The sequence below is a fragment of the Selaginella moellendorffii genome, unplaced genomic scaffold (genome assembly GCF_000143415.4).
Source record: "Selaginella moellendorffii unplaced genomic scaffold, v1.0 SELMOscaffold_69, whole genome shotgun sequence".
Taxonomy (NCBI): Eukaryota; Viridiplantae; Streptophyta; class Lycopodiopsida; order Selaginellales; family Selaginellaceae; genus Selaginella; species Selaginella moellendorffii.
This window is the reverse complement of record NW_003314330.1, coordinates 16,337-73,659: the sequence shown is the minus strand read 5'-3', so window position 1 is coordinate 73,659 and position 57,323 is coordinate 16,337. Positions and strand designations below refer to the sequence as shown.

The 57,323-nt window shown below is 46.2% G+C and overlaps 12 protein-coding genes and 1 non-coding gene across 22 annotated transcripts; 8 read left to right on the top strand and 5 right to left on the bottom strand.

Moving 5' to 3' along the window:
• Window positions 1-1,759: 1,759 nt before the first annotated feature.
• Window positions 1,760-3,316, bottom strand: LOC9653785 (flavonoid 3'-monooxygenase). The gene is made up of 2 exons (XM_024659586.1): window positions 2,466-3,316; window positions 1,760-2,404 (listed from the first exon to the last, which is right to left on the bottom strand). Exons 1-2 carry the CDS (start codon window positions 3,294-3,296, stop codon window positions 1,784-1,786), a joined length of 1,452 nt encoding a protein of 483 aa, XP_024515354.1. The 5' UTR covers window positions 3,297-3,316; the 3' UTR covers window positions 1,760-1,783.
• A 10,424-nt stretch (window positions 3,317-13,740) lies between these two features.
• Window positions 13,741-14,693, top strand: LOC9653386. Its single transcript, XM_024659516.1, has 2 exons — window positions 13,741-14,260; window positions 14,353-14,693. The coding sequence occupies exons 1-2, from the start codon at window positions 13,741-13,743 to the stop codon at window positions 14,691-14,693; spliced, it is 861 nt and encodes a 286-aa protein (XP_024515284.1).
• An 8,965-nt stretch (window positions 14,694-23,658) lies between these two features.
• On the top strand, window positions 23,659-24,178 carry LOC9653385. The gene is made up of 2 exons (XM_024659626.1): window positions 23,659-23,806; window positions 23,867-24,178. The coding sequence occupies exons 1-2, from the start codon at window positions 23,660-23,662 to the stop codon at window positions 24,110-24,112; spliced, it is 393 nt and encodes a 130-aa protein (XP_024515394.1). The 5' UTR covers window position 23,659; the 3' UTR covers window positions 24,113-24,178.
• A 2,633-nt stretch (window positions 24,179-26,811) lies between these two features.
• On the bottom strand, window positions 26,812-29,593 carry LOC112340722 (cold shock protein 1-like). Of its 7 annotated transcripts, XM_024659620.1 has the most exons (8): window positions 29,317-29,593; window positions 29,129-29,270; window positions 28,972-29,063; window positions 28,830-28,920; window positions 28,190-28,773; window positions 27,993-28,106; window positions 27,876-27,925; window positions 27,359-27,813 (listed from the first exon to the last, which is right to left on the bottom strand). In XM_024659620.1, exons 1-5 carry the CDS (start codon window positions 29,575-29,577, stop codon window positions 28,685-28,687), a joined length of 675 nt encoding a protein of 224 aa, XP_024515388.1. In that variant the 5' UTR covers window positions 29,578-29,593; the 3' UTR covers window positions 27,359-27,813; window positions 27,876-27,925; window positions 27,993-28,106; window positions 28,190-28,684. The 7 variants fall into 7 exon arrangements, with proteins under 7 accessions (XP_024515389.1, XP_024515383.1, XP_024515384.1 ...); XM_024659621.1 differs by having other exon boundaries at window positions 26,812-28,106; window positions 28,190-28,610; window positions 28,684-28,773; XM_024659618.1 differs by having other exon boundaries at window positions 27,876-28,106.
• On the top strand, window positions 28,125-28,632 carry LOC112340723. Its single transcript, XM_024659622.1, has 2 exons — window positions 28,125-28,315; window positions 28,366-28,632. The coding sequence occupies exons 1-2, from the start codon at window positions 28,169-28,171 to the stop codon at window positions 28,603-28,605; spliced, it is 387 nt and encodes a 128-aa protein (XP_024515390.1). The 5' UTR covers window positions 28,125-28,168; the 3' UTR covers window positions 28,606-28,632.
• A 19-nt stretch (window positions 29,594-29,612) lies between the features above and the next one.
• On the bottom strand, window positions 29,613-31,347 carry LOC9653384 (indole-3-glycerol phosphate synthase, chloroplastic). Its single transcript, XM_024659614.1, has 10 exons — window positions 31,213-31,347; window positions 30,892-31,158; window positions 30,646-30,822; window positions 30,510-30,584; window positions 30,414-30,458; window positions 30,197-30,361; window positions 30,057-30,135; window positions 29,926-30,008; window positions 29,808-29,876; window positions 29,613-29,751 (listed from the first exon to the last, which is right to left on the bottom strand). The coding sequence occupies exons 1-10, from the start codon at window positions 31,321-31,323 to the stop codon at window positions 29,638-29,640; spliced, it is 1,185 nt and encodes a 394-aa protein (XP_024515382.1). The 5' UTR covers window positions 31,324-31,347; the 3' UTR covers window positions 29,613-29,637.
• A 704-nt stretch (window positions 31,348-32,051) lies between these two features.
• On the bottom strand, window positions 32,052-33,249 carry LOC9653783. The gene is made up of 5 exons (XM_002985542.2): window positions 32,866-33,249; window positions 32,727-32,804; window positions 32,588-32,672; window positions 32,438-32,526; window positions 32,052-32,388 (listed from the first exon to the last, which is right to left on the bottom strand). Exons 1-5 carry the CDS (start codon window positions 33,247-33,249, stop codon window positions 32,239-32,241), a joined length of 786 nt encoding a protein of 261 aa, XP_002985588.2. The 3' UTR covers window positions 32,052-32,238.
• A 123-nt stretch (window positions 33,250-33,372) lies between these two features.
• On the top strand, window positions 33,373-34,891 carry LOC9653782 (CBS domain-containing protein CBSX3, mitochondrial). Its single transcript, XM_002985642.2, has 7 exons — window positions 33,373-33,440; window positions 33,589-33,850; window positions 33,922-34,003; window positions 34,067-34,140; window positions 34,195-34,255; window positions 34,319-34,459; window positions 34,574-34,891. Coding segments are annotated over exons 2-7 (621 nt in total). The 5' UTR covers window positions 33,373-33,440; window position 33,589; the 3' UTR covers window positions 34,576-34,891.
• On the top strand, window positions 34,762-34,883 carry LOC112340738. The gene has a single exon (XR_002990250.1). It is a non-coding gene; the product is annotated as a small nucleolar RNA snoR80 (small nucleolar RNA).
• A 1,411-nt stretch (window positions 34,892-36,302) lies between the features above and the next one.
• LOC9653781 (ubiquitin-60S ribosomal protein L40) lies at window positions 36,303-37,078 on the top strand. Its single transcript, XM_002985641.2, has 5 exons — window positions 36,303-36,463; window positions 36,531-36,617; window positions 36,674-36,776; window positions 36,835-36,901; window positions 36,983-37,078. The coding sequence occupies exons 1-5, from the start codon at window positions 36,361-36,363 to the stop codon at window positions 37,007-37,009; spliced, it is 387 nt and encodes a 128-aa protein (XP_002985687.2). The 5' UTR covers window positions 36,303-36,360; the 3' UTR covers window positions 37,010-37,078.
• A 45-nt stretch (window positions 37,079-37,123) lies between these two features.
• On the top strand, window positions 37,124-39,280 carry LOC9653780 (cysteine synthase). Its single transcript, XM_002985640.2, has 11 exons — window positions 37,124-37,228; window positions 37,293-37,793; window positions 37,861-37,970; window positions 38,024-38,081; window positions 38,137-38,400; window positions 38,450-38,587; window positions 38,641-38,692; window positions 38,740-38,819; window positions 38,873-38,932; window positions 38,986-39,066; window positions 39,129-39,280. The coding sequence occupies exons 2-11, from the start codon at window positions 37,542-37,544 to the stop codon at window positions 39,219-39,221; spliced, it is 1,188 nt and encodes a 395-aa protein (XP_002985686.2). The 5' UTR covers window positions 37,124-37,228; window positions 37,293-37,541; the 3' UTR covers window positions 39,222-39,280.
• Window positions 39,281-39,351: 71 nt separating this feature from the next.
• LOC9653779 (probable xyloglucan galactosyltransferase GT19) lies at window positions 39,352-41,484 on the top strand. Of its 4 annotated transcripts, XM_024659493.1 has the most exons (3): window positions 39,352-39,450; window positions 39,508-39,703; window positions 39,809-41,484. In XM_024659493.1, the coding sequence occupies exon 3, from the start codon at window positions 39,932-39,934 to the stop codon at window positions 41,432-41,434; it is 1,503 nt and encodes a 500-aa protein (XP_024515261.1). In that variant the 5' UTR covers window positions 39,352-39,450; window positions 39,508-39,703; window positions 39,809-39,931; the 3' UTR covers window positions 41,435-41,484. The 4 variants fall into 4 exon arrangements, with proteins under 4 accessions (XP_024515261.1, XP_024515263.1, XP_002985685.1 ...); XM_024659495.1 differs by having other exon boundaries at window positions 39,390-39,690; XM_002985639.3 differs by having other exon boundaries at window positions 39,390-39,703.
• Window positions 41,485-42,508: 1,024 nt separating this feature from the next.
• LOC9653778 lies at window positions 42,509-49,484 on the bottom strand. Its single transcript, XM_002985541.2, has 16 exons — window positions 48,745-49,484; window positions 48,360-48,674; window positions 48,136-48,309; window positions 47,864-48,067; window positions 47,644-47,813; window positions 47,393-47,580; window positions 47,199-47,338; window positions 46,884-47,133; window positions 46,632-46,828; window positions 46,399-46,569; window positions 46,159-46,341; window positions 43,458-46,097; window positions 43,186-43,402; window positions 43,044-43,135; window positions 42,784-42,986; window positions 42,509-42,730 (listed from the first exon to the last, which is right to left on the bottom strand). The coding sequence occupies exons 1-16, from the start codon at window positions 49,105-49,107 to the stop codon at window positions 42,568-42,570; spliced, it is 5,670 nt and encodes a 1,889-aa protein (XP_002985587.1). The 5' UTR covers window positions 49,108-49,484; the 3' UTR covers window positions 42,509-42,567.
• Window positions 49,485-57,323: the final 7,839 nt, after the last annotated feature.

Here is a 57,323-nt window from a genome sequence, read left to right as displayed (position 1 = left end):
AAACCAGTGCAAACTTTCTTCCATCCTTTCTCATGTTTTACTCTCTCGTTCTTGACACTTCTTCCAGGTTGAACTGAATTTCCGTGGCCCCAGGAGCAGGAGCAAGGTATGTAATATATGTGCTCAATTTTAGCCCTTCGTTGTTGGTCAAGCATTTGCAGCATTGTTTTACTGATGCAATCCATTGGTTTTCTTGGCCGGGCTTACGCAGCTTAGCCATGTCCGTTCACCTTCTCTGTGTATGATGGTTTCCCAGGTAATATCCTCTCCATATTTACCTTTAAGTGGAAGTTTGGTTTGATATCTGGTCTTTCGCATATTTTGGATTCCAACCATCAAGATATTGGCCCTTGCTATGCAGTAATTAACTAGTCTGGCATGTCCTACTTCTGGGCGGAACTGATACTGAGCTTGTACCAGGGAGTACTCTCCAATACTGCGGGAGTTCTTGTTGGTGCAACAGCTTTTCGATTTAGTAAGAGGTTGCTTCTTTTTAAAGCTATTTTTGTTCTCACTGATCTCCAGGAGCGGCACATTCAGCGAGCAGCGGATCGACCAGACAAGAGCAGCGTGAGCCGAGCAAGCAGCGATCCAGCACTAGCCAGGCAGCCACAGCCGAGCAAACAGCGATCCAGCTCCATCCAACACAGCGGTGCAGCAATCTAGCTCTAGCAAGCAGCGATCCAACTCTATCCAACAACACAGATCCAGCTCCATCTAGCAATGTAGCAGTGCAGCCACGAGCAAGTAGCAATCAACCTAGATCCTAGCGACAAATGGTTTAAATTTCAATATAATTAACGATCCAGATTTCTTCCGATGTGGCATTTTATGTCTGCAATGTGGCAATGATAATGAAAATATATTATGAAACTTTATAATCTAATTTCATCAATCATGAAATTCAATTTTTCTCCAATGCTTGAGCAAATGCAGAAAGAACAAACGTCCATGAAGCTACATTTTTATAATACATAGAAAGTAAAAATCAAGCTGGCCAAAACATAAGCATTGATCATCACGTTCATTAACAGAATGTCATCTCGGCATGCTTTTGAACAACTCTGCGTTTAAGAGGTTTTTCTTCTAAGCATGTGTCAAGAGCTTGCCCCATGTCACCAAATCCCTTTCCGGCATTGAATCAAACAAATTCTTCACACGATCAAGCTTGTAAAATCATTGTGTTGAAAGTGATCACATTTGAATTTGGCATTCTCAAACACAAGGTCCCGGCTTCTTCAAGATGCCCGTTCTGGGTATAAGCTGAAATAACCCACGACGTCTTTCTGAGGCATGGTGTCAGAAATCTCTCTCGCAGTGTCGACCTGTCCAGCCTGACGAAATGCATGCATCATTCCATTCCAAGAGGAAGTGTCCTTTCAAGGCGTTGCATGGAACATCTCTTTGGCTCGATCTAGCCGTTCTTGGCTTGCTGCAAACGCCCATTCTGGGCATATATACCAAACAAGATGTTCCAGGAGAAATCATTGGGATTAGCGATGGACACAAACACCGCCTGGGCATCTGCAATGCTGCCACGCCTTCCATACATGAGAACGAGGAGGTTGCAAAGGTAAAGATCTGGAAGCTCTAGAATTCGAGTGTGAATTTGCCTGCCTTGCTGGAGATTTCTTGAGTCTGTGCAAGATTTGAGAAGACTGGCAAAGTAGTTTTGCTCCCTTATGCGATCATCAGAGTAACCTGGTTTCAAAGACTTTAGAAGAACAGCCATGACAAATATCAAATCTATACGCAAATACATTATGTTCTTCTAAATCACAGTTTAGAATACTTTATATACATCCAAGGAGTGCCTTGGAGTTGCCATTACCTCCAAAGGAATCTTGAGCAGCAACGCAGTCTCAAAAGTATCCTCTAGAGTATAAACTTTTCCCTGGACGAAGCTCCAATCAAAACCATGGAGTAAATTTGACAGTATCAACTGGAGAGTCCTCAGTCCCAGTGGCATCCCGGGGCAAATCCTCCGCCCTGATCCAAACGGTATGAGCTCGAAATGCTGGCCCTTGATGTCCGTCGAGCTTCCAAGGAATCTCTCGGGCATAAACTTCGTGGGGTGTTCCCAGATTCTTGGGTCGCGTCCCATGGCAAAAGCATTGATAAACAACGTAGAGCCTTTGGGGATGTGATAGCCACCAATCTTGCAAGCTTCATCCGAGCTGCGAGGGATGAGGAGTGGACCTGGAGGGCAAAGTCTCATAGTTTCCTTGATAATAGCTTGAAAATACTCCAGCTTTGAGAAATCGGACTCTTCGACTAGGCGGTTTGGACCCACGACAAGATTGAGCTCGATCTGGGCTTTCTCCATAACAGAGGGGTTGTGAAGAAGTTGTGCCATCGCCCATTCAGCAGCTACTCCAGTCGAGTCTGATGCCAGAATTAGATCCTGTTATTTGAACAGAAGACAAATTAATGTAGTTTGATCATTTTGGATGCTCCAGACTTACTGTTATAACAGCTTTGACAACGTTTTCCCCTCCTGACCCTTCCTCCTTGAAGTTCTCTAGCATGATATCCATGAAATCTTTGGTACTCTGGCGTGATTCCTTGTGTTCCTCAAGTACTTTTTGCAAGAACCTATCTTGAATCTCATGCAACTTCTTGAAGTGAGGGATGGAGGGATCAAGCCACTCAAGGAATCCTCTCAAGTAGGCTGGAACAAACTCTGTGATGTGGAACTTGATGGCCAGACTTAAGCTCTGGTGTATAGATCTCCTGAACTTTATGGAGTCTGCATCTCCTTTGGAAGCATCGCCAAAGAATCTCCTGCTCATCAAAATCTCTGTCACTGCGTTGAATGTGAAAGTTGACAAAAGCTCTCGCAAGTTTACTGCCGCTTTTCTCTCCCTCGACTTTAGCAAAACGCGAAAGGCTCTGGACAATTCTTCCGATCTCACCCAAGAAAAAGAATCTATTCTCTGGGTTGTGAGGAACTCCACAGTGCAAATCTTTCGCAACCGCTTCGTATGCTCGCCATAGCGTATTCCAATTCCCACAGAGTTGTAGCCTACAAGCTCATTGATCAAAAGATATGGCCTCGAAGCAAAGGCCAAGCCATTGTCCTTGAGCGCTTCTTTTGCCATCTCTGGACTGGAGACAATGATGCTTGGTACTAATCCCAGCTTCAAATACATGATTGGTCCACACTTTTGCGAGAGTGCTTGCAAAGATCTGTGTGCTTGCATCCCAACGAGATAGAGGTGGCCAACAAGTGGAATTGCCCATCCTGGAGATGGGGGCAAGTTGTTATTGTTCCTCCTTAAGGCAGTGAAGCCCATTATCAGAAACAAGAGAAGCAAGAGAAGCAATGTCGACTCCATTAGCTTGATTTTTTTGGAAAGGGGCATACTTATATATAGGAAAAGTATTGTTATCATGACACAAATCAGAATCGTCGACTTTTCATTTGAAGATTCTGCTTTGCTGTCACTAAACTCTTGAAAACTGCAAAGTTGATGATTAACAGTTTAATCACCAAGTCTTCTGCTTGCATACTTGTCATAATACTATTTCATGCGTACATGAATTCGGCACTAAACTCTGAATAATTCAAACTTGATTTGATTATTACCTACGTATGCATGTCGCTAGCAGTTCAATAAGTTGAATGGGTCAGTCCAAGTTTGCAGGAGAAGTTTCCAAAAAAAATCCCAAGTAAAAGCATGTGGCAACGGCGGTGTCAGCTTGATGGTGAGTCGCCAAGAAATTAGACTTCGCTGGATTAAAAGGTACATAACCCCTTACTGGATCAGTCGAAATCACAAACACTAACTGAGCAAAGTTTGCAAAAGCCCTTTGTGTCGCTACGTTAAGTAATGGTGTTCTGAACTGAGTTGACATTGCTTCTGTTGCTACTCTTCTAACTAATCATGGGGTTCACTGCCTTATGGAGGAACAATAACAACTTCATGGGATTCATCTTGTTGGGAAAGCACTCTGTGGACTAGTCATGTATTTAAAGCTAGGATTAGTGCCAAGCACCATTGTCTCCAAAGAAGCCCATTTTCATTAAAGTGCACAACTCTCAAAATCATAATAAAACATGGAATTTGTGATAAATAAATGTACTATATTATTACTAGCATAATAAATTTTTAATTTTAATTTGGACCATTTTTAGGCTTTAAAAACAAACTTCATCTGATTATTACCTACGTATGCATGCTGAAAAGTTTGACAGGTCGGCAGTCATAGCGTGACCGATAAATGAACCCACCAAGCCACTGCTCCCACAAGACTTTAACAGCTCAAAGCAAGCATCAGGATTTTGGATCTCCCCAAAAGCTTCAATCAAATCCATATGCCAAGTCATTCAAGAGCTTTATCCTCTAGAAGAAAATTCTAAAAGGTGGCAGTTGGCGTGCTGGTGAAGGTGGCTTGATGTCGTGGGGAGCTCCGCAGTGGCATTTTTTTCCTTGGCAGTGTGTAAAGCAAAATGCAGAATGCGAGAACTACATAGAAATTTCAAATGGCTGCTTGCTTGCATGGTATTTCAGATGAATCCATCGCCCAGATTGTATGAATTTTGTTTGTGGAGTTGATTGGTGTGGTCAACAGCATGATACAATGCGCTATTCGCGACCTCATCTCTTTCCAGAGCATGGAGCTAGAAAGGCCTGAGGAGCAACAAGTAAACTTGCACTGCCGATTACCTTTGGAAGCCTTGAAAGCAAGCTACTGCTGAAGGCCTTCCATGGTAACAGTGGCGAACAGCACACTAGATGAGTCCTGCCGATTTATTAAGAAACAACGTTTATTTTAGAAAATATGTCTACATGTCCACATTATTTAACAGTAGCATAAACAGACGTTGAATGTCTTGGAACTGCCAGGAGTTTTAGAGGAGACTTAGAGTTTGGATCTGCCAGGAGTTTTAGAGGAGACTTAGAGTTTGGATCTCTCTGGGAGGGAAACTCCAATAAAATCCATGGAGCAGCTCAAGAGCTTTCAATGCGAGTGGCATCCCAGGACACATCCTCCGCCCCAATCCAAATGGTATGAGATCGAAGTGCTGGCCCTTGAAATCCACTGATCTCCCAAGGAATCTCTCGGGCATGAACTCTGTGGGGCGTTCCCAGATACTTGGATCGCGTCCAATGGCGAAAGCATTGACAGAGAGTGGGAACGTAGTATCGATCAGCTGACGTGGCATGTCCACGTGGTCATGAGTCATGTCCCTTGAGTCATGTAAAAAGAGAACGAGCTCATGACCATCCCTTTTCACATCACAACATGGTATCGGATTTCGTGGTTGGTTGATTTGACGTTGCTGTCATGGCGCTGCCCCCACCACCGCCGCCGCCACCGGTTGCTGCTCAAGTTCTCGTGGCTTCCACAGAGAAGGTGGAGAAATTCAGTGGCACGAATTTCTTCACATGGGCGACAAGAATCAGGCTGATCCTCTCTGCGAAACGAGCGTGGAACATCGTTGATGGGACTGAGCCTCGTCCCGCTGAGCAGACGCTACAATCAGATTGGGATTTTCGCAATCAGCAAGCCATCACCGTCATTGGCTTGGGATTGAGCGATGAATTCTTGCCGCTGATTGATCTCACCAAGACCGCTGCTGAAATCTGGACGTCGCTTCGCACGATCTTCGTGGCCCAAACCGCAAATTCTTCCATGTTGCTGAATCAACAATTCTTGGCGCTTCACATGGAAACTGAAACCATTGATGTGTACGTGGGACGGATTCGAGAGCTAATATCTGAATTGGGTCTCCTGTCACGGACGATCGCGCCAGGGCGTTGCGGCTTGCAACCGTCACGCCTGCGTTTAGCACGCTCGCATCTGTTCTATCTCACATGGCCATGAACGTCGTGGGTGCCCTAATTGAAGAGGAACGCAAGATGAAGGTCAGCCAAATCTTCCTTGCTTTATGCTGGCGCTGCGGGAGGATCATCCTCGTCCTCTCAAGCTCAGCCGAACGACACTGGTTTTCGTGGCATTTGTCACTATTGCCACAAACCTGGACACTTGGCGAGGGATTGCAAGAAGAAGAAAGTTGATCGTGCTAAAGCTGCCAAGAACAAAGACAAAGGAAACAAAGACAAGGGCTCTGGGACTCCTCGTAAGCTCTTGATGGCTCGCTCTGCAAGCAGCAGCCACCAGCCCGTGCTCGGACCAGAGCTGTGGCTGGATTCTGGAGCGTCATTCCATATGACGCCCATGGCTTCCTTGTTTTTTGACTACCAAGAACCGTGTGAGAGTGACGCCATGGGACTCGGTGACTCCTCTGCTCACGACGTGCTAGGCAAAGGAACAATCAGGGTTCAGCTCTCTTCTGGAGAAATCCGGGAGATCTATCCTGTGTCTTATGTTCCGGGACTTACACACACGCTGCTGTCGATTGGAACTGCTGCTCAAGTAGGCTTCGATACTCTGTTCACAGCACAGGGAGCGTTCGTGCTGGATGCCGAGACTGGAGACAAGGTCGCTTTTGGAGTTCCAGTTGATACGCTCTACCGCCTGGATGCTCACGTGATCCTTCCACCTGTGGCGCTGATGGCTCGGGTTCCACCGACACTTGCAACCTGGCACCAGCGCCTTGGTCACGTGAACGAGCAACAGCTAAAAAAGGTGGATGTTCCTGTGGCGCCTGGGAGCGCGCTGCCCTTCTGAGAAGCTTGTGTTGGTGGAAAACACCACGTTTTTCCTTTTCCACAGATTTCTCATTCTCGAGCAAGTTCTGTTCTTGAGTTGGTACACTCGGACGTTTGTTCGATTATGGTTGAATCTTTGGGAGGCAAACGTTACGTAGTCACCTTCCTGGATGATTACACGCGGTACCTGATCGTGTACCTGCTGGCTCACAAGTCAGAAGTATTCTCCTGTTTTAGCCAATACAAGGCTTTGGTAGAAAATCTACACGGCTGTTTAGTTCATGTGCTCCGCTGTGATTGTGGAGGAGAATTCGTCTCTGGAGAATTAGAGACGTTTTGTGCTGAAGCTGGGATCCAGCGCCAGTATGCTGTCCCTGATGCACATGCCCAGAATGGTGCTGCCGAGAGGGTGAATCGCACCATCATAGAAGCTGCATGCTGTATGCTGCTTCACGCGGGAATGCCGGCTGCTTTCTGGGGAGAGGCAGTTAACACGGCTGTTTATGTTCGAAACTGGTTGCCAGCACGTGCCCTGCCTGAGAAGACTACTCCTTATGAACTTTGGACTAGTCACGCACTTGGGTTACGATCATCTCCGCATTTTTGGCTGTTTTGCCTACGCACACGTTCCACAAAAGCAACACCGAAAGCTGGAGTCAAAGGCTGAGCCATCCATTTTCCTCAGATATTTGGAAGGCATGAAAGGATATCACCTTTATTCTCTCAAAGATGGACGTGCTCTTTGATGAGAGCAAGCTGTACAAGGATCGCGCTGAAGTTCCTGCTCCTACTTTCATGGAACTCCAGCTGGTGGACACAATTCACGAGACTACAGCTCCTTCTCAAGTCCCGTTGCTGCCTCTTGCTCCTGCTGGTGGTAACGTGGTGGTTCCTCCAGCACTGCCACCACACCCTCCAGCTACACCTCTGCCAGAAGCTCCTCCAGTGAGAACACCTAGCTTCTCTGAAGAGCTGATGAACACTTACTTCAAGGGCGACGAGGAATTTCAAGCTGCTCCTGAGTTCTTCCTCGGCTCATCTTCAGTGGGAGCTGGACGTGGATCATCACCTTCAGTGGGAGCTGGAAGCAGGTTGCCAACTTCAGTGGGAGCTCTCCCAGACTCTCCACTTGTTCCACCACCTGTGATCCACCCTCCAGCACGTCCTGAACCTTGGCGCTCTGCTCGAGTTCCCGTACCATTGCGGCTGCAACTGGAAGCTGAGCAATCTTGTCCCTTCTTTAGTTTTGGAAAAATTAAAAAGAAAGGAACACACCAGACTAACTTCGTGGCTGCTAATCCAAAGCGAATCCCCATTCCAGCGAATGTTGACAAAGCATTAGCTGGACCTCATGCCATGAATGCTGAAATGCATTTGCATGAGCGAAACAATACAATGACAAAGACAACTTTACCTGAAGGTGCTCACCTTGTGACGAAATGGATTTACACAGTCAAGTACAAACCTGATGGAACTGTAGCAAAGTTCAAGGCCAGGTTTGTCGCACGGGGATTCAGCCAGATTCCAGGTTTGGAATACATGGAGACGTACTCACCAGTTGTGAAGTTGACCTCTGCGCGAGTGATCCTTGCACTGGCTGCCAAGTACAACCTGGAACTGCACCAGTTGGACATTCGCACTGCTTTCCTGCATAGCAAGTTGAACGAGGAGGTCTACATCACGCAACCACCTGGATTCGTCAAACCTGGTGAGGAACATCTTATTTGCAAGATGAATCGCGCCCTGTATGGGCTTAAACAATCCCCGAGGGTTTGGTTTGAACGCATTGATGTGTTCTTCAAGAGCCTGGGGTGTGTTCCTCTTGCAGTGGAAGGAAACGTGTACCTGTACAAGTGTGGTGACGATTTTCTCCTGGTTGCTGTGTACGTTGACGACTGCATTCTCGGTGCAAAAACCCGCCACCTGCTGGACGAGATGAAAAAGAAGCTGAGTGAAGAATTTGAGATGTCTGGCCTGGGCGAGCTTTGCCATTTCCTTGGCATCCAAATTTTACACAGTCGAGGAGCACGCACCTTGAGTTTGACACAAGCTCATTATGCAAGGGAGATCTTGGAACGCTTCAATATGCTGGACTGCTCTCCCGTGGCCACACCTCTTGAGGTCAATCACAAACTCAGCCGTGACATGGCCCCTGTCACAGAGGAAGAACGCGAGTACATGTCCACGGTGCCATATCGTCAAGCTGTGGGAAGTCTTGTTTATTTGATGCTGGGAACACGACCAGATCTCGCCTATGCTGTTGGGATGGTCTCCCAGTTCCTCGAGAACCCCGGACCTGCACATTGGCAAGCTGTGAAGCAGATTTTCCGCTACGTTCGAGGTACCTTGCATTTGCAGCTTCACTATAGCGCTGCTGTGTCACAGGAACTTCATGGATACTCGGATGCGGACTGGGCGGGCGACCAGGACTCAAGGCGCTCTACCTCCGGGTATGCGTTCTTGCTCCATGGGGCTGCTGTGTCCTGGAGCAGTAAGCGCCGGCCGCTGGTGTCGACAGAGGCAGGAGTACATTGCCCTAACAAAGAAGCGATTTGGTTGACCCAGTTCTGCCGTGACCTGCCCCAGATTCTTGCTTGCACCGGCCCTATGGTGCTGTTCTCGGACAACCAAAGTGCTCTTGCACTAGCCGCCAATCCACGCTTCCATTCTCGGACGAAACACATCGAGATTGGAAAGTTGCTGCTGGAATATTGCCCCACCGAGGCATTGGCTCGAGACTCCTTTGAACGCCATCGCGCTGCACTGGGAGTCTGCTCTCCATCTGTTTCGGCTGAGTGGGAGGGGTAGTCCATCCTCTCAGCTGATCAAGCCAGAGTGGGAGTGTCGAGATGTCAGTCTCGATCAGCTGACGTGGCACGTCCACGTGGTCATGATTGAGTCATGTAAAAAAAGACAATGAACGAGCTCATGAGTGTTATGTCCATCCTTTTTCACATCACAACATGGTCAGATCCCTCCACCTCCGAGTAACAGCTGGTCCTACCTCACGGGTACAACTTCAGAGTCTCGGACAACGAGCTCAAAGGTAGCATTCCAGCAAGCATTGGAAACGCAACGTCGCTGGAGTCTCTGGACTTGTCATTGAACGAACTCACCGGTGAAGTTCCTGAATCGATGCTGAAGCTGCCCAATCTGCGATTTATGAATCTCTAAAGCAACTTTCTATCTGGGGAAATACCACAGGGACCATCCCGGCCGCAGCATTCACGAACAATCCCAGACTCTCTGGAGCTCCACTTCTGCCATGTCAGAAAGTGTTATGAGTACTCACTCATTTCTCCAGTGGCAAGAAAAGTAGGAGCAGGAACTTTGCGCTAAGCCTCAATCAACCTGCTTGCCGAGGCATTCCGCTCTCTTAGCATCGCCATGACTCTTACATGCAGCGAGAATTATCCTCCAGGCTGAGCATCCCGGCCCAAACGGCGAGCTCCTCGGCTTGCCGCAGCATTCCGGATCGCAAAAGAAGATTGATAATGCACTCATATGTTATGCCAAAGTCCGTCTCTATGGAACCATAGTTGTCAACACCATCAAGCAGCAAGCCGGCATGGGCTACAAGCTGACAGATTGTCAGAATAGGCCGTGATCATTACATTCCAGGAGCCAGTCAGGTTTCACCCACATCTTATCGAAGATGAAGAAGCTAGCGTCCTCCATGCACGTTACTGGAACAAAGAAAAGAGCACAATAAAAGTATCTTCAAGCACACTCTCTATATACTCTCTTTGTCCCTAGTGTCTCATGATGCTCCAGTTGTCCCAGTTTTTTTGGCATTCTCTTGGCTGTACCTAACACTCCCCCTCAGCCAAGACAGCCAATGCGTAAGACACTCTTGGTCAGCCAAGGCAGCCATAGTGCAAAACAAAGAAGTGTAAAACATGCTTGGCTGCCCACTTCTCCCCCTCAGCCAAGTGTTTTCCTCATTCTAAGCATGCTTCTGAGTTTGTGGTGTGTGTGCTTGTCCAGAACTTTAGTGAAAATATCAACAATCAGGTGTTTGGAATTGCTGGTGGATGATGTGATCTCTGATCATGTGACATCTGGCCTCAATGTGTTTTGTGCTTCTATGAAGTACAGGATTGTGAGCAAGTTGCACAGCTGAGGTATTGTCATTGTAGAGTTGAGTTGGTGTGGATTTTTATGCAACTTCGAAGTTTTGAAAAAAATTCCGAAGCCAGGTAGCTTCCTTGGTCGCTAATGCAAGAGCCATGAATTTTGCTTTACACATTGAGGTTGCCACCATCACATGCTTCTTACTTGTTCAGCTAATTGCTCCCCCAAGCATGTTTAAACACCTACCAGTTTTTTATTTTCTGCTATCTAGACCTCCAAGATAATTTGCATTTGCAAATCCAAATGAATTAAGCTTCCCCTGTCTCTTGAATTTCTAAGTACAAGAGACCACAAGTGCTTATCTCTTCAAGGTAGTGAACAATTTTTATTGCTATGTGCAGGGATAAGTAGAGAAGACTACCAACAAGATTACAAAATGGCTTGGTGGCCATCTCATTTTTCTCCTCAAACCATAAGCTCATATTTTTAGAGGTGAGCAAGACTTTGACTAGAGGATGTATAAGTTGTGGGAAAATGCTTCTAAATATCGCTAGAATGGCTATTGTGAATTTGGCCTAATGGAGAAAAAATATTAGCACAATCATGAACTATTTGCAAGCCAAGACAATATGATAGCTCTCCCAAGTCTATCTTATTGAATCAGGTTGATAAAGCAATTTTAAGCTTCACTAAAAGCTTTTTAGTCACTGCAACTCTACATGAATCAAGTCATCCATGGACACTACTATAATTCCTGCCCACTTAATATAGATATATTCCAATCTGCATGAGCCCTAGCAAAGCCAAACTCGTGAAGAAATTATTGATTGTTTTATACCACATCTTGGATAACATCCTGAGGACGTAACGGGAATAAAAGGAGAGAGAGAAAGAGACCAGGCTTTTGTATTGCCCTTTTTGGAGAAAGGAAGAAAAGGAGCATTTCAATATATGACATTTTCAATGGCGTGATTGTCTTTGGCCTTTTGTGATTGCTACCTGGCTTGCTTTCTGCTACATTCGGAAAAGCCATGACATTGAGAGGTATTGATCTTGAGTTAGGGGATCTTTGTGACTTAGGGGATTAGATAGGAGGTGAAAGAGGGTTGTTTTCTGGCAGATCTGGGAATTTAGAGGGGATTTGAGGCTGAAGGATAGATCAGAGCTTGCATGTGTAAAGAACTTCATGAACTGCCTTGGGACGCTGAGGGGGAGGCGTGATTTTCTATATTGGCGTCAACTCGCTCCAAAACCGGCCATTTCTCTGACAGACAGTTACAAGAAATCTGCTCTTTGCCGCTTGTGAGGAAACGAAAGACAAGAGCAATGGCAGCCCCAAGACAACAGAATGCTCTTGATGCGCACACAGTAGGTGACATATTTCCACTTGTCACTTTTTGGTCAGGCTCAGACACTCTTGTGGCAACTCACAGTTACACAACAACAGACAGCTGACTTTGAGTCTCTCACAAAGCTTTTCCTCACTTGTTTTGAGATACTAGAGAGCAAAGATCATGTGATGGTGGAGCTTGATCTCATTCACTAGCAACCCCATGAGTCTCTAAGGCAATTCAACCAGTGGTTCCAGACATATATCCAAAAATGCAAGGATAAGGGTGTTGATGCAGCGAGTTTAAGGGTGATGAGAGCTTACATTGATGCATTGCATCCTGATCTGGCTTGAAAAGTACATCGCAAGGAACCAACGAAAATGGAGGCTGCAATATTGGAGGTGGAAACACAAGAGTAGAAGTAGCCCAGATTTTATACAGTGGACGGTTCAGATTGTAAATGGTCCAGTGTTCGGTCTCTTTTCAGAAGAAAATATTGGAACAAGGAGTGAGGAGAATGTAGATTTGCTTACCTTAGATGCAGCGTGCAATAAGATCTTGAAGGGTTTCACAGCAAGTTAGGCTCTCATGCTCCCACGAGCTCGTTGTAAATTCCACCATCGGGCAGTGAGAGAGCTTGTGAGAGATCCACAGTGCAACACGCAAAATGAGTTCTCTATAAGTGATTGTCTCACCTGATGAATGAGTTGCTACAGGAAACGAGCTTGGGATGTCTGGCATTGACAGTAACTCGAACAACTGCAGGAGAGAATGGCAGTTAGTCGCAAACTTCATGGAAAAAATGCAAACCTTGTGCGAATTGTTCGGCCTCATAAATTTGCCAAAACAAAGTGCTCGTGTAGTCTTGGCTGCCACCTTGGGGATTCCTGTGAGGCACAGCAAGGATTGCAGCTTGCAAGGGACCCCAAATGAACACTAAGTAATTTGTAAGGATATAAATTTCGTTATAAAACTCCTCCACGTTCTGCGAAGATTAATAGTGTTAGAGCACAGAAAGTAAAGATTTATATCAAACCTTAAGTTGATCCAGAGAAGAAAAGAACGGTAGTCGACGCTTTCTCCATATAGAGAGAGCCATCAAAATGTAAAACTATAAGAGCTGAATAGACTAACCTCCTTTTGAAACGAGCTGGCCACTCTGGAAATCAAGTAGCAAGGGTGTTTCTCCTATAGCTCCTGAGTTGAGAAACTTAGTAACGACAAAGAAAAGCTCCGTATCGATGCTCACCCATTCCCAGATTTGCAAGCCTTGTGCAATGATTTAGTAAGCCATCATTTCACAACTTCCTCTTCTTGACGAAAGCAAGCAATTCAGTTGTCCAGAGTAAAAAAACCATAGCACTGCCAGTCCCGGGCTCCCTGCAAGAAAAACTTTCCTATCATGAATGATAACGATGCTTTGTACCTGCAAGCTGCAATGATCTCCGAGACCACTCAATTTGAACGATGGTAGGATGAATCGAATGTGCTTGATGAATATCAGCGGCTGATGCTTACAGGTCCTTCAGCTTTCCCTCCTCAACAAGCTCTGTCATGTGCTGCATTCCCAGAGCAATCAATATAAGTTACATAGAAACCAGACATAGTAAGCGACACGAACCATGAGAATAATCTGAGAATATTCCATTGCGTATGGGATTTTAACGCCTTAAGAGGTTGGCCTAGGGTTCATTCTCTTAAAACACTAGAAGAGAATGACACAAGAAGTTACTGAGATTGTGCGCTTGGGAGCGGGGAGCTTTGCCACAGTTTACGTATGGCAATCGCGGAACAACGTGGCGATCAAGTGCTTGGCAGATGCCAGCCGCTTTCCCGAGCTGCTCGATGAGTTTGAGAATCACCAAAAGATAAGTAAGGCATGCCAGGGCGCAGAGAATCTCCTCTTTCTGGTGCCCAAGCCCGTTGAATTCTTCCCTTCTCTCGCATCACTGGCGGAGTGCCTGCGAATGGATTTGTCACTGCTGCCAAATATACCCGCTGCGTACACGATGCAGCGAGTCTGGCCCGTCCCCCCTGCTCTCGCGGATTCCATCAGGGCCAAGTTCTTCCCTGCACTCCACTCTAGGTACTCCAAGCCCTTCGTTGCACGGATCTACTTGGGTGCGAAACGCCAGCACCTGGCGTCTCGATTCTTCAATGCCAGTAACTTCCCGCTGGATGCCAACCGTTGCAAGGAGCTGGGGCTGCCAATCGAATCGCTGGCCCAAGAAATGGGTAGACTTCTTGCCAGGATCCACCACCTCGCAGGTGTTTTCAGCTTTGTAACTGTTTCATTCATGCGTTACTTTTGCGCTTCTTTAATCCAGGGCTGGATGGTCGCGACATCGAGTTCGTCGTGGGTGGTGACGAGCTGAGGACCTTCTCCGACCCTGGGTTTGCCTGCTTCGATTTCAACCAGTGCAAGCCTCACAACAACAATGTGGACGCACTCGCCGACAGCTTCTTTGTCAATGATCCCTACTATCCCCGGCCTGGCATGGAGTTTTGGGACGAGTTCAAGGACGGGTACCTGCGGGAGGCCGACCGGACAGAGTCTGTGCGGCTGGCGAGGATGTTCTTGGACATGGTTGAAGCCAAGGTGGCCCAAGAAGGTCCAGAAGGCAGGGGTAATGAGATGGCTGCTGAAAGTAGACCACTCTTTGTTTGAACGAGTATAGCACTATAAAGAAGCTGTTGGTTCATCTTCCACAGGGAAAACTACTCCCACAAAGTGGGATCTTATAAAAATCCCAATTTGTGAGGTAATCTTTAAATTATGAGAAGATGGTATTCCAGCCCATGCAATCTCAATACTCCCCTAAAAAGCACTAGCATTACTACTAATCCTTACCACACTCACTCAACCAAAGAGCAAGGACTTCTTGGAGTTCATTGATTTGGTCTTGAGCAGACCTCAGGCGACCACTGCTAAAAGCCTTCCCGAACACAAGTGGATCTCGCGAGTAATCTCGATTTTTTTCATTTTGTATTTTTATTTCTTCGTCAGAATTAGGGCTGACGTAGATCAAAACAAAATTAGCGCGGGGACGAGGAGGATGAGCGATCGCTACGTCGCGCTGAGGCGATGCATGGGATCTGGAGGGCGGACGGCCATTGCACGTGCAGATCGTCCGCACACCGATCTCTCTCACTGTATGGTGCTTGCAGTGCCATGGCTGTCTTCCGTGCTTGATGAACCGCTCCCACCTCCCCTAGCTAGCCCTAGTTCTTCAGAAGAAGAAGCTCCGAAAGGAAGAAGCATTGCATGCTCTTGCTTGATCACAAGCTAACTAGTATCCTATGTGGCAGTTATGCCATCAAAGTTATAAAATTATAGTCGTTAACATATCCATTTACTAATTAAAGTTTAACGATACTAAATTTGAGTTAGTCATTAAACATTTAAGGCATGACTAAGTGTGCTAGAGAGGAAGTGAGGAGTGAGCATGGCAAAGGGGCAACCACATAAGAGAGGGGGTGTTGTATTATGCATTTTTCCCATCACCAACACACCTTATGTGCTCATAGACAAAATAGGTGATCTCACAATGGGAACCATGTGGTAGATCTGCTTAGCAGATTGCTATGTTCGCAAGGGATTGTGGCCTAACCATGGAGACTTCCCCCTCTCACACAAGGTAAACTCTCAATTCTTGGAAATTTTCATGATTTATTGCTTATGGAATCCTTCTTCTTCCATAGAGATCTTTATTTTTGTAGTGCCAATAGCCACCACCACCACTGTCAAGGCTAAATCCTGCAATATTGATGTGAAAAGAATAACATTAAAATTTAAAATTAAGTTAAAATCTTCTAATATAAAAATTCTAAGTTAATGGTGAGTGCCCTTTAAGTATTGATACTTAGCCTAAAGGTTTGTGTGAAGCAAAATTTCCTTAAATTTCACCTTTAATTTTAAGAGTAAGTGTCACTGCGAAAAGGCTTCATTAGCTGTTCAGTTCTACAATCAGTCTTTCATGCCGGCTTGAGCCGCAACTAGACTCAAATACTCAAGCTGTAGACAATTCTTTCAACATCGACCAGTTTAAGCTCTTCATTAACATCCCACCCGGTTTGCAAATTCATGGATTAATTCCTGAGTTCTAGTGTTGCAAGATTTGCCGGTGCCAACCTCAGATTGCACACAAAACACTGGACCCTTCTTCAAAACTAGATTACGAAGATGGTCACATTACTACATCATAATACAGGTATCTCTTGGGCTGAGAAGGCAGCAAATCTATGTCGACCCCATACAGACTCGTCACGCGATCCAGTAGCTCATACTCTTGCCCCCCCACAACAAGACTAATCACCACTTTGGTCACCTGGTCCCGGAGCTTGGAAGCACGCTCAAAGTAGTCCTCGGGAGACAGTGGCATCTCAAAGTTGATCACATCTCGAGCCCCCTTGGAGCAGCCATGATCTGTGACGATCACGGACCTTTGCTCGCTCCGCTTGATAAGCTCCACCTCCCTCTCGCCCATGCCGCTGTGAATCCCAAACGCGGACAAGCCCCGCTCCCTCATCTCCTCCGCCACCTCCATCACCCTGGCACTGCTGTTCGCCACCTGGACTTTGAAGCGCCGCCTCAGCTCTTTGCACAGCCGGCATAGTTCGTCTAGTTTGCAGCTCTCATCGTCCACGCGAGCGTAGAACTGGCGGACGCCATCTATGCTGGCGCCGGCCTTGTCTAGCCTTTCCCACCGACGGCCCTCGGCAAACCTCGACGTCAAGTCTTCCACCTCAGGAGACAGCGTCTCCGAGTGCAAACCGATCTGGACATCCTCGTCCAGCCGCTCCACGATCCACTCCACCTGTGACACACAAGGCAAGACAGCTACGTAAGTGACCACGAGAGAGAGAGAGAGAGCGAACCAAGCTCACCTCGGGCCTGTGTGACGCAAAGAGCTTTTCCGCCTCGACCAGTATGAGCTGGCTGACGTCGCTCAACCTGTTGCTTGCGTGAAATCTCTCGGGGGAACCAACGGCAACTCGGCTGGCCGCTTGGAGGCCAACCAGCTCTTCCGGCAGTCCGAAGTGACGAGCATGAACAGGGCCATGCGAGCAGCCCTGCAGTCGGGTGGCAGGACAAGAGTGACCGATTCATCTCCGCGAGCAAGGCGACGGAAAACGCCAGGCATGTAGCTCAGAATCGCGGACCAGTCCTGCTGCACTATGCTGTCACCACCGGCAAAGCTTTCCACAGCTGAGTCAAACCACGAGTCTCCAAGGTCAGAGCAAGACAGCACTTCTGGCAAAATACAAAGGACACTAACTTGAGCAAGGCTAATCAATCCTGGTAGCGTATATATCACCTGGTAGAGTTTCCTCCAAGGAGGAACGCAGCTCCCCCTTGACACTGGAGCGGTCCCTGGGATCCACCCAGCCCTTCATTGCGCTCACGCCGGGCTGCCACGGCCTGATGGACAGTGTAGAGCTGAGCGAGAGCAGAAGAAAACAAAATTCCAAACCTCCGAAAGACACCATGGTACTCGTGGTTGCGCAGGAAAAACGGGAAGATTACGACGTTGTGATTCATACAAGAGCTGCGCAAGAGTGACACACTTAGTGTGAGTGAACAAAAGCCAAGGACAAACCTCGTGGAGAAAACGGTTTTGCGCCACAGCTGCTTTGTCCAGCACAAGCGCCTCAAGGCGGGAGGAGAACAAAGCGGTGCCACAGACTTCCTCCGGGGTGGCCACCACAAAGCTCAAGGCTCTCGCTCATGCGCCCTACCAGCCCCCAACAATTAGAGATTGCTCGGGAGCGCAGGAGTTGCAACAACAATGGGATTTTGGCCGCGCTCGTGACCACAAGGGTCACATGCATGCCTGCAAAGCAGCACGAACTGTGAGCCTACACGACTAGATCTCGAGATCTCAATCTCTCTCCTTTACCTGATTCGCTGCTGCGACTGGCAGCCGCAGCTAGAGCTTCCTCAAAATCGCAGCTTGCGTGATAAATTGGCGCCATGGCCCCAAACGTAAGGGCCGATTTAGGGCAAAAGGAAGAGTTTATTGCCACCTTTGCATCGTACACCCTCATCAATGGCGCCGTGAAGCGGCCCGGCCTATCTTCCTCTACCTCTGCATTCTCAGTGCAGCAGAAATCAACATCGTTATTGGGAACCTGCATGTAAGACATCATGAGGATGATGGCTACTGTTCTCACTACTATCAACGAAAGTCAAGAGAAGTTGCTAGCTCAATTGGCATCACCATCATTTGGACAGGAACACATTTCTGTATACTCGGTGGTTACCTCAACAGTGTCGGACTCGACCACAAAAATGTCCATGCAGATGGTGGATGGCTTGCCTCCGGAATTTTTTCCAGCTTATCAAGTGAACAGTTACTATAGGCCACGAGGTTGAGGACATGGTTTCCCATGGGAGTATCAGATTACTATGCCTCCTGGTTATCACAATTCACCTTAATGGCCACCACCACCGGCTCCAAGATTGTCATCAAGTATGCAGGCTTGGCAACCATCTCAGTCCCAATTTTCTGTTTCTACTATGGGAAATTGGGACACACAGAGGATCATTGTTTTGTGAAACAACGTACCCTCCAAGCTCAACAATAGCACAGGATTCCATCAGCAACATAGTTGGCACCAACTACACAGGTCTACGCTCCACAACCAATTCCAGATCATGCCACCACATTATAAAAAGGGGGAATGACCTTAGGTGCTAGTTCATCATCTATTGCTTCAATTGTGAATCACGTTCACGTGGAGAAGTTAATTTGTCTAGTTGATTCAGATCCTAATTGGAAAGCTGGCATTCATTGTGACAACCAAGGGGTACCAAATGCTTAAGAAGAATGGCTGGTTAGAAGGAATGGGCCTTGGAAAGCATCAACAAGGACAGCATGATCCGGTGGATCAACCAGATGTCTTGGATGCATCAATGTCACTGTGCTTGGGAGGACCTCCAGTCGTTAGATCCAAACATAGGGATCAATCTTCAAGACTCGTCAAGTTTGTTGAGGGTCATATGTATCGAATTGTTTTGGGAATTAGAGGCTGTTGACGAACCTACTTCCTTGTCTACGGTTGAAGTGCTTACAACAACTAGGACAAAATGCATTGAAGCCAAAGAACCTTTTCAATAGTTGCAACATTCCAAGAAAGTTGCAATTGAAATTCTTGGCCCAACAAAAACCTGAATTAGTGCAGATCTGGGGCTCTCCACTATCACTCATCAACAGGTCGCCATCAGAGATCCAGTGCAGGTTCCACCATATTCATTGGTGGCAGATTTCAAAAGTTTGCACCCATCCATCTTTGTGGCACAACTCCTTCAAATCACTCCAAAGTTGTTAGATGAACTTTTGTCTTCTGGAGGGACAGTGAATGAGGCATAGGTTTTAACAGAGAACTTATGCCATGCGAAAGTTCATGTGGTCAATCACACACAATAGATTGATCCAAGTGCATTTTCTTGTTCTCCGTTGGTAAACGGCAAACTCCTTCCTCGTGCTATCACAGATTCTGGCTCTAGGACAAACATCATGCCTACACACATCTGTTGCCAGCTCAAGTTGGATTCTGCTGACTGTCATTCTCAAGACATTCGCTCAACAACAAGTTAAGCCAGCAGGACTCATCAAAGATGCCATTGTTGATGTAAATGGAGTTCGGATGCCCCTGGACATCCTCGTGGTTGACTTCCCCAATAGAGCTTGGGCAGATTCAGCACAATCATATTCATTGCTGTTGGGACGTGAATGGCAGGATGGAGTCTCAGCACACACATGTTGGGACCATGGACAAATGGACATCTCTGCTGGGCTGTATAACAGAATAGGTCAATCCAAGATGGTAGACACTTCAACAATGCAGGAGTATACGTTTAACACAAATTTGGTCCATATTCTCCTTGTCGACAAGACAAGGGAGAGTGAAGATGCAGCACTGTAGAGCTGGATGGTGGGGGATAGAGTCAGATATGGATGTCAGAGGCACGTCACTAACTCGTTATCTCCCCACAGTCAGAGTTCCACAGCGAGGATATTTTCTGTCTTTCTACTACTAGCTTGAGAAGGTATGACTTTGGATCATAGTACTAATTATTTGTTGGAGAAAGGCTCATCTTTGTCTTGCTACTTTTTTGTGATGGAGCATATTCAAAAGTATTGAGGTATTGGAGCGGTGTTGGTCTCATCTGCAGGGGACTTATTATTTTCGTTTTCAACTTTTGTTAAGGCATCATCCTCAAATGAAGTTGAATATCATGCTACGATTTGAGCAGTCCAGAAGGCTTATACGCCAGTTGAGTCTGCGACCAGACTCTCAGCTTCTTGTACAACAGGTTACTGGGGAATATAAAGTTCTTAGCTCTCGGCTGAGAACTTTCGATGCGACCCTGTTCTCCCTACTACAGCAGTTAGATCAATGGGACATTATTGCAATCCCTCGTGAATCCAATGCAATTGCAGACTCTTTGGCCAAGCAAGGTTTATGGATGCTGGTTGCTGACAATGCCCTAGAGGAGGCATCTTTATCTGCTTCTGACAGTACTTCTTTGGTGGATATATTGCACGTCTGGGCTGATGCAGTTGCTGTTCACCCAGACTTGATCCAGCTCGATTTATCCGATGACACCACACAGTCGAAGCCTCTGTTTATTGGATCACATTTGTCTTCGAAGGAGCACGAATCTGTAGAAGCTTTATTCAAGGAGTTTTTGGATGTGTTTGCATGGAGTCATAAGGACTTGAAAGGAGTGGATCCTGCTGTCATCATGCACTGTATTCTATTAGAAGCAAAAAGAAAAATTAAAAAAGATGAATGAGTAATGTAATGTCATAGTATAGTGGTGAGTATTTCCACCTGTCATGTAGATGACCCACGGCAACAACGATCCTCTCATTTTCTATCCCAATGTTTGGAGTGCCTTGATTTTAAATCCATGTCACTGTGATCCATCTCTTTGGGAAGGAGCCGAAGCTTGATATTTTTCTTGCGAACAAGCTCAATCAAGATATATGGCAAGTGTGGTGGTGCTGCAGAGGCTTTTGATGGGATGAGCAACAGGGACTTGTTTTCTTGGGAGATCATGCTTGCAGCTTACTCTTGCTCAGTTCCATGCCACCACCGAAATATTTGGAAAATGCCTCACAAAACTCTGGTGGCGTGGTAGATCATCCTGTTGCAATTGGGTAATGTTTAAGAAGATTTTGAGAGGATGCTGCAGTAGACTCTATAACCTCTTGGAACTCATGTTTACTACATATGCCCCGTCAGGCTATCTGGAGCAAGCTCAAAATCCCTTTGATTTGATGCCTGAAGAATTTTGTTTTTTGCAATGCAATTCTGGATGTGTTTGTGCAGATGGTTCAATTTGATGCCACTGTACAATCTCATCTTCTGGAACACTTACCCTGGCCATCAATGCCAAGGTGGTCTTTCTAGAAATTCCAGAATGAGACAATACACAATGGTCGCTCACGGTTCTCAAAAAGCTCCAAAGCAGCATGAGGGCATAAAAGCATACAGATACAAAAGTTTGAAAGTAAACGATGCAACTCACTCCATCCCAAGCTGGTGCTCATAGTTATCACCCCAGGGGCACAGGATCATAATACCAAAAGAACTGAGCACTTTTAGCCAACAGTCAGCAAAGATCCTGTGTTGGTTAGCAAACTAAACACTGAATGGACCACCCTCCGATGGCCTACTTTCAACGCAGGTGATGCCAAGAGTAACTACAGTGAGCCTAGTTGAAATGAAGTGCAAAAAGACATAGAAACAAGAATACACATGAAGGAAACCATTCAAGAAAAGCAAAGCCAAACCAAAGCAATGAGAGATCAACTTTAATCATCAACATTAAAAACTGACTAAATGAAAAATGGAAGAAAACTGATTATTTTCATTGTCTCCTGCCTCCATGACCAATTGGTATACCAATGGGGCCAAGGGATGAGCAATCCCAACAGTTGGACACACGAAGCATGATCTAGCCCCAACACAGCACTGGCCTGTTGATAACAAAAAGAGTTCTCTCATAGACTAGTAGAGTTTAGTAGCAAAAAGAAAACTGAATAGGAATAAAACCAGATATCAACTAAGTATACCAAGTAGACCTGGACACAATCACAAGAAGTCCTTCTTTAAGTGACTATCATTTATTGGATTCGGGTCTTGCGAGCTCTGCGAGAAGGTAAGAGTTAGTACCTACAGTACGAAGTACCTGATAGGGACCAGTCCAAGGAGATTGGAACTTTGCGGGGTGTGTAGTTGCTGCGTCAAACCACCAGACCAAATCTCCAGGCAGAAACGTCTCCCCTCACTGGCGAGAATGATCCAAAGCAGCCCGATCTGAATACACAACATTGCAAGCTCTCGATCCTCATCCAACAGCACCAACTGTTCCGCTGGCTGTGTAGTGGAAGTAACTGAGGTTGACGTAGATGGATCAGCTTCCTCTATAGAGACTCTATATGTTGGCAAGCACAGCTGGATCGGCAACACTGCCTCAAGGCCATATACCAAACGAAACAGTGTAAAACCTGTTGGCAGCTTCTCTGTTGTAAGATATGACCAGAGGGCATGAGGCAAGATGATGGCCAGGATATTGGATTATATTGGACCAGCATCTGAAGGATTTGCTTCAGTGATTTATTTGTGATCTCTGCTTGCCTATTTCCTTGAGGCCAGTACGAACTTGACTTCAAGTGTGAAACTCCCAACTTCTGAACCAAATCAGCCACAACTGAGCCAAGAAAATGTGATCCACGATCAGAGAGGAGGATACAAGGTACTCCAAAATGACAGCAGATATGAGTATATATAAAGTTTGCTGTGGTAACTTGATCCGCCGTCGCACATGAGATTGCCTCAACCCATTTGGTAACACCGTCAGTAGCCGCAATGATGTACGCATGACGATTCGAAGCTAATGGGAAAGGTCCTGCGTAATCAAGGCTCCAGGTTTTTGAAGCCCAAAACTTTGACGCGAATGTCTTCGAAGCATGTTTGACTTTTATAACTTTAACCAAATCCCCATTTGATTATTACTGTAATTTCTTTACTATTTAAAGATAGATTGCACTTTTATAGAACACAATTTATGTTATGTAAAATATTAGATTTATATTGAATAATAAATTGTAATCTGCCAATAGGGATTTAGTTAAATTTACATAACCTATGTATGTAACATTCAAAAAACTATGTCCCTACAGTATGTCCATTTATATATACCTCATGTGTGGGTGTCTCTCTGCTTTCATATTCGGGTTACTTCCACTCCAAAGTGGTTTTTGAGAAGGCTACAAAGACATTCAATCTCTCAAGTCAAGGATCGAGAGGATACGAGTGAGTAAGTCCAAGGTTGATAAAAATATTAACGTTAGCTGTTTGCAGCTGAGATCTCCAAAGTTGTGATCCCAATACAGCTGCTTACAATTGTTCTGGCAAATACCTTTAAGAATTCTCAAGGTGAGTTAAGCACTCACTCTCCTTAAAGTTTTCGAGTCGGACAATTTTGGGGCTCCACAAGAGCGGACAATTCATCTGGTGGAACAAGTAAAAATGGCGACTTTGAATAGTATGAAACACTATTGCAAGGCGTCAGATTTAGTTTAAAAACGAGTTGATCCTACCTAGGAAAGGCACAAAATGCAGACTCTCGAGGAGTACCTTGGCAACGGTGTTCTCGCGGGAAGCAGTAAGATCTTCACCACAAATGGCTACGACGACGTCCACTCGCTCAAGTCCATGACCAAGAATGATATGAAATCTCTCGGCCTCACTAAACAGCAGCAAGTAAGTACACAAGCATCAACAAGCTTTACTTGGCCTACCGAATTCGTGATGTCGTTGCAGAATGCCTTGGAGCTGAGAGCTTTCTTAGATGATCACGGGCTCTTCGAGTACGCAGACGCCTTAGAGGCAACTGGAAAGACTTTGGCCGATCTCCGCAGGGGCAGCTCGTCCGTCTTGAGCACACGTTACGGCATGAAGAAGGGACACGCTTCTCGCTTCATGGAACAGGAGAACCCTCTGGGTGATCCGAAATTCACTTCTCGAGGGTGCTGCCTTTTCAATTTCACATGTGTGAGCAATCGATAATGCTAGATATTTAAGAACGAGCGCTTACACTATGCTTCTTAAATTCATCGCCGCTTTTAAAAACATTACGTTTCTCGCCGCTTTGGGCCACTGCGAAGTCGTAAGAGATGAAATTGATTGAATTCACTTATTTTTAATCTAGGCTTGTGTGTCTTGGTTTTCGTTGGGCAATCTTTGGCCAGAAGATTCCACGAGTGTTTCTTGGACAATTCTTGCTTATGTGGCCTTTCTTCTTGCAGAGGAAACAATCTGCGGACTAAGTGCCCCCTGGGAAACATAAAGAAAATACATTTGTATCATTTTTCTTTCAAAACTAGATAGGAGTTATTTACCTTCCTTGAGAGTTGCAAACAATGAGCTAATTTGTGTCCTGTTTCACCACAGTTATAGCAAACTTAGCTGCCTTGTCCTTGACATCCCCAGCCGGGTAATGCTTAATGTGGTCCTTTCCCTACGTCCTTCCCCAGGCTTCATTCCAGGAACTCGAAGAGGCAACCTCTTTGGTTTGCTGTTTGGACTTTGCGACTGGCATGGGTTCCTCTTGGGCTTCATCGGAATCGCCATGAAAGCGCTTCCTCGGAATTCTTTCTTCTGAGCTGCTTTACTCCAAACAATATCAGCTTCCAGATCGTCTTGCTTCACTAGCAACTCTCCCGACGAGTACCTATAGATTCGTTTACATTGCATAAAACTTCACGAAAAGACCAGCAGCACTAACTCCAGCATTTTGAACAAGCGCTATGTCATCTGGTGTGGAGAGTCCAGACTCCGCAACAATCTGAAACGATCATTAGAACAAACTTAAGAATGAGAATGACACATACAAGAATCTGTTTCCCCCAAATGATTTCGCTCCTCACTCACTAAGTGGATGTGAAGAGCTGGGTGAATCTGTGTGGGAGAAAGTGTTAGTTGCTATCCATCGCAAAGACAAGCACACACAAACTTGTATGGAACAGTGGATGAAACAAATGGGCTTGTAGATCAAACAAAGGTGGTCTCTTTGCTTGAGGTGATCTTTCTGGGAGACTTGTTTGCCAGAGGAATAACGCGGTCTTGTTAGAAGATTGCCCGGGTATAAAAGCTCCAAGAATTCCATGCGTAGGGGTATTAGTAGCGCAAAGAGCAAGTTTGCTTTCCTAGTCTTGAGTGAGCATATAATTTGTTTGTGGCGCCAATGTCTTCGCTAGTGATCTTCTTCTTGCTATTGTTGTGGTAAGAGTTTTTGCCACAGACCCGGATTACGCTGCTGATTCCGCATCCACCAACGCGAGCTTCTTCACTTTCACTGGCTTTCACAGCGAACTCAGCCCTCCAGCAGGAGCTTTCATGGTGCAGAAGTCATCACTCGCAGAATTCGCAGCTCTGGGTGGTCTCGGCATCTCCGTGGCCAGGCTCTTCTTCCAGTCAAGATCAGTCAATCCGGGAGCATTTTGCAACACTGGTTCCGAGTGAGCATGATCATTATGAAAAAGAGCTAGAAAATGGGAGCATCACCGTTTTTGGGATCGAACTCGGATCGCCCACATGACAGGCAGAAATACTTACCAGTATACTACAACGACAATGACAATGCTGAAGAGGTTTAGCTTTCCTCAATTATTATATTTCCTTTCATAAAAACGTTGACCAAATGTTGACTAACACAGTGACTCGAGATAAAACAGATTGCGTTATAGAGAAATATTGATCGTGTAGAAATATCTGCCTGTAAAACATAAAATGAGATGGGAGAACTCACAGTTGCGTTGCAAAAGCAAGTTAGTGAAGAGACATTAGTTGTTTCTGGCTTTGATAAATAAGTTTTGTTCATGACAAACTTGACTAGCTAGAGGAGCCGTTAATTTTCAAAAAATGCGAATATGCTTAAACCAGGTGGCAAGTGAAATCTTGGAAGGGAATTTCTTGTCCAGGCTCTTTGGGGCAGCAGAGTAAAACACTCGATTTTCCCGCACTTCCAGACCAAAAACAAAATCAGGAGACACAAGCCAGTACTTCTTCGCAATTTTTCTTGGCAGCTTTTTATGCTGTGAGGGCATTCTTGAGCGTCTGGATGGTGCCAGTGCTCCCTTTGAATGATCTGATCGTCGATGACCAACAGAAGGATGGTGGCGGAGATGGAAACGGTGCCAGCATTGGAGCCCAAACACCGAGATGGCCTTTGCCGCATACTGTCCATCATTGAATTGGAAGTGGACGAATATGTTGCCCATCTCGAGCTTCTGGACGAAGAGCTTGTTGGTGGTGTCCACCAGGCCAACGGTGAGCGAGCCCTCTAACAAATAGAGGAGCTCTAAGGCCTGGGGATGGATGTGTGGGGGATTGACCGAGCCTGACTAGAAGAAGATGAAAGCTCCTGGCGCAGCTGTGACATTGCCGCGAAAGGCAGTGAAAGTGAAGAAGCTCGCGTTGGTGGTGGCGGGATTAGCAGCGTAATCCGAGACAGCTCTGGGTCCACGGCTAAAACTCCTGCCATGACAATAGCTGACAAGAAGATGAAGACATTGGTGAATTGAGAAACTTGAATGATTACTATTTAAGCTACTGATTCTCCTCCTAATGAAATTCATGGAGCTTATATACCTGGACGATCTTCTAGCAAGTCCTCTGGCAAACAAGTTTCCCAGAAAGATCACCTCAATCCCAGAAAGATCACCTCAAGCAAAGCAATCACTTCTGTTTGGTTTACAAGCTCATTGTTCCATATGAGTGTGTATGTTTTCTTAAAATTATTTTTCTTGCAATGGAGTCACACCATAGCTCCAAGCTAACTAACACTCTCTCCCACACAGATTTACCCAGCTCTTCACATCCACGCAGCGATTGCCGGAAGAGACGCTAGGAGAACACAAGCAGCTCGTGTTGTAACTCACCACTAAAGTGCCACAGCAGCTCTGGAGGAGGCGGCCAACCAACTGGAATGCGGGCCACAGATCAGTGGTCGGACCAATCACGCGTGGTAGCGGCTCGAGCGCGCCAAGTAAGCCATTGGAGCACCGTGTTGCCAGGTCGACGATCTCCGCCTTGTTGCAGTCCCTCCCTTGCGCATCCGCAAGGAGAACAGTCAAGCCTAAGACGAGAAGGATGGAGAACACACTCTTCATCTCCAAACTCTAGGCACTGCGATGCGATGCCAACAAGTGAAAGAAGAAATGAGAAAAGAGGGGAGAAGCTTATCTCTCTTCTCGGACATGTGTCACGCAGAGCGCTCCAAGTGTTCGCCAATTCCTGGGTGGAACAATAGAAAAGGAAGAAAAAATGTGAATGCTCAGAGAGTGCGCGCCAAGTGTTCTGGCAGGAACAATAGGAAAGGAAGAAAAAAATGTGGATGCTCAAACTGAGTGAGTAAGAGAGAGAGAGAGAGAGAGAGAGATAATGATGATGATGTTGAGGACGGTGGTGGTGGTGGTGGTGGTGGCTGCGGCGCTGGTAAGCTATGGGTATGCCCGTGATGATCGCTCCACAATGTGTGATGGTAAGAGTGTCTCGGCCGAGGCTTCTGGATGCTCCAAGAGGATTGTCAAGGCACTGCGCTCGCTTTCGTCCCAAAACCAGCGAGAGGTTTTCGGGAGCTTGAGGAGCGGCGTGTTGAACGAGTGCTGCTCGAGCCTCTTGCGATTTCCTCTGCCATGCCTGTGCAGCCAAGAGCTCCAGAAGGGCTGCGTCAATGTAACCAAGTTTGTGCCACTCTGTGGAAAATCCTGTCACTAGCTTTCACCTTGGCCTGTTTAAAATAAAAAAGGAACGAGTTTATTCGGCTTACTTGCATTCCAAAGTGAAGGATTTTGAGAAGGCTACGAAGACATCCAATCTCTCAAATCGAGGATCAAGAGGGATAACGAGCAAGTAAGTCCAAGGTTGACAACAATATTAATGTTACCTGTTTGCAGCTGAGATCATCCCGATACAGCTGCTTAGAATCGTTCTCGCAAATACCTTTAAGAAATCTCAAGGTGAGCTAAGCACTACAAGCGACTTTGAAGAGTATGAAACACTGTTGCAAGGCGTCAGATTAGAGTTTAAAAACGAGTCAGGAGGTTCACGGATAAGCACGAAATGCAGACTCTCGAGGAGTACCTTGGCAACGGTGTTCTCGCGGGAAGCAGTAAGGTCTTCACCACAAATGGCTACGACGACGTCCACTCGCTCAAGTCCATGACCAAGAACGATATGAAATCTCTCGGTCTCACTAAACAGCAGCAAGTAAGTACAAAGCATCAACTTGGCCTACCCAATTCACGATGTCGTTGCAGAATGCCTTGGAGCTGAGAGCTTTCTTAGATGATCGCGGGCTTTTCCAGTACGCAGACGCCTTGGAGGCAACTGGAAAGACTTTGGCCGATCTCCGCAGGGGCAGCTCGTTCGTCTTGAGCACCCGGTACGGCATGAAGAAGGGACACGCTGCTCGCTTCATGGAACAGGAGAACCCTCTCGAAAATCGAACCTCCATTCGAGGGTGCTGCTTTTTCACGTTCACATGTGTGTGCAGTTGAGGGCGCTTAGCACGGGATGTGAAGAGTTCCCAGTTAGTAATCTGGGAGCTTGTTAGATATTTAAGAACGAACGCTTACACTATGCTTCTAGTTCTCCAAAGTCGTCCTCGAGATCATCGCCGCTTTTAAAAACAATACGCTTCTCGCCGCTTTGGGCCACATCCTTGCCTGCAAAGTCGTAAAAGGTGAGTTTGGATTGGATCTAAACTGCACGCAGTACTTACTTATTTTTAATCTAGGCTTCTGTGCCTTGGTTTTCGTCGGGCAATCCCTGGCTAGATGAGTGACCTCGCCGCATAACTTGCAGCATCCACCCTGGAACAGTCCCAGTGAAGTCTGTCCCGAACTTAAGCAGCATTCACGTACCTTTGGATAGATTCCACGAGTGTTGCTTGGACAATTCTTGCTTATGTGACCCTTCTTCTTGCAGAGGAAACAATCTGCGAACGAAGTACCCCCTGGGAAACATAAAGAAAATACATTTGTATCATTTTTCGTTCAAAACTAGGTAGGACTTGTTTACCTTCCTTGAGAGGTTGCGAACAATGAGCTAATCTGTGTCCTGTTTCACCACAGTTATAGCAAAACTTAGCTTCCTTGTCCTTGACATCTCCAGCTGGGCAATGCTTGAGAGTGTGCCCACGCTCTCGGCATAGAAGACACACCTGAAAAATCGAATTTTTGTGACATGAACTGAAACAATTTGCTTACCTTCTTGCTTTCAGACTCTGTTTTCTTCGGACACGTCTTCGCAATGTGGTCCTTTCCCTTGCAAATGTAACATCCTTCCCCAGGCTTCATTCCAGGAACTCGAAGAGGATGCGTCTTCAACTTCTTTGGTTTCTTCTTGAGCTGCTGTTTGGACGTTGCTGCGACTGGCACCACCTTCTTGGGTTCCTCCTCTGAAACTTGGGCTTCATCGGAATCGCCATGAAAGCGCTTCTTTGCAAGCCTCTGCCTCTTGCTCACCATCTCGAGCAGAGCATAAACCCTAAAGCGGAAAATCGTACCAAACTTCCGATCGTTTGCTTATTATGCGAAGATTGTTTCATTCTTCTGAGCTGCTCTACTGATATCCTTTCCAAAAAGGCTTGCAATACCAGCTGCCGGATCGTCTTGCTTCACCAGCGACTCTCCGACGAGTACCTGCGAATTTGTTTACATTGCATAAAACTTCACGAAACTACCTCTGCAGCACTTACCGCACTAACTCCAGCATTTTGAACAAGCGCTATGTCGTCCGGTGTGGAGAGTCCGGACTCAGCAACAACCTGCCCAAACGATCATTAGAATAAACTCAAGCACGAGAATAAAACATACAAGAATCTCTTTCTCCCGAATGATTCCGCTCCTCACTCCTTGTAGCAAACTCTCAGTGTTCGTGATGTCAACCTCGAAATTTTCTACGCGAACTCCATTAAGTTTCGAATAGAACATTGAACCCGACTCACCTAAGTTCCTGTTGTTTATCCCAATCATTTGTATTCCTGGAAGACGTAGCACACGATCCATTTCCACTGCATTGTGAACCTGAAATGTACAATCCATATAATCCATATGAGAATCATGTAAAGGATAAGAGTGCTTATACCTCAACAAGTGCAGCCATCTTGAGAGCTTTCGTAATTTTTGTCATGTATAAAAGATCTTGATCCGGAAGCACAGCAGCAATCAAAAGAACGGCATCAGCACCTTTAATTCGAGCATAGTAGAGTTGCCAGGCATCAATAATGAATTCCTTGCACAGCAACGGGCACTGCAACAGCACATCATACATGTCAACTGGAAAAGTCAAGCTCGTTTGATACCTGAACCCCGGCTTCACGAATGGCCTTCAAGTTCTCAAAGCTCCCCTGAAAAACCATAGTTTTGAGAGACAAACAAAACCACGTCTAAGAACTTGCCTGGAAATATTTGGTGTCCGTCAAAACGCTGAGACATGCCGCTCCACCTCTCTCATATCCTCTTGCAATACGCACCTGCGACACAAAACTGGAAACCATCTATCACACACGCTTGCTCACAACTCCGCAACCTTACCGGATCAAAGTCGGGCTGGATGACTCCTTTGCTCGGGGATGCCTTCTTCACTTCGGCAATAAGTCCTGGCAATCCCGTCTCAGCCTTCCTCGCCTTTAGAGCACCTATAAAGTCCCGCGGAGGATCAACAGCTGGTAAAGCTTTATGCAAAGCACTCAACGGCGTCTTCTCCTTCATCTACATCCAGTAAAGAGAAAACGACCATTGAAAGAAAAAGAATAGCAAGAGTATCAGAGAATGTAATACCTCTGTGACCTCTCGCTCTGTGTTCCACACAATCTCTTCGAGGATGTTTCGAGGAGTATTTCCTTCGTTCTGGAGTTTAAAATCAAACGGCCCGCAAGCGTGAGTCGGAGGTCCAGTCGGGGGCCGCCGACGAATCGAAATACCCTGCTTGGAAATAATCTCTTCCTGGATTCGCTTCTCCTCCCACCCTTTCCACTCTGCCGGGGTCTCAGGCATGGTGCTTGGCGGAGCAAAGACCGCCTTCTCCTTGGCAGAATCCTCGTCGGGCTGGAAAGACAGAAGAGAATCGCTCCACACATCGCTGCAAATCCAAGAACATACCCGATTCGTGGCGCGCATGGAGACGCCGGAGCTGGAATTTCGCGATGGCGCCCCAAATCCGGACCCGATGCTCCAGCCGCTACTCGCCCCGGGGCGCAAGAATGCCGTCATCGCGTGGACAAGTCCTAGCCTAGGGCTTTACCTCCATTCCCAACTTTAAATTTCACTCAAAGTTATGAATTGTTCATCATAATTAACTTACATTTTCTGTTAAAAGATAAAATAACAGCGTAGAACAGTGAATTTTGCAATAATCCACAATTGGACGAGATGAAAAACAAGGAAGAGCTCTCTTGACAGCAATTTTTTTCAAATGTCTAGTAGGGAGCCGTAATCTTGCAAAGGCTAGTTAATAATTAAAATGCCTCCAAGAACACTTATTATTATTATTATTGTTTTCCAACTCTAGATGTATCTCTACATGGAGTCATACATCGACTCCAAATCTAGCCCAAGTAAAAGCTCGTCTTTCTAAAAATTTATACTCATGAGACAAAAGGGTAACGCCAGCAATTTCCACAGAAGTTGCAATTGCGTAAGCAACTTTGTTCCGTACACTTGCCTCCTGCCGTATAGTATAAATGGCAATCTTCAAGCATCCACATGAGCAAAAACAATTCAGCAAGGCATTTTATTCGAAAGGTCAATATGGCGAGAGCTTTGGCTCAGGTAGTTAGTCTCGTTTATACCAGTTTCTATTCACATCAGTAGGTATTTGTTGATATCTCTTGGCACTGACTGCATAGGCTGCTGCAACATCATCTAGTTCTGATTGATCCATTTGCATAACTTACCCTCACTGATGTCTCCGTCTGAAAGGAGGAGATTCCGACAGTCCGAAAAGTTACAAATAATTAGATACAATTTGGCTTCACCAACTGAATTGATGTCTTTTTGACAAGAATTCAAACAGGATGAGAATGAAACGTGTCTTGAGATTTGTTCCAATTCTGTGGAATAACGTAAGAACTGAGGTTCGAATAAAGGATACGTTCTCTTTTCCAAAATCGGGGCGACCAAAAAAAATCAGCCTTCAGAATAAGTGCAATCGATCACGAAGGGGTTAGTCAAGGCGATAAACTCTTGAGTGTTGATGCCAAGCTTAAGATCAACATCGCCACCACCCAGCCAAAAGAAATCGGGTTTTAGATTGGCAATCGCATCGGACAAAATCACCTGTGAGATAAAATTTGTGAGAACCCGAAGCATGCTTTGGAAAACTTACAGGAATGTCTGTTCGCATCCCAATCGGTGTAACAGCATTGTGCTCGTATCCTGACAATCTCTGAGACTCTTCCTCTGGTGCAAGCCGCACTGAAAAACAAAGAAAACCAGTTCCAATCGTACACGGATTTTCATACGAGAAAAAGCTTACAGTTGAATCTCTTCTTTGGTATTTTTCCTTCGTTGAGATCGTAGATAAACTTCTTCACTTTCTCGGCATTCAGACGAGCATTGTACTGCAAGATTGAAAAGTTGAAGAGAAAAACTTCAATAGGTAGAAAGGGTGCTACCTGGACAACTATGACGTAGTATTTAGAATTTTTCCGATCGCTACAATCCGTGATGTGTGATGGAGCCTGGGTGTTTACCTGCGCATGCAATGGAAAATGGATCAAAGAACAAATAGAAAATGCCGCCATCGGCACATACCATCACCATACTCTTGCAAAGATGATCGATCGAAACCGCTCCAAGCACCTCCTTCCTCTCTTCGAGCGTTTTCTCATAGTAATCCGCAGGGACTCGCTTGAAGTGAAACGAGCTAACACCGGCATTGCTCAAAATCCCTCTCAGCTTCTGCTCCACATCTGGCTTGGAGATTTCATCACAGCTCTGCTCAGGAGCTCGCTCATCCTCGCTGCTTGTCGTGAATGCGTCGCTGATACTCACAGATTTGAGGCCTTCGTGGATTGGAAAATCCTCTCTCGTCATGGAGCTTCGCTGCCGGCGAATCCTCGCTCCTCCGGGAGCCCTAGCTGTGCTTCGCCCTAAAACTCTCGCGCCCAAAGCAATGTCAAAAAGAAAGCACGCCATACAGACGGACACGCGTCGAAATGTTAAGGCACATATCCGACGGTTATCACAGTCACACGTGTTGCGATCCTGACAATCGGGAGGCATTTTGTAAGAGCTATCTACTTAATCCATTTGAAGGAATTCTTCGTGTTAGCTAGGGCTCGGCGACTAGCAAGATCGTTTCCAGGGCAAGAAATCTCTCGATCGAGGTCTAATCCCTCTTCTTGATGCCAGATTCTTGTGATTTCTCCCTTGAATCGCTGAGAGATGCACGAGAGATGAGATTCTAGCCGCATCGCACGAATGGAGCATGAAATTTTCTCGTGGAAATGAGCTATAATCTTCTCATGGATGTAGAATGCAGAGCGTCGCGGGAGCTCTTCGTGCCCAGGGGAGGGTCGCGCAGCAAGGGATTCTCAAGCATCTTCGCGTGGCGGCCACGAATGATCGGTTCCAGCTCCCTCGCTGGGAATCCTCTGTCGCCAAGCCGTCAAGCTTGGAAGAGCATGGCTTCGAGAGCACGACCATCGAAGATATCTTGAAAGGAAAGGGGAAGAGCGCCGATGGATCGTGGCTCTTTTGTTCCACCGACGACACTGTGTACGAGGCCGTGAGATCTGTTGAGTAGTTTTTTCTTTTGGGGCTTTCTTTCTCTCGATTTCTAAAACACACTATGATGTTACTTCATAGATGACAACTCACAATGTGGGAGCGCTCTTGGTGGTCAAGAAGGGCGAGAAGGGAGCCATCGCTGGAATTATCACCGAGAGAGGTCAGTAGTTTCTCATGAAAGCGGCAAAGTTTAGTCACGGACTTTTTTCTCTTTTTTCCTCAGACTATCTCCGGAAGATCATAGTCCAGGGGCGTTCTTCCAAAACAACCAAAGTTGGGGATATCATGACTGAAGAGGTGGGTATCTATCGCAGACTCGCAATAACTCACGTAAAATTCGCTCTCTTTCAGAACAAGCTCATTACTGTCACACCCTCCACTCGAGTTCTCCAGGCAATGGAGCTCATGACTGGTAACTTCATCATCTTAGATTCCATTTGAGCCATTTTGATGTTCTTTCTTCTTGGTTTACCAGAGAAGCGCATCAGGCACATCCCCGTTGTCAAGGACAAGAAAATGCTGGGAATGGTATCGATCGGTGACGTTGTCCGCGCTGTTGTGGACGAGCACCGCGAAGAACTCAAGCGGCTCAACTCGTTTATCCAGGGCGGATACTGTAAGTCGCCGATCCCATTGATTTCTTTGTCTCTCATCTTTGATTTTAATTCTTTTGATATTCTTTCCGAGGATAAGTCCGAGCTTACGTGATGTGGGCCGTGCGTTGTTTCAGGAACTTTGAGAGAAGTCTTTGTTTTGGACGAGATGATGACGATAAAGGAAATGCCAAGTGGCAGGGTATCTGCCACGTCGGACCTTAGATGCTTTAAGAATCAATGCGCCTCTCTTCTTTTCTAGGGTTCTTAGCAAGGGTTTCGCGCAGCCGCGGCGGCTAGACTAGAGGGGAAGTGTGCGCCATTTACCAATTTCAGGGGCTCTCTCTATACCCTGTGATCTAATGGCTTTGGCGCTAGATCGACCATGGCCATTCTGGTTGATGGGATTGTCAGTTCTCATCAACCCGGGAAACTCCATGAACATTTTCTTCTTGTTTGATACTTTTTCTCGAGTGAGTTTTGCCCCACATTGATCTTGGGCTTTTAGATCCGACAGAGACTTTCACCGCAATGCGTGAAGGACGAGTGCAGTGTGTTGGATGCAATACCCACGGAGACGCCCCGTTTCCAAGGCCTGTGCGAATGCCAGCTTGAATTCCTTGGTGCTAGAAAACTTTTCAACCAGGACTTGATCGCCGCTCTCAAGAACACCCGCGTAGATCCTGCTGTCCAGGTGCTGGGCGATGATGGAGGAGAAATCCTTCGTGATTGTGGCTATGGATTCGGCCTGGAACTCCGCCAGCCGATTGTGCTGCGGGAATGATCTCACAAAGCTTGTGAGCTTTCGAAAGTAAATGCACCGACAGATGACTGCCATGATCGCAATTGCTGACAACAAAATGCCGACGATAATTACTACTTCCGACGCCATGGGCGCTCTTGCAACTTTTGCTGGATGCTTCGAAGCTCTTCTGGCTCTTTATATTTCTGGTCGATCCAGAAACAGTTTGTGACTAAATGTTGCCGCCGTTTGGGCGAAGAACAGGGAATCTAGAAATTTGACTTTGCTGCTTGTAACCTGTTTCTAAATGGCGGGGAGAGAGGTTGTGCTGTTAGATTCCATGAGATGGCCGGAGTTCCATGCTTGCAATGGTGTCTACGTTAAAATACGTAAGGGAACTATTGCTAACTCGTGCCAGAGAGAGATTTCTCATTACATTGATAGTATATTGGAAGCGATGGAACAAACAAAATACAAAGGACAAAGTATTGACTGAGAGATTGAAGACACGATACTCTCTGGATATCCATAGGAGAGAAGGTTGCTAGCATCAAATTTTAGCAAAGGAGCCCACTTTCACAAGCAAACACAATGGATATTTCTTAGAAATAACACGCTTTATCAGAAGAACAAGCTTCGCTCAAGAACACTCTTGGAAAAACTTTCACTGCTGCGGTGAACTAAGAACGATCGCGCTGTATCGAATGCAGTAGCCGCGGAGACGCCCCGAATTGCAAGCTTCTGTAAACGCGCGCTTGAATTCCCCTTTACCAGAGCATTTATGGACCAGGACTTGTTCCCCGCTCTCGAGAACACCTATGTAGATCGTGCTGCCCAGCTGCTGGCTGTGGATTGACGTGAAGCCCTTTGTGATCCGGAGGATGGATTCGTCCTGGAACTCGGCCAGTCGATCTTGGGTTTCCTGCGGGAATGATCTCACAAATTGGTAGAGACTTTCCATGAAAATGCAGCGAAAGATAGCCAGTGCAATAAAAAACACGGTTAATCCCAGGAGGAACCAAAACACAAGCATTCTTCTCTCGGTGTTTGTCGTGGCTTATGTTAGACTATAAACAATACCCGCACTTAGGGCTTGTCGACGTGTATGAAATCTCCACCGTCTAACTTGTTTTAGGGTTCTTGGAGGCATTAGGGTTTTGCAGAGCCGGAGGAGCAGCCAAGATGCAGATCTTTGTGAAGACGCTCACGGGCAAGACCATCACGCTCGAGGTCGAGAGCAGCGATACTATCGACAATGTCAAGACGAAGATCCAGGACAAGGAAGGTGCGCTTGTGTTTGTGGGTTTCTTGGGAGATTGGATTTTGATGGGCGGCTTTCTCTTCATTTCCAGGCATTCCTCCGGATCAGCAGCGGCTCATTTTCGCCGGCAAGCAGCTGGAAGATGGCCGCACGCTCGCGGATTACAACATCCAAAAGGGTAGAAAGCGTGTTTTGGGGCTTTTCTTTCTCGCTGAGTTTGCGTTTTTTTGCCAGAGTCTACGCTCCATCTCGTGCTTCGCCTCCGCGGAGGAATCATCGAGCCTTCGTTGATGGCTCTGGCGAGGAAGTATAACCAGGAGAAGATGATCTGCCGAAAGTAAGTGATTTTTCTTCGATTTCCAAGCGCGTGGAGTTCCTGATTTCTTTCTTCGCAGGTGCTATGCAAGGCTTCATCCTCGCGCTGTGAACTGCCGGAAGAAGAAATGTGGCCACTCCAACCAGGTAAAACGTTTTTTTTGCGAGGATTCCCTTCTTTGTATGTTCTTGTAGCTGAGATTTTGGTGTTTCTTTGTTTGATCGCAGCTGCGTCCCAAGAAGAAGATCAAATAGAGAGACTACCAATGTAGAAGGAAACTTCTCTGTCGAAGGGAAAATTCAATCAATCGAAGCATTCTATAAGCCTGTTGTGTTGTTCTAAAACCCTTGTTAAAACCCTCTGTGTGAGCAAGCTCTAGGGTGCGCGGCGGCGATGGGCGAAACGACGCATCCTCCCACAATGGTACTCGTGGAGCATCACGCCGGGCACCACCATCTCCACGAAGCCGCGAGGTAAAGAAAGAGCAAACTTGCGCGTGATTCTTGTGAACGATGATGAGATGATCGCTTGACACAGGGCGAGCAGTAGATTCCTTGTGTCGGCATCGGCGTGCGTCAAGATCGCGGTGGTCAGCTTCGGGATTGGCGTGATCGTGGGCTTCAATCTAAACAAGCGCGTCCGGAAATTCGCGTCGCGGATGCTCAAGCGCCTCAAGGAGCCCTAAAAAATTGTCCATGTGTGAAAGGAGTTCGAATCTTTAGAGAATATGCGGCATCTTTCTCCCATTGCGATCAGGTTTAGGGTTTATCGTCTAGTAGCGAGGAAATGGCGACCGCTGCTGCTGCCGCCGCGGGAGGAATCAGTCTCGTCCTGGGAAATGCCGGCTGCGGGAGGAGGGATTCGGCAGTGGCGATGCAGCGCCGGATCATCTCGTCGGCTTTGAGGCTCCAGCGGGGGAAGATTGTGGCGTCGCCCAGGGCAAGACATGCGATTGCGGCTGTTTCGACTGAGGTGCAAGCTGAGGCCGCCGGTGCCGAGCCAGAAGAGGGGCTCAACATCGCGGAAGATGTGACGCAGGTAAGAGTTTCGCTGGAAAAAGGAGGAAAGAAGGATTTTTTTGTTACTTGGGGGTTTGTCTTTGTAGCTTATCGGAAAGACGCCGATGGTTTATTTGAACAGCGTTGTCGATGGCTGTGTTGCCAACATCGCTGCGAAGCTGGAAATCATGGAGCCGTGCTGCAGCGTCAAAGATCGGTATGGCTTTTGATGAAAGAAACCGATCGCTTACTTTGTTTTGCTACTTTCAGGATCGGATATAGCATGATCTCTGATGCTGAGGAGAAGGGGGCCATAACTCCTGGCAAGGTAAGCCTTGCTGCTTTTTTCGCGTGCTCTACTCATGACCCTCTGTGCCATGCAGAGTGTTCTGGTTGAACCTACGAGTGGTAATACTGGAATCGGACTGGCCTTCATTGCCGCGGCGAAAAACTATAAGCTGATCCTAACAATGCCTGCATCCATGAGTCTCGAGAGGCGCATTCTACTAAAGGCCTTTGGTGCCGAGCTTGTCCTCACCGATCCCGCGAAAGGCATGAAAGGAGCAGTACAAAAAGCCGAGGAGATATTGAAGAAGACTCCAAATTCTTACATGCTCCAGCAATTTGAAAACCCCGCAAATCCCAAGGTGCGTTAGTTATCTCTTTATCCGAGTTTAACACTCCTTTTCGTTTCAGGTGCATTTTGAAACCACTGGACCTGAAATCTGGGAAGACACACGAGGCAAAGTTGACATTCTTGTGGCTGGAATAGGAACTGGCGGTACCGTGACTGGTGCTGGACGCTTCCTCAAAAAGAAAAATCCGAACATCAAGGTATTGGTGGTTCTGGCTGGTCTGCTTTTCCAGCTTACAGTTGTCTTTTACAGATTTACGGTGTTGAGCCCACAGAGAGTAACGTGCTCTCGGGCGGAAAGCCAGGTATTGTCTTACGTTGAATTGCTCACAGAAAGTGGTGGTCTTGTCAGGTCCGCATAAGATTCAGGGTATTGGGGCGGGATTCATTCCAAGCATTCTAGACGTAGAAATCCTTGACGAAGTCATTCAGGTACTTTTAAATGCAAAGCTTCAAAACACGATAGTTTTGGTGATGCTTTGTAGGTTTCAAGTAACGATTCTGTGGAAATGGCAAAGCAGCTGGCGTTGAAGGAAGGCCTGCTGGTACTAATTCTTACAAAATGCGATTGCAAAGCTCTAATCTGTAAGGGCACCAGGTGGGAATCTCGTCAGGAGCTGCTGTGTGTGCCGCCATTCAGGTGGCAAAGCGACCAGAGAATGCAAACAAGCTGATCTGTGTAAGTGCGATAGTGTGTTCCACCTTAGTCATGGCAAGATCTGATGAGCTTATTTGCTGCAGGTGGTTCTTCCTAGCTTCGGCGAGCGCTACTTATCGTCCGTTCTGTTTCAATCTATCAGAGAAGAGTCCGAGAAAATGCAACCAGAAGCTTGAGGTCTTTGTTGTTCATTTTTTGTTTCATCAAGTGAATATGAAGGTGCGTTTTGTAGTCTTGTACATTCTGATTTGTCTCCACCTTCAACACCGGGAGGGTCTTTTTTACGAGCAGTGTGCTATAACATGGCTAAGAGAGAGCCAGACAAGAATCCTATTGTGGAAAATTCCAGGGGTAATGGTAACTCTTTACCAGCTTTTCTAGAAAAGATCGAGATGAAGCTGGGCGGTAAGTCCGTGCTGCTTAATTCTAATCAGTGCTACTTTCATGTTTGCATATGAACAGGTTCTATGTTGGCCTGAATGATAAAACAGAATGAACAGGTTCTACGTTGGCCTAAATGGTGAAACAGAACGAGGACGACTGCAAGACAAATGCGCAGTATCTGACAGCAAACCATGTCTCTTTGTCTTTGGAGTGATCAAGGGGTTCACACACCGGCGATGATTGACTAAAATATGGAAGAAGGTACCCATGGCTGGTATGTAAGTTCGAGTGAGGTTGGTCTTGACACGAGTTTTAAATAGTTTTGCTTACATATTTGCCGTGTCTTGACTGATTCGCTGGCGTGTTTTTACTCTGATAGGGATCGAGACTGGGACCACTCTGGAGAATGGCTTGCGAGCAGTCCTGAAAGGAGGAAAGCACTGAATTCAGAAGCGTGAACGACGGAGCGAGAATTCTTGAAAAGTCGGGTTCAATACGGTGAATGATGGCTCTTCGAGTGAAATTTAGCAGCTCGTCGTCTCGCAAATTCTTGCTATCGTCGGAAGGAGGTGCATCGTTGCTCCTTTCTTGCTGCATTTTTTTCTGTATGTCCGCGAGCTTTGGGACTTACTGGGCATTCTCTTCCTCCTACAGACTCCACCCGATCAAGTTTCTCACGTTTCCGGAGCGACACAAGAGTTCCAGTGCTTTTCTCGTCACAGACAGGGACAGAGCACGGCATCCTTTTAACCGGGGCGATCATCAAGAATTTCCAGATGGCCAGGACTTGGACTCGTGTGAGGGGAGGCGGGTGTTCATGTACGAGCTTCCTCGCAGATTCAACTTGGAAGTCCTGGAAAAATGCGACAAGATGGTCTCCTGGCTTACGTTCTGCGACCACTTCATCAACCATGGCTTCGGGAAGGCGCTGGCTGGAGCAAATTCTTCGTGGTACGCCACCGATCCTTACATGCTGGAGGTGATCTTCCACGAGAGGATGCACAGGTACAGGTGCCTTGTGAATTCTCCCCGTGAGGCCGATGCGTTCTTCATCCCTTACTACGCAGGACTGGACGCTCTCAGGTTCCTTTACGGGGCGGACAACTTGAACAGGCACGAGCAAGGGGTCGATCTCGTCGAGTTTCTGGAGGCAAACTATAGCTGGAGCTGGACAAGAAATCTCGGCCACGACCACTTCATGGTAACAGGAAGAACAGCTTGGGACTTTGCTAGCTACCGCGGAAAGTCTGGAAGCTCGTGGGGGACTAGTCTTCGGCTGCTCAAGCAGATGGAAAACGTGACGACTTTGGTGATGGAACGACGTCCCTGGGATCGGACAGAGCAGGCAATACCGTATCCAACTTCCTTTCACCCGGCGACCAAGTCGGAGCTACAGGCATGGATCGAGAGAGTCAAGGCAAGCCCGAGAGCCAACTTCATGTCCTTCGCCGGAGCTCCGCGGCCTCAGCAAAACGAGAGCATCCGGGGGATCCTGTTTGAGCAGTGTCGCAAGTCCCGGAGCTGCGAGGCCGTGAATTGCTCGAAGCTGAGGTGTGCTCACAATCCCCTCCCGATCGCCGAGAAGCTGCTGTCCTCGATCTTTTGCCTCCAGCCGCAGGGAGACACTTCCACTCGCAGGTCGAGCTTCGACTCGCTGGTTTGCGGCTGCATTCCCGTCTTCTTCCACGCCGACTCGGCCTACACACAGTATACTTGGCATCTCCCTCGCGAGCGCGAGAGCTACTCGGTGTTCATCCCCGAGGAAGACATCCGTCGGGATGGGCTGGAGGTGGAGGAGTTTCTGAGGAGCAAGTTTAGCAGCCAGAGGATTGGAGAGCTCCAGAGGAACATCCGGAAGATCATCCCGCGGCTGCTCTATACTGGGAAGCCATGGAGCTCTGGCGATGGTGGTCGGGATTCTCTCGATGGGGAGGACGACGCTTTCGACGTGAGCGTGAAAGAAATGGTGGAGAAGTCGCAAAGGACCCAATTTTCCAGTACTTAATCATTTGTTTTGCATTCCTTAAAGAATCTCAACGGCCAGGATTTGTTTTCCAAGATTTGCATCCGACGGTCGGCGTTTGTTCAAGATCAAAATGAGGTATATTCGCTGAGCATCTTGATGAGCCCTAATTTGGCGGGGAGCGTTTTGATCTGATCCGATCCATGCGCGAGAGAAATGATGCGCCTCCGAGAATGGGGCACCGCATTGTGGCTGAGGATCCGGTATTGATCGAGGTAAAACAAGCAGCCTAGGGCTCTTCCAATCGAGCGATCGTTCTCTCTTTGCTTCAATCCAGTTGAAATCCAACATGCTGAGAGGAGAACCATGCTAGGCCCTCTAGAGTGCCCGGTTTGCCTGGAGTTCTTCAACGATGGATCACACACGCCCAGGCTCTTGTGCTGTGGACACACCGTTTGCCAGTTGTGTGTGGAGCGCCTCGTCGTCAGCTCCTCGCTGCCGAGGTTTCGATGCCCGGAATGCCGAGCGCTGTCCAAGTGGCGAGGAATCCACCACTTTCCAAAGAACTACATCCTTCTCCACGCTCTGGGAGGATCACTCTCGACACAACCAACAACGTCGACTTTAATCTCGCCGCCATCGTCATCGCCAGGAAGAACTGGAAGGATTTTCTCACTACTCTTGCAGTCACCGACCAACCTGTTCCAGCTTAGAGGTACGCTTGTTTTTGTGTGATTCTTTCGGTTCTAGGATCTAACTTCCATTGTTTCATCCATCCATTCCAGGTGCTAACGTTCCTGGTGTTTTGGAGCGCAAGCTCTGGGAGCTCGGGAAGCTAATCGCCGCCAGCGTCGTCTTACTCGTCTTTCTACCGATCTCCATCCTCCATCTCTGCTTCTCGTGGTGGACGGCACTTCTCGGGTTTGTGGTGTTCTCGTGCTTCTCCATCGGAGTGGTGGGGATTGCTCTTTTTCTGCTCTTCCTCTGGTGGACACAGAGCGTTGTGCTGACACTTTACAGCTTTGCGAAGTTCTTGTTCCGGCCGAGCTCGTCGGAGCTGTCCAAAACGTATAGCTAACAGGGACGAACTACTCGTTTGCGAGAGAAACAACGAGACTGTAAACAATGAAGCCTGGTCTCGGGCTCTTCTTCTATAATATAGCAGATATGCAAGCTCACTCGTGCTCGGAAACTTTCAGAAAAACGTCTTGAAGTGTCGTTTGCTCGATCTGCCACTCTCGAATCCCGTGCTCGAGTTTGTTCGCATCGTCTTCTAGCAACTGGAACAGATACTTTAGATCGAAGATCTTGATGGAAAACTTGCGAACTCGGCGCCATCTATAGAACGATGGAAGTTAGAACCAAAGAAAAAGAAAAGCACCAACACTTACGAGTAGACAAGAGTGGCATCTGGAGCAGCTCTTTTGATCAGCGAAGCAATTGTCTCGGAGCTCTCGTGGTCGTCTTTCTGCGTCACAACAGTGAGAGTGTAGCCATTACTGTAACGATTCTTGAGATGAAGTGGAGCTCCAAGGCACTTCATTTTCCCATGAGCCATGATACCAATCCTGGTGCAAAGAGTATCAGCCTCTTCCTGCATAAGAGAAAGTTTTTGAGAGTCCATCGAGAGCTGGAAAGTTTGCTTGATTACCATGGAATGTGTTGTGAGTAGAATCAAGCGTCCAGCATTGGATTGCTTGTTTACAACATCCCAGATCGTTGTTCTACTTACAGGATCAAGGCCTGGAAAAGAAAGCTGAAGCATTAGTGAAAGCTTTGAGAGGATGATTTACCGGTTGTTATTTCGTCCATGAGTAGAATCGAGGGACTCCCAACGAGGCTAACACCGAAAGAGAGCCGACGCAGTTGACCTCCAGATAAGCTAGACGCTTTCTTGTGAAACGAGTCGCCATTGAGTGAAAGCTCGCCAGCGATTGTCTGAATGGAAGCTCGAGCTTGCGCGGAACTCAAGCCTTTGATATAAGCGTATATCATGAAGTGCGACCACACCTGGAAAAATAGACAAAGCTAAAACTGAAGAGGAAAAGAGAAAGCTTTCTCTTACCGAGAGATCCTTCCATACGACATCCGATTGAGGACAGATGCTCAGCTGGTTGGGAGAGAGCTCGTTCTTCCCGGTAATTACTTTTCCTCCAATCTCTATAGTTCCTGCCGAGGGTGCGAGAGAGCCGGATAGCATCGAGAGTGCTGTAGTTTTCCCTGCTCCATTTGCTCCTAGGAGTCCAAAGATCTCACCATACTGCAAGCCGAGCGTGAGATTGTCCACTGCTACTTTGGCTCCCTTCCCGCTCGAGGCCGGATAAATCTTCCTCAAGTTTTGTGTCTTGATCGCCAGTACTCCAGGCTGAGCGTTTCGAACTTTGTCCACCTCCATAGCAATGTCTTCGGAGTCGGATGTCCCATCTTGTTTTGCTTCCTCGTCCAAAAACTTATTTTCCCTCGTGAACAATCTAGAGAAGCACCCGAAGGGATTGAGCGACGCTCTAGCCTGGTTGACGAGCACTCCAGCGACGTATAACAGCGTGCTGCCAAGGAGAAGTACCACAATATCCGTAATAAGCTCGCCTTGCCTCACTCCAGCAAAGAGAAGATAGAGAACTCGAGCCAAAGCCAGGGGTGGAAAGATGGCGGCTCCAGCAGGCATGGAACTTTGATCCTTGTACTTCAGATTGACGAAGACGCAGCCAGCAGCAGTGATGATGATCCCGATGGCAACGAACGACGCGGCTCGAACGCTGCTGAAAAACCCGGCCGTGAAAGTTGACATGCCATTGAGAGCGTGAGCCCAAGCCAAGATGATCAAAGCGGACATGAGCGGATCGGCGTGGACGAAGCTACTTCCGACCAGTCTTCCAATTACGAAGAACACCACCCCATCGATCACTGAGAGGATGAAGTCGTAGAGATAGTTTCCAAGCCAGTACGCCGATGGTTTCATCCCAGCGATCACCATCAAGTGGAGGAGTCCAGTTTGACGCTCCATGACGAGCCTCCGGACGTAGAGAGGGAAGAACGTTGACAGTCCCATGATGGCGAAGAGGAGCGTCGCCGGGTTGTAAACACCATCGTCCTGTCGGTTGCCTGCGAACTCGAGATCCGGATAAACTCTAAGCCTGGCCGTGATCGCTGGAGCATTGCTGTCAGCCGTGGAAGCTAGCCCGTTGCTTATAGCGTTCATCGCGAGGAAGGGAGCTACTGAGGCGACCATGTAGGAGGAGGTCGAGGGTGGATCGGTGTAGAGCTGAGCGAGATCTTTATAAGTGCTGCTGCTGCCGGAGAAGCCACACAAACCAGACGTTACGTTTCTCATGCGTATCCAAATCCTTGTTGCGTCGTACGAGTGGAACCTGGATTTGTATCTCACAGTAGCTGCGACATGACGATCGCTAGAACCTCCCGACGAGTAAGTCGACCAGGCCAGGCCGGAAGTCGGGAACAAAGCATCATAAGTTGCGGTGGCCGTGGAGAGGTCTTCAATATAAACTCGATCGCCGTCACTGGCTCGAGCGTTGGATGAGCAGAACGGAACTCTGACTCGGACAGATTTTCTCTGGAGATCTTGCTGCCCGGATACGAACAGAGCATTAGGATCTGGATTCTGAATTTGTTTGAGCGCCACCACCGTAGACTTGTTGCTGCCAGTGAAAGTATAATTGAGATCGAGGTCTCCTTGGGAAGAGTACCATACCACCGGTGTCACTGCCACCCTCGAGCTTGGATCTAAAGTCGAGTTGAGAAGCATTGGAGCGAGAGCTGAGGAGAGAGCAGTCCACGATAGATCAATGTGGAAGAAACCAGCTTCAAAGTTTTGAGCGCTGCAGTAGCCACTGTCAACCAGATCGCTCCTTCCCGGACAGACGTTCTCGGAGAAACTCTGGCGTGTCCCGGAGATCGATCCTCCGAAAAACTTCATGAGTAGCACGTATACCACGAACGTAAGAAAGTAGAAAGCGAAGGCCTTCTTCTGTGCCAAGTTGAGCTGAAAGTTTTTGTATAACACCGCGCGTATCTGCGATCGGAATAACCCAGCGTTGCTCGTAACCGTCGTTGGAGCTGGATCGTTTTGATTTTCCCCATTGTTTACGTGATTCTCACCACGGACTTGAGTGTTTGGAGGCGGACCAAAACTCTCGGTGAGCTCTTCGTAACTTTCGTTTAAAGGTTGGCTTTCGTGGTTCTCATCTTCTGCGATGGAGTCCATCATAACTGGAGCTTGCTCTGCCAAAGCACACGTTAAGCACACCGCATTTGGTACCTTGACGGAAATCCCAGAGCGCGTGTAGAGAGTAACAACGTCGACTCTTTTCACCCCACACATAAGGCACAGCTTCTCAACATCGGGACTCTCGTTCTCGTTCTCTTCAGTCACTTGGTGGTCATTTCGAGCGCTGAGCCGGAGAAAAACTTCTTCCAGAGTTGTGTTGGAGATACCCCATTCTTTGAGATATTTGGACGAAGTCGGAGGCTCGCTTTTCTCTCTCCCGGGTAGCCTCACTCTGAGCTCGGTTAAAAGTTTTGGAATGGCTAGTGCTGTGTTGTGGTTAAGTGAAACCTTCAAGTTTCCAGCCGCGGACTGGACAATTTTTGATCCCGGAAGAACGCGTTTGACAATAGCCTCGACTTCCGGCGCGTCTTCGGGAGAGGCTAGAAGCAAAGAGATCTGATAACCAGAACCAAACTCTTTCTGGAAAGTAGTAAGATAAATAAGGAACCAGCATTGCCTGGATCAAGAAAAACACACTGACCTTCAAGAATAGAGATGAACCAACGGCTTTTAGAGTTCCTTGGTGCAAAATTGCGATTTTATCTCCAAGAGCGTCGGCCTCCTCCATGTTGTGTGTTGTTAAAACCACTATCTTTTCTTCTTTGACCTTCTCAATGAGCTCCCAGATTCGCTTCTTGTTTATTGTATCAACGCCTGTGGTTGGCTGCAATGGAAATCATCAATCCTGTCTACTTCAACGCAAAAAAACTTAAGCTTTTACCTCGTCCAGGAAGATAAGTTTACGACGGTCACCCAGCACGGCCATGCAAACTGATAGCCTTCGCTTCATGCCTCCAGAGAAGGTCGTTGTCATGTTTTTACCCTCCTCTGAAAGATCCACTGCTGCAAGAACACGCTTGATTTCTTCGGCAGCGTACTTCCCATGAAGACCCTGTACAAAATATGAAAAGCAAAGAGTGAAAGTTTCATCTTGGCAATGAAAACATTATATACCTGCATGGCAGCACACACGTACAAGTGCTCTTCCGCGTTTAGCTCATCCCAAAGAGCGTCAAACTGAGGACAAATTCCACACACTGCTTGAATCTGTGCCATGTCTGTTGAGAAACTGCAGCCTCTGAAATAAGCTTCTCCATAAGTTGCATCCGTCAAGCCAGTTAAAACGTTAATCAGAGTCGACTTTCCAGCACCTACAAGAATTATGGAAAGTCAGTGAGAATTAATTATCCATATTAAAGTGCGTACCATTGTGGCCAAGGAGAACAAAAACTTCTCCGTTGTTCATTGTCACCGAGACTTCGCGTAGAGCAGTTCCACGTTTGTAGCTCTTTGACATTTTTAGGATTCGCAAAGAGTTTTCTTGCTGCGACTTTTGCCTCTCTTCAGCAAATGTGTCACCTCGAGTGTATAATCCAGCAGCCGCAGTGTATCCCCAGTATCCCCTTTGAAAAGGAAACCTCCAACTTCTTCTTCCGTTTGTTCTTCCAGCAAGAGCCTAGAGCAAAATAACCAACTTATAAAACACAAAACAATGGAAAAAAAGAAGGAACAAATAAAAACCTGTGAAAGGTACCATGCTAGTGGGATGCTGACGATCCAAAGCCCAAGCATCAGAAACACAGAAGCAAGAAGAGAAGGTGCTGAATATACAGTGGCCACCTCGCTGCCGGACTTTAAATAATGCATCGTAGATTGGAGATCTATCACACATTGTCATGTTAAAAGAAAATCATGAGGAAAGGACTACAGCTTACCATGGAATGAAAAACTTTTCCTGCCGTAGATCGTGGTTGCATACATTTCTAGAACTATCCGTCCGTAACTTATCCACGGAAACCAGAAAATAACAAACTCCATGAAGTGAGTGGCTTTGTGAGGAGCCCAGAATCCACTGTAAGGATTGTCCATTCTCACGCAATTCCCAGACACATCAACGCCAAACCTGTTATCACCAAACATAGAAAGGATTAAAAACGACAACCATTGCACAAAAGCAAGAACTCACATGCCCATGGTCAAACTAGTAAGGTTCATCGTCATTGTCGAGAAGAGTATCCCCAAGAAAATCAGGGACGAAACTGTCATGATCCACACGGGCTTTGTAAAGAGCGCCGCAACAATCAGCGCTACCCCGATCATGGCTATTTGAAAAGCGTAGAGAGTTACAAAAAGCACCTGGGAAAACAAGGTAAGTTTCGTTTGCAAGAACTCAAGCATAAACTTACACCAAATGAAGTGTATTTGAAGGCGAAGAGCTGGTGTGATCCCGAAACGAGCTTCATGATAATCACCGTAAGCAGGGAACTCACAAACGAGAGCAAAAGAAACGCGATCGTCCAAGAAGCAATGTGTGCGCTTTCTTGCAGCCCCATCTGACGTAGTTTTCCAATCAATCTCTTTTGTTTCTCCGAAGCAAGGATCATTATCACCTGAAAAAAGAAAAATTTACAAACTCGTAAAAGTATTCTCGAGGAAAAAAAGAAGCTTTGCATCATACCACAATAGTCGAGATCCCAACTCCAGTTGCTATCAAGGTGCCTCCCATGAACCCAATCACGACTTGAGTTCTCACCCGATACGTAGGTTCGTCACATCCGGTCTCTTGCCCGGCACCAACATCCGATTCTCTGGAAATTTTCTCGTCGCTTCTAATGTCAGTGAAAGCTCCAACCTGCATAGCAAAGTGTTACAAACAAAAGAAACATAGAAAGCAATGCTCACTTGCAACGAGAAACGCTGTTGGCCTCGGGATGATGTCGAAATAATAGCAGTATCGAGAGATTTTTGGAGTGTGAGCAGCCTGCCAGATAGACCTTGTGACTTGAGAAATGGATCCAGTTTCTTGAGAGCACCGAATTCGTAGGCTCTCGTGTAGCTTCTGTTCATCCAGACATCATAAGCGTGGAAGTTGTCCGGGAAAAAAGAGACAGCGAGATCGACATGGCCGGGATTCTTCCACATAAACTCGGACATTCTCTGGTTGCTGGGGAACTCCACCACGTCAACACCATACTCAAGTCCCACCGAGTTGGCCACCTAAGACCAAGATCAAACTAGCTTAGCGAGATCGAGGAAAGAAAAAATGAAAGAAAGGACAGACTTTCACCTGTTGCATGACGACTTTCGCGTTGTTTCCAGCGTCAGAAACAAATCCAATCGTGATACAGTGCTGGAGAGATTGGGACGAGTTCGGTGCTGAGAAGCTCTTGAGCTCCATCCGGTTTCCTCGAGCATCCACAACAACGCAGCGAGTCAAGCCATCGGGAACGCTCTGGAGCCGGTCGTCGTTCTTCAAGTCGGAGTCATCGAGCGCAACGGTGGAGAAGAGGATATAGAGTACTATCACCGCGAGGGGAGGAGCAAACACATAAGCCGCGAGGGAGATCTTCCTGTGGAGCAGCACCTTCCAACACTTTCGGGTGAGCGCAGCAAATTGCAGCCACCAGCTAGATCCCTGCTGCTCAACCATCTTCGCCAAAAGAGTAGAATTCGCTCACCAAGCCCAAAATCGCTAAACCATCCTCGCGGAATGGAGTGGAGATCGCTGCTCAGTGAGCTAGAGCTTCGGCGTGTTCCATACTTTTTGAGCGCTCTAGTTCCTCCTGTCGCTAGGTCAGCAGCGTATACGGACAGGAAGTGACGGAGTGGACGATTTTCCATGGTCAAGCCAAAAGCCTCGCGAGACCAACAAGGAGGATTTCTAAGGGCGGCAATGATCTGGAGTAGCTCTAACACACCTGGTTGGAGAAGTCGTCACCAGCATTGCCCCTATCGCGCAAAAGACTCCACCAGTGCCACCATAGCTACAGCTTGTACCGCGTCGTCTTGACCTAACGATTGTGGAAAACTTTGGTTGCAAAGGTGCAAGTGGCTGGAATCATATCCATGAATTGTGGAATAATAATGCACACAAAATAAAATTATAACCATAACGTGATTCGTAACATTATACCAACATAATCACAAATCACCCGATTTTTTCGCCTTTTTTTATTTTATGAAGCGCATTAGAACCTTCCAGGGGATCTTTTGTCTGCCAGAAGTCAACAAGTGTCCCCGCACTCAAGCGCCAGTTGGTGGGGTTCGATTGATTGGAAAGGCCAAAGGTAAAAAAGGACAAGAGAGGTACTTGTACGGCTGTGGCCACGAGTGAAACCTGGACCACTGTTTACACCGCCCAACCGAATATACCTACGTGTCGCCTACGATTGATATGGTCAAACACGGAATTCTCCCCAACGCAGTGCATTTAATGGCTCCACGCTATGGCTTTGCAACACAGTTTGAAAGAGTCGTACCTTTCATTTGGTATATAATTTAAGGCTTGGCTTTCTAGTGTGCTGTGGATTGCTTCTAAAATTGAGTCTCTTCACAATTTCTTCCCTCAAATTGCGAGTGGCCGACTCGGAGAGAAAGAATTAAAGCTTGTAAGGTTGTAAGCTTCAAGCACACATCCAATTTCTTTTCTAGGGGTTATATCTTCACTGTAGTTCTTCTTTCCCCGGGCATCCAGAGAAGAAGGGAGAAGATGGTCTCAATCTTACGAAGGAGCCAGAGCCACCATGGTCAGAGTGACGATTCCTTGGATCCCAACACAGGCTTTACAAGGAATCGCAGCACAACCTACTTGCGAAGGAAATCCTCTCCACCATCGGATGTTCCAAAGGGATCGTTGGCTGTTTATGTGGGCGAGGAAGGGAGGAGATTTGTGATTCCAATTTCTTATCTCAACCATCCTCTCTTCCAAGAGCTTCTTAAAAAGTCGGAGGAAGAATTTGGCTACACCCACTATGGGGCAATGCATTTGCCATGTAACATTCTCGTGTTTTACAGAGTTTTAGAGAGGATTGAGAGTGAAATATTGTTGCAACGAGTGAAATTCCCCAGGGGGCCAATTGGTCTCACAGTTCTCATGTAACAGAAAAGAAAAAAGAATTGCAACATTTCTACAGTGGTCTGGAGTTTTTTCCTATTTCCTTGCAATCAATTAGAATTTCCATTGCAGAATATTGCTCATCACCACTCTTGACTGATTAGCTGAAAAAAGAGGAAAACTTTGCCAATCTCACCAGCTTAAAAGATTTGATGCTTGCAACTGGCCGTGGAAAACAAGAGATTTGATCTCAAATTCTCCGAAAATTCTCCCTTTGTAGATCTGCCCTAAATTTTCAAAATGTAGGGCTTTCATGCGGGCGAGCGCGTTGCTCTTCCTTCGATGGCGGCAGCTCGTTCTTTGTGTCTTTGGCGCCCTCCTCCTCCTAATCTTTCTCTCCTCGATCTTTCCCTCTCGCAGCCGCGGCCACAGCAGCAGGAGTGTGGAGCTTCTTCCAATCCTCGGGAGCAAGCATGGCAGCGAGTTCCTCTGGCAGATGCCGCCGCGACCGGCTCGCGCGATCCTCTTCCTGGCTCACGGCTGCCACTGCAGGGCCACGTTCTTCTGGGACACGAGCCCTAATTGCCCTCACTGCATCGGTCTTCCAGAGGATCGCCTCTACGTTCTCAAGGCGCTGGAGTCCAGGTATGCCGTGATCGCTATCTCCAGCACGAATACCTGCTGGGATCGCCAGGCCGACACAGGGAAAGTGGTGTCGATTCTCCAGGGCTGGATCCGCGAGAACCGCCTGGATGGCCTCCCAATCTTCGCATTGGGTGCCTCCTCCGGTGGCTACTTCGTTTCTACTCTCGCGCTCCAGCTGCGATTCAACGCCACGGTTTTGATGATCTCCGAGGGACACTTCGAGGTGATGGATTTCGATCGCGACTATCCGGCGACGCTCTTCGCTCACATGCCCAGGGACGAGCGGCGAGCGATTGGAGTGGCCCGGTCCATGAAGTTGCTGAAGGAGAAGGGGGTGGGGACTGAAGAGATCCAGTGTTTGGCATTGCCAGTGACGCCTCAGCTCTTGAGCGACAGGATTCCCGGGGTTGGTGATGAAGCTTCACGAAAGATCTATCAGGCGCTCAAAGAGGCGGGGATCCTAGACGAGAACGATTTCATGAGGAGCGATGGACGGAGGGTGGGTTGGCGGGCTGTTCTCGAGCGAAGGAATGCCTTTCCTGTGAGCCTGAAGAAGTGGGAGCATCACATTCAAGAGGAGCTCAATGCAGCTTATGCGTACCACGAGATGACTAGTGCGCCACTAGAAAGGACTTTTGACTGGTTTGCAGACCATGGCAAATAAAGGTTCTTATGTTGCTAACTCAAAAAATACTTATGATCTAGAGTTGCGAAGAAAACTCTGGAACTTATCTTTCTTTTTTACCTCTCGTGTCACAACACATCCCTTGCTTGCCTTCCAATCACAACATTAATCTCTGCCTCATCTCAATCGGATAGGTGGCTGTGAGATTGGAGCGTTAATCTGGTTGGAACAGGGACCAAAAGTGTTTGTATATTCAAAGTTTACCCAAAAATAAAGTTGATTTAATTGCCTGGCAGTCGAGAAGAGAAGGAAGGATGTGCGTCAATTTTATAGTGACTCTGGGAAAGGTGTGCATGGCTTTTTATGGTCTCCCTCGGACTTGGGCGACAGTTAGAAGGTAGAAGGTGACGATCCAACAACCTGTTAGAAAGAGAATTCCATCTCTTCTTCCTTGTAGTAGCTTCCGTGTTACCTTAGTAGCTTTAGCACGTTTCTATGATTTTGGAATCTCTCCAGAAGTCTAAATTCCATCCAAGCTGTGCCTGCCATCAAGGCTGTGGAGAGACATACCTGGCCTGTGCCCTGAGCCTATAGAACCGGTTTGAACGCCATCACCGCCAAGATCCTCCCAAGAACATACTACATTTCATCGGCCTGCAAGAAAAGATTAAAAAAGAAAGCAGTCCAGAATATTTGAAAATAGAACTCAACGGTCATCTTCACAACAACGCAGAGCACTCTCATTGATCAACCCTTCAGACTTTGAGCCTCAGGCCATGGATGCAAATCTACTAGAGATGTTTTTGCTTAAAATATAAAATTAACTCAGGTAATTTTATCAGTTATTTTTCCTTCCTGGGCTGGAAATACAAGGGCCCCTTTGTCATTCCCACACAACGGAAAGGTGGTAGGCACCCGGTGCGGCATTTGCTAACTATTTGTAAGACTTATGCCCCCACGGGGTAAATGCTGGGGTGAGAGACAAAAAGTGCTGGGGTTTGCGCTTTGAAAGGCAGTAAGAATTGCGGAGCGAGGCAGCTATAAAGAACTCCTGGTAACATTGTGTGACCAACTTAGCTACGAATTTTGCTGAACGCATTGTCGCCCATACATTGTTGTCATTGTTGTGTGATGCCTTGAAATGGCTTCACATTCTTTGTACTTTTGAAAGGAATATGCAAATGCAATAACAACATTGTGTTTGGATAGATGGATTGTGAAAAAAACCAAAGATTCATTCGTAAGAGAATACAATTCCTTGCTAGGAACTCAAAAGCACAGCCATTTTTAAGATCCAACAACACCGAGAAATACATCAGTCATGGCGTACTTCCTTGCTTGGACCTTGCACTCTGGGAGATCAAGCAATCCCTCAAGGATCAAGCACCCAAAGGAGGCAGAGTTTGATGTGTGTCTGGGTCGTGTCAGATGCGTATTGTTCGACGGCAACAAACAAGAGCCTCGCATACACCGGACACATCCATGTGCATATGCCATGCAAATGCCAACACCCGGCATCTGCTACTCCCAAAGCACCACATGCATGGGGTGGGTGTCAAATTCTTCTTGCCTGAAATAGGAGAAGCTCTGGAGCACATGATATATTTAGCTCAGTAGCTGTCTCGTTTCCTGAGCTGGAAATAAGAGGCCCCCCTGTCATTCTCGTGGAACAGAAAGGTGGCAGGTACCTGGTTGCGGTACTTGCTGGCACTGTTTGTAAGACTTATGCCTTCTCGGGGTAAATGCTGGGGCGAGCGACAAACAGTGCTGGGGCTTGCGCTTTGAAGGCCATGAGGATTGCGGAGCAACCTCGACTATAAAGAACTTAGCTGCATTATGCAACTGACTCAGCTATGAATTTTGCTGAACGTTTTGTTGCCTATGCATTGTTGTGTGATGCCCTGAAAGGGCCTCACATTTCTTGGTCTTTTTTTTTAAAGGAATATTGTTTTGCGAGTGAATCTTGGTTTTTCTCATGACCCATCTGTCCAAACACGATGTGGTTATTGCATTTCCATACAATCCCCCACCAGGATCTTAGAAGTACAGCTGATTTTAAAATCCGACCACGTTGAGAAACACACCAGCCACACTATTGAGGGGCAAGGTGGCTTACTTCCTTGCTTGGACCTTGCCCTCTATGAGATCAAGCGATCCTTCAAGGATCAAGAACCTGAAGGAGGAGGAGTTTGATGTATGTCTGGGTCACACTAGATGTGTGCCGCACGTTGGCTGCAAACAAGAGCCTCACATACACCAGACACATCCACGTGCACATGCCATACAAATGCCACGACGCGGTATCTGCTACTCACAAGTGCCCAAAAGCACCACATGCATGGGGTCTGGTGGGTATAAACTTCTTCTTGCTGGACATGGGAGAAGCTCTGGAGCACATGACGTGTTTAGCTCGGTAGCTGTCTAGTTTCATAGCCTGGAAATAACAGGAGAGAGTGTCATCCATGCTGAGAGAGAAAAGAGAGAGCACCTAGGGATGTTCACCACACTGACAAAGAGTGCTGAGATCTTGGCAATGGTGCTAAAGGTAATTGTTGAGATAGCTGTTTTTCTTGTTTGTTTTCTTTTGTTACGTGCTTTTGCTTGTCCAACTCTGCAGAATGCACATCACGGAAACAATGGCCACCCCATCAGGCAAAAGGAGGCAAGGCAATTTTGGTACATGCACAAACCACACTTGCTGACCCCTTGCAAGGGGGACAAGAGGGTGGGTAAGTCCAATATATGTGAAAAAAAAATTTGCCCCTCCTTTTGTTTGCCAGTGAGTAGCTTCCATTCAAGGATTTCATCATCACAGAGTTTACAAAGCTCAAAGATGATTCATTGCAAGAGAAGACCAAAAGCATGAACGAAAAACAAACTTAAGGAACCTTATTTCATGTGGTATTTTAAGCGATATACATTTGGGATATATCTCTCAATTTTTTCATTTTGCACTTCAAATATCTTTGATATAATATAGGCATTTCAGCATGCAATCAACTCCTTGAGGCATGGGTGAGACAAAGGTATGTACTTAACAACAATAAAGTGAGCTTATTTGAGACCACAAAGTTATTTCTATATGGAATCTTGTATGAATGCCATATTAGTGGAAGAAAATAGAAAAAAATGCTTAAAGTCTCATGGATTGAGAAGTTTTTGGTGATATTGTTAGATTTCGGCAAGACATTCAAGAAAAATTCTGGTGTAGTGGCACAGGGTGAATTATGTAAGCATGGGGTGTCATGGTAGTAGGGTGGGACATCAAGATGGGGAGCACTTTGGAGGTTTTTATACAAGGTGTACATTCATCCCTTAGAGAGCTTTTGATGAGACAAAACACAATTGGCTATGTATCTCTAACTCTTCTGAATATATTTATTGATTATATGTTTTCAAATTTATTCATAGGTCTTTTGTATAAGCAAGATAAATATTCTGGATTATATAGAGTGTTAAATTGTGCCACAAAATAATAATATAACTTTAAATATGTTAAATTTTCCAATACAAACAAATTAAAAAAAATTCAAGTTAAGTGTTTGTTAAGTAATTAAAATTTTAATTTTAATTAATAATATAATAATTTATTTTAATTTTAGTAAGTGTAATAATAATTATTTAATGTTAGATAAATAGGATAACCATAACTAAAATAAAACTTCAAATGAAGTGTTATATATATTTTTTATTAATTTTAGTCTCAAAAGTATGTCCTTTTCAAATTGATGCAGGTGATTTAGATGTGTTATCTTCAGAATCAGTTCATTTAATTACTAGAGGTATTAGTGCTATGATTACATCTATTCCTAATGTGGTACTTCCAAGAGGTCAAAGGCAAGATGGTGAGGCAGAATTAACAAATGATGATGGAACAAAAACAATTATTGCAATTAGTATTTGGATTTATAGCACAATTGAGAATTCTTTTGCAAAATGTGCTATAAATGCTGCAGGTGGTACAGATCAAGGATCAATTATAAGAGGTGAATTAAGTAGGCTTTTAGAAGAATCTTATGAAGATATGATAGAGTTTGGTGCTTCATATATCACTGTGGTTGCTGAAAATTATGCTTTTCAATATATGATTAGAAACTATCGTCCTCGTATACAACATGCAAAAACCAACTTGCACTTGAAAAATAGAAGATGTGATGTGTATACAACTATAATAATATCTGGATATCCTAATATGCCACTTCAATATTTATTAGAAACACATTTCTTAATTTCTGTAAATCAAAAAGCACATTTGTATCTAAATTTATTTTGTGAATTGATACTATATAATAACAATAAGATATTATGGACAATAAAACCATCAAATAACGAATTTAATTGTGTTTTAAGATTACAAGAGGATGGAAACTTAGTTTTATATTCTGGTAAACAACATGCAATTTGGGCATCTGGTACTAATTGCAAACATCTTCATTGTTTTCTAAATACATATTTGATTATGCAAGATGATTGTAATCTAGTTTTATATTCAAGTTATCAAAAACATTTTAGTACTCATCCATTAATAGATCCTATTTGGGCTTCAAATACATTTTGTTGATTCATCTTGAATATAATAAATAAAATAAATTATCTTATTATAATTCTATTAATAAAAAAGTTAAGAAATGTATAAATATAATGTTTAATTACTTTTTATAATAGACCCCATTAAGTTTATGTCATTTTTCTAAATTAAATATTAAAGTAACTAAGTTAGTAAACAAACCATTCTTTTCATGTACATAAACATATTCTCATCTTATCACAAAACCCTCTTCCATTCACTCCTAGCATTGTTACCCACACATTATTACACTTTCCAATCACCATTTCCACTCTGCTTTTGGGACATAGATATTAGATTATCCAAAGACTCATCACCATCATGACACCACTCAATTTGGACATGCCAACAACAAAATACCATTAGAAACTGCACTACACTATCATTTTTGGAGCCAAAATCTCTTTACTGCTATGGATGACCAGGCAGAACTTTAGGTGCAAGTAGAAGCATATATACATATATACATACATAAGGCCTTACAATCTAAATCAATTTCTCATAGTGTTTTCTTATCATTATATCAAAACAGTTCTGCAAGGAAAAGAAAGAGTCTAAAAAATTGCAAATTCAGTAACTATCAAATTATAATTTTGAGTTTCAACTTGAAGGTAAAATTCAAAGATAATTAGATTTACATGGATAGATGTAGATGGCATTGAATTAGGGAGAACTTAGAAACCAATTAAGACAAATTGGGAAATGACTGAGCTCTTCATTTGAATGGAGTTGATGCCACCTTGCAAAACAAGTCCAGGCAAGAACACACACACACACACACACACACACACACACACAGAGAGAGAGAGAGAGAGAGATAGATAGAGAGAGAGAGAGAGAGAGAGAGAGAGAGAGAGAGAGAGAGAGAGAGAGAGAGAGAGAGAGAGAGAGAGAGAGAGAGAGAGAGAGAGAGAGAGAGAGATAGAGAGAGAGAGAGAGAGAGAGAGAGAGAGAGAGAGAGAGAGAGAGAGAGAG

Coding starts and splice junctions, on each gene's coding strand:
- LOC9653781 (XM_002985641.2), top strand. CDS start 36,361: ATGCAGATCTTTGTGAAGACGCTCACGGGCAAGACCATCACGCTCGAG. Junction 36,464..36,530: donor GAAGATCCAGGACAAGGAAG/GTGCGCTTGTGT, acceptor CTTCATTTCCAG/GCATTCCTCCGGATCAGCAG. Junction 36,777..36,834: donor GAGAAGATGATCTGCCGAAA/GTAAGTGATTTT, acceptor CTTTCTTCGCAG/GTGCTATGCAAGGCTTCATC.
- LOC9653782 (XM_002985642.2), top strand. CDS start 33,590: ATGCAGAGCGTCGCGGGAGCTCTTCGTGCCCAGGGGAGGGTCGCGCAG. Junction 34,004..34,066: donor TGGAATTATCACCGAGAGAG/GTCAGTAGTTTC, acceptor TTTTTTCCTCAG/ACTATCTCCGGAAGATCATA. Junction 34,141..34,194: donor GGGATATCATGACTGAAGAG/GTGGGTATCTAT, acceptor GCTCTCTTTCAG/AACAAGCTCATTACTGTCAC.
- LOC9653384 (XM_024659614.1), bottom strand. CDS start 31,323: ATGACGGCATTCTTGCGCCCCGGGGCGAGTAGCGGCTGGAGCATCGGG. Junction 30,362..30,413: donor TTCGTGAAGCCGGGGTTCAG/GTATCAAACGAG, acceptor GTGCTGTTGCAG/TGCCCGTTGCTGTGCAAGGA. Junction 29,752..29,807: donor AAAATGCTGGAGTTAGTGCG/GTAAGTGCTGCA, acceptor ACAAATTCGCAG/GTACTCGTCGGAGAGTCGCT.
- LOC9653778 (XM_002985541.2), bottom strand. CDS start 49,107: ATGGTTGAGCAGCAGGGATCTAGCTGGTGGCTGCAATTTGCTGCGCTC. Junction 48,675..48,744: donor CGAAAGTCGTCATGCAACAG/GTGAAAGTCTGT, acceptor TCTTGGTCTTAG/GTGGCCAACTCGGTGGGACT. Junction 46,098..46,158: donor GTTCATCTCTATTCTTGAAG/GTCAGTGTGTTT, acceptor ACTACTTTCCAG/AAAGAGTTTGGTTCTGGTTA.
- LOC9653785 (XM_024659586.1), bottom strand. CDS start 3,296: ATGGGCTTCACTGCCTTAAGGAGGAACAATAACAACTTGCCCCCATCT. Junction 2,405..2,465: donor TTGTCAAAGCTGTTATAACA/GTAAGTCTGGAG, acceptor TTCAAATAACAG/GATCTAATTCTGGCATCAGA.
- LOC9653783 (XM_002985542.2), bottom strand. CDS start 33,249: ATGGCGTGCTTTCTTTTTGACATTGCTTTGGGCGCGAGAGTTTTAGGG. Junction 32,805..32,865: donor TTTGCAAGAGTATGGTGATG/GTATGTGCCGAT, acceptor TTGCATGCGCAG/GTAAACACCCAGGCTCCATC. Junction 32,673..32,726: donor ACTACGTCATAGTTGTCCAG/GTAGCACCCTTT, acceptor TCAATCTTGCAG/TACAATGCTCGTCTGAATGC.
- LOC9653386 (XM_024659516.1), top strand. CDS start 13,741: ATGACACAAGAAGTTACTGAGATTGTGCGCTTGGGAGCGGGGAGCTTT. Junction 14,261..14,352: donor ATCGCTGGCCCAAGAAATGG/GTAGACTTCTTG, acceptor TCTTTAATCCAG/GGCTGGATGGTCGCGACATC.
- LOC112340723 (XM_024659622.1), top strand. CDS start 28,169: ATGCAGACTCTCGAGGAGTACCTTGGCAACGGTGTTCTCGCGGGAAGC. Junction 28,316..28,365: donor GTCTCACTAAACAGCAGCAA/GTAAGTACAAAG, acceptor ATGTCGTTGCAG/AATGCCTTGGAGCTGAGAGC.
- LOC9653779 (XM_024659493.1), top strand. CDS start 39,932: ATGATGGCTCTTCGAGTGAAATTTAGCAGCTCGTCGTCTCGCAAATTC.
- LOC9653780 (XM_002985640.2), top strand. CDS start 37,542: ATGGCGACCGCTGCTGCTGCCGCCGCGGGAGGAATCAGTCTCGTCCTG. Junction 37,971..38,023: donor TGCTGCAGCGTCAAAGATCG/GTATGGCTTTTG, acceptor TGCTACTTTCAG/GATCGGATATAGCATGATCT. Junction 38,401..38,449: donor AAAACCCCGCAAATCCCAAG/GTGCGTTAGTTA, acceptor TTTTCGTTTCAG/GTGCATTTTGAAACCACTGG.
- LOC9653385 (XM_024659626.1), top strand. CDS start 23,660: ATGCAGACTCTCGAGGAGTACCTTGGCAACGGTGTTCTCGCGGGAAGC. Junction 23,807..23,866: donor GCCTCACTAAACAGCAGCAA/GTAAGTACACAA, acceptor ATGTCGTTGCAG/AATGCCTTGGAGCTGAGAGC.